The sequence below is a fragment of the Pristiophorus japonicus genome, chromosome 14 (assembly GCF_044704955.1).
Source record: "Pristiophorus japonicus isolate sPriJap1 chromosome 14, sPriJap1.hap1, whole genome shotgun sequence".
NCBI classification, from domain to species: domain Eukaryota; kingdom Metazoa; phylum Chordata; class Chondrichthyes; family Pristiophoridae; genus Pristiophorus; species Pristiophorus japonicus.
The window spans coordinates 61,063,630-61,135,718 of NC_091990.1; the positions used below are offsets into that span (position 1 = coordinate 61,063,630).

At 47.2% G+C, this 72,089-nt stretch overlaps 1 long non-coding RNA gene across 1 annotated transcript; it reads right to left on the reverse strand.

Moving 5' to 3' along the window:
* Positions 1–15,105: 15,105 nt before the first annotated feature.
* LOC139279403 (uncharacterized) lies at positions 15,106–51,795 on the reverse strand. Its single transcript, XR_011596465.1, has 4 exons — positions 51,354–51,795; positions 19,328–21,133; positions 18,725–18,815; positions 15,106–15,735 (listed from the first exon to the last, which is right to left on the reverse strand). It is a non-coding gene; the product is annotated as an uncharacterized lncRNA (long non-coding RNA).
* Positions 51,796–72,089: the final 20,294 nt, after the last annotated feature.

The window sequence follows — 72,089 nt, forward strand, 5'->3', positions numbered from 1 at the left end:
GGGTCAGTCTGTACGGGACAGGAGAGTGAGGTGATGGTTATCCCAGGAAAACAGGGAACAGGGACAGTGTGCACCATGAAACAAAAGATGGGTATGACCTTGAATCACTAGTCAGTAACACTCCGATAGAATACCAAGAGTATGTGAGGAAAAACCTTGCAGCTTTTGCCACTCAAGCACGACTGTGGGAGAATAAATGGGGTTGAGGTTAGCATAGATGGGGACCCCATGACCTGACCACAGAAACAGTACAACTTCCCCTGGGAGGCGGAGGCAGACATGGAAACAGCCCTGGGTTTGCTGGTTAAACAGGGGGTATTGAGACCAATAGCTACCCATGTGAACTCTCCATTGTGGCCAGTTAAGAAACCGGACAACTCCTGGAGAGCCATGGTGGACTATCGAGTTCTCAACCGTAACATCCCCGCCTGTGCACCCACGGTTGCTGCTGTCGCCGACCTCACTGGAAGTATCCCAGCCTCCTCGACCACCTTCACGTACTGGATAGTTCCAACGGGTTCTGGTCCATACCTTTAAGAAGGAAAGATCAGTACACTTGGAACTGTCTCCCTCAGGGCTTCCACAACAACCCCAATATTTTCCAGCAGTGTATGGCCAACTGTTTAAAGAGTTTCAGCAGACCCCAGCAATTAGTACAGTATATGGATGACCTGCTCCTGTTCATCAATGAGGGGGAGGAGCATGGCCCACTGCTGGCTGAACTGCTGGAGCTGCTGAAAGAAGAGGGATTTGAAGTAAACCTCAAGGCGGCACAGATCGGCCTGAAGGAAGTAAAATTCCTGGGACTGGCTGTGCACGCTGGGGAAAGAGCCATTGACAAAGCTAAAAGATGGGGGTAAAGAGTTTTTCCTGGAGGTAGCAGCCAGTGGGGACAGCCTGAGCGCAGTACTGCTCCAAGAGCAACATGGCCGGCTGATACTAGTGGTCTACTCCTCCAGGATACTCCCGGATGTGGAAAAGGAATACTCCAACTGTGAGCGGCACCTCCTAGCCACTCACTGGGCTGTGAAAAGATCACTGATCTTCACAGGGGGGTCCCCAACACACTCCTTACCCACCATACGCCCACCCAAATGCTCCTGGATGGGAGAATCAAGGACAGGACAGTGAGCAGTGCCCGCATTGCTCGCTGAACCCTGCTCCTCTCCCAAATGGACCTAAGGGTAAAGGGTCTCTGCGAGCCAAGACTCGCAGCCAACATGATTTACCCAGGGACAGCCCACCGGTGTTCTGGAAAAGGGGTATGGGAAGTTAACAAACTTTCAGGCTGGGTTACACCCCACAGGCCGAGAGATCTATGTGGACGGTTTAAGCACAGTATCTGCGGGTGAACGACTCACAGGCTGCGGAGTTTATGACCCCGAGGCAGGCATTGCCCTGGCGATTAAACTCCACAGTACTATGAGCGCCCAGCATGCTGAACTGTCTGCGGTGGTGTACGTAGTCACACACCCCGAAGAATTCCCTATCCCATACACGATTTGCTCGGACTGTATGTTCACATGCAATTCGTGTACGGAGTACCTGGCTATCTGGTCCCGCCTCGGATACACATCCACAGACAGGAGACCCCTGGCAATTAAGCCACTACTGGAAAACATCATGAAAGCCGTAAGGGAGGAAGGGAATATTTACATACATAAGGTGAAGGCACATTCCATCATAGAACCCCGTGGCGAGGGAAACCAGCAGGCTGACATGTTAGCCAAGCAGCGAGCCCGCACAGGCAAGTTCTGGGATCCGTACAACCCTGGACCCATCGCAGCAATCAGGGACAGGATAGGGATGGCAGGGAAGGCAGGGATAGCTTTGCCCCTGGACCTAAAAACGGTCCAGACCCAAGACCCCCTCCTCAAGACTATCCTGAACACGCTAGCTAAAGGGGAAAGGGTAGACGGCCCGTACGCACCGCAGCAGTTGCCATTAAAGAAGGCATGCTGTTCAGGGGGGAGCAATGGGTAGTACCGCAACAACACCGGAGAGAATTCCTCCAGCTGGCCCACGAGGGTCCAGGAGCAGGACACCCAGGACCTGAGACCACCTGGCAACGAGTGGAACAGGCAGGGTGGTGGCCAGGACTCAGGGAAGACGTCCGCGAGTTCTGCGCCAGCTGTCTGGTGTGCGCTTCCAACAACCTCAACCCCCAGAAAAGAAAGGTGTCTCTGGGACATATCAGGAGGGTAGAGGGACCCTGGCAGTCAATCCAAATTGATAACATCGGGCCCCTACCCACTGACCAGGGAGGTTACAAGTACTGCCTAGTCTTGGTGGATGTATTCACCAAATGGGTGTAAGCGTTCCCATGCCGAACAGCCACTGCCCTGGGAACAGCCAGGATCCTGGTCAGAGAAGTGTTCTCCCGATGGGGACTACCACAATATGTGGAGTCCGACCAAGGGAGTCACTTCACCGGGCAGGTGATGCAGGAGACCCTTAAGGTACTCGGCATCAGAGGAAAATGGCATGTTGCCCACAACTTGCAGTCATCCGGGCCTGTGGAGTGTTTAAACCGCACTATCAAGGAGAGGCTGCGCAAAGAGACAGGGAACTCACCCAACGAATGGGTAGAGGTCCTACCTCTGGTTCTCATGGGGATCCGGGCCAGCCAGTCAAAGAGCACGGGATACTCCCTGTACGAGCTCATGACCGGCAGAGCCATGCGAACCCCCACCCATGTGTTAGCCCCGGGACTCACGGAAGGTCAGCTTAGGGAAGCGAACCAGGACAGCTTTGTCAGGAATCTGTTTGAACACCTTAAACAGATCCACTGGCAGGCTGCTAACAACATGGACAAATAGCATCGGAGCAACCGACTGCTGCTAGAACCCCACAAACACCATGAGTGGGAGATAGGGGCCCAGGTTATGGTGAGGAATTACACTAGAGTAGGGGTCTTTGAGGCACTGTACATGGGACCGTACCACATTGTCGACAAGGCAAGCCCCATAGTCTATACCATAAAACTGCTCCGCCGAACAAAGTGGTTCCACATAAATCAATGCAATCTTTTCAACCCAGGGGCAGCAGCAAAACATAAGGGACAGCCAAAAACTGTAAACTGTACTAAAGACAGGGACCCCCAGCCAACAGCCCCCGACTGTGGAGATCCCACAGGGGACGTGGCAGACCCACAGACTGCACCGAGAGGGGCAGTGGACTGTGTTACTGGAGGAGTTGTCCCCACAATCATTTGGGACTCGGACGCACCCCCAGCAGCCAGAGCCTTAAGGAGGACTCCCCGCACACCATGGCCAAAGACACCGTGGTCACCAGCGCTCCAATTTAAATGGTTCAGTCCCGGGAGAGGGACCAGCCGCAAAAGGGCACCCAAGGTCAGAGACCAGCCCATGAGCAGGGGCACCCAGCCGGTAGCCTCGGGCAACGAGGGACCCCCAGAAGGTATAGCGGTGGACCAGCCACCAAGTGAGAGTCCCCAGCCCGTAGCCCTCAACCAGGCAGAACCCCCAGGGGAAGAAACAAACCAGGCAGCCACCCCAAAAGGAGCGGTGTGCTGCAGCACTGGAGGGGGCGTTCCCTCGATAGTGTGGGACTCCGGTCAGGGTACTTAAGGTTAGGCGGTGCTGACTGTCCTATTAGCTACCTCGCTGGACACCCACGGGAGAAGAAGAAAAAGAGAAGGCAGGAATTAACCTGGCCACCCAGAGACAGGTGGCAGATGTACATATATAGTGCCATATGAATTTAAGAATGTTTAGTAATAAGTTAAAGTAGTGTAAGATTGTGTATAATGATAAGTATATATGTATTAGTAACTGGGTTAAAGAAAAGAATCTACCTGTGCAGCTGTTAAAAGAGGGACAGGCCGGGTAATGCCCGGGAGTAAGAAGAATCTACCGGTATAACTATTGAGGGAAGCACCGGTGAGATAACAAGCAAAACAACTGAGAGATTAAGTTAAAGCAGACATCAATCCATAAAGGAACTGAATAAGACAGCCAGTTAATTGAAGACTCTGAGCCCAAATTGGAACTCGGGTCACTTTTGTCCAGCCAGAGAGCTTTCTCAGAGCTAGACAATCTGTTTATGTGCCCCTGCAGGAAAGAGAGCAGCATGAGAAGGATCCTGTTCCTGCTCGCCCTGATAAAGATGAACAGCAGAGACCGAGGAGACGTGGAAGAATCCCTCATTTACGGGTGTTCAGGAGGGAGAGCACCGATCGTAACCGCCGGGGGTGGCCCCCGAGATGTGGAAGAACTCGGTGTTTACGCCCACGAGGGAAGATGGCCAGGGTGGCTGGGATCTAATTCTACCCGCTACTCCAGGAAAGTTGTACCTACGGGGAGGCCTCACTTCCATGCCCCCGGATACGGATCATCGCTGCTCGAGTCAGTGTTACAGAGGGAAAGCGTGTGTGTTTGACATGCAAAGGGAACATTCCCCTGGGAAGATGGTGGTGGCTCAGAAAACTCAGCAAGGACGCATGGGACCAGGAATCGGACTGGGAAAGACTCGGTAATGATACGTACCGCACCATCACGGGGACACGGGGAGGAGTAAAAGTGTGTTGGGACAAATGGTGGGAATCCGAACAAGGAATTTATGTTTGTATGTGGGGATCAGAGTATTTGTCCCGCAGGCATATCGATCGCCTTCACCAGGCAATGGCAAGTTGAAGGGAAAGGGATGGGGTGGGATTCTAGCCTACACGGGTGCGCGGTCTCAAACTCCCCACTCCCAATTAACACCACCGAACTAAGAGCACACATTAAGAAACCCCTGCCCACAACCCCGCCAATACGCACAGTAATAGAAAGGTGTCCTACCACCACCAAGGGACCTGGGAACGGATTAGTATTGGTACCGACTGAAAAGGTGTTATACCAGGGGGTACATTATGCAGTAGCTTCAGTAATGTTAAACCTTACCGAGGTACACCGACCTGCATGGTGTCCGAAGGAAATGGAGCTGCTATACCAGGCCCTACTCAGAGATATGTTTAAGAAATTTTATGAGTTAGACTTTGGAAATGTAGACAAAGCAAACCTATACACCCTAAACGCCAGGGGCACCATGGGCTCAGGGAGCCCTAGAAGGGGAATCATAAACAACGTTTTCGCTACCTACAATACAGCATCCTCTGTAATAAATAGCCTCGATGACATAGAACTGCAAACACAGATAAACAGTTTAAAGACCCAATTGAGAACAATCCTGAAACAGGAGACACCGTAGTCGGATCAGAACTACACGAGGACCAGGCTATGACTGTCCATTTAAAAGAAATTGTGGCTGAGCTGGGAAAACATGCACAGACAGTGAATGCACTCATATGGGAGGATAGAAATGCTTCAGACCAGGCTGCACAGAACGAGGTGTACGTATTATATGGGGCATGGTTGTTGGGCGAGGGCCGCAACAATCTGGAGGATTTAAAACAAGGTATAGTCCCTCCTGGATCAGGAACAAGCACCTCGCGGCCCTCCACCCATACAGCAATTCACTAAGCCCGTGCCAGCTCCGCCTAGCCTCTGAAGCCTACCCTGTCCCAGTAGACTGTGGGAAATCTAACCACACCATTATGGGGATAGTATTAATGATGCTGGTCAAGAGTGGGACAGCCCGACCCGCACCGGTATACCGGGTGGAGAACATTGGAGTTATTCAGGGAGGTGCACACATTCGTTTCGCAGCGGTCCCACCCTATGTCATAAAGTGGGAGCACGCTGTAACGGGTACTGACCTCTCCGGGTGCCGGAGCCGGGGTGCTCACGTAATACTGTGTCCCCAGTACTTGAGTGCCCATTCAAAGTCACAGTGTGGGTTTAAAGCTGCTGGCGCACAGCCTATTAACTGCACCATGGAGGTAATGGCATAAGACCATGTCCCTCCACAGGTCGCATACCTAGGGGGTGGGACATATTGTGTCACCACCAGTGCGCCCCACTACCAACATGGACACTTCTGGTGTCCGGTAAGTGACAGCAGTTTTTGCTTCAAACCTGAGCATCAGTTCAAGTGGCCCAGGAACAGATTGTCCCCATTCCTGAACCCTCCAGTGTCCACCTCACTGTGAAGGAAAACGTTACAAACCTGCAGGATTGTGTTGCAAATTTCAGCTATGCAATTTCCCCCTCTACCCGAACATCTTACCGCTCTGCTAAAAGCTGTAATTATCTCACAAAAGCACTTCTACACTCTAGAACAGAAAACAATTGAAATAGGGAAAAAGATTCTCGAGATCACCATTCCGCCTTGGTGGGACCTTTTCAGAAATATAGAAGTCCCAGTCTGGATCAGAATCGCTTCCCATACTTTAGTTATTTGTCAACTCGTGATTATTCTTTACTTATGGTGTCTCACTTGTTGAGTGAAATGCAGAGGCCGTCAGGTCAGGCACCAAAGGGTGCTGTACGCTCTTTGGCCGAACTTGGGAATGATGCAGGGAGGGGTGACACCATACTGCCATGTTTAATTTTACCTGCTGTAAACCGCAGAATATCGAGTGTTGTAAGAATGTTACTTAAAATGTGTTTGACTATGGACCTGTGTTACTTGAGAATGTGTTTGACTATGTGCTTTTACTTACTTCAACTGTGTTTGACTGTATACCGTTATTTTACTGTGAAAATTGAGTAAAAGAGGAACATCATACCACCTCTATACTGCAACCAAATTGTAACGACTGTATTCGCCTGTAAATTGCATTGCATTTCAACGGGGGATGCAGGATAATGTTTAGCTGGTATAAATCCATGGAAGGTTGACTCTCGGGAGCAGGAATTTTGCTTACCTTGATTGACTCTCAAGAGTGTGGAGTGTCAACAGGGGGGACTGAAGGGTACAAAATTCACAAGAAACCCCCCTGTGTTTGGGCTCATTCGAAAGGAAATTTAATTTGGGACTATCTACCAAAAAGTTTGGAACTCTAAAGTGCTTATAGAAGAAACTGCGAACTGTAATAGAATTTTGCATTTTAAAAGACAAACTCAAGGCTGTGGGCGGGCCTAAGGAACTAACAGGAACAGTCTAATTAAGTGAAGCTACCCAGGTGAGAGGACTAAGTTAACCTGTCTGGAAAAATGAGTATCTTGTGGAAGAGCTGTGCAATGACCTGCAGACAGATCTGCAGCCTCACACAAGGCTGAGGACAGCTCTCACCATAGCTCTCAACCTTTATGCAACGGGCTCGTTTCAGTCTGCCACTGCAGGCATATCCAACAGCTCTCAATTCTCCGCCCATCGCTCCATCCAGCATGCTGCACAACCTGGCTCTCATGAGGGGCCAGCCGCTGGAGGTTGAGTCAGCAGTACCACCTCAAGGAGGAAGCGCAGCATCAGGAGGAGGAGGAGGAGGGCAGGAGGAGAAAGTGCAGGAGGAGGAGGGAGAGGAGTGGGAGGGGGAGGGGGAGGACCAGGACCCCTGTCCCCATCCTAACCCTGCCAGGGAGGTGCAGAGACGTCTGATTGCTGCTCAATTCAAATAATTTCATCTCCACAACCCTTCAGCTTCTATTTTCCATGGCCATCCCAATGAGTGCCTTCACACAGAATTGCCCGCCGTCAAATTCTACACCTGCCCTGATATAGGTGCAAAACATAAACACATCAAAAAGCAGTGCACATTAACACAAAAACATAATTTCTCAACCTTATGAATCTCCTTATAACCTCTCTTGCTTGTGCCTGCCCTACTACTGTGCCTCAGTGTCTCCCCAGTGGCTGCCCCATGGGTCTGGGAAGGCTGCTGTGCTCTGTGTGTGAAAACTGCAGATGTCCTTCTAAGACGCCCTCGAGCAGCTCTGGCCCTGGAAGTCCCGGCTGGAGACTGGTCAACACCCTCCTGGCAGGGTTCAGTCTGGCTTGGCTCGGTGAGACCATGATTGGAGGCACTGGCGGAGTGACAGGTGTCGAAATCTCGACCTCAGAAAAGAATGACTCCGACACTTACAGCTCCGATGGAAGTTTCCCTTTTAATTTACTTGCTCGCAAGGGGTAGGTTTCACTCAGTCAAGGGCTAAATGAAACCTCCGCAATGGTACAGCTTCACAAGATATTTATACAGTAAAACCCAAGTTCTGGCCTCTCCCTGTGTATTGCTCTGTCTCACAGTCAGTGAATACAGATAAAGAGTTAATTACTACATCCTGGTCCTGAAATGGTGTCAAGATATTTCCTTTTGTCAGGGTTATCAGAAGCCAAACGGCCATTACTCCATGAGTCATAGGTAATGGGCTATCACCTGTCTTGTATTGTATCAGGATTATCCAATTTCCTGGTCAGTTTACCTGTTTGCTTCAAATGGATGAGGTAAAGGAAAGAGATAATGGCTAGAAGATAAGGGTGGGGTGACATGGAACTCCTGTAGTGTAGACAATAGGAGAGCACCATGGGGAGTTACTTGTCTCAGCATGACTTGTCTCCTAGCTGTCTGATAACCATCAGCCATCTAACAGCAGGTTTAGCTGTTCATAATAAGCTGGCTGCTAAAATGCAGAAAGTTCTGGAAGGGCCAGGACTCCATTTTAATCAAAAGGCACACAAATACCGTATGGTATCAGCTTAGATAAAAATACATTTCCACATTCCCCCATTTTGTCCTTCACAAGGACAACTCAATCCATTCTGATCTTGTACAGTCTCTCCATTTCCATTTCTTTTAGTTTCATTACTCACTAGGCATATTATACCCTCAGGATTTCCTATTCTGGGAGTAATGCTTAGGAAGGGAGGCTGATGGTTATTATCATAATTGGGCTGGTACCATCCCTGGAAGGCTGTAAGTTTATACCCTGCCGACCTCCATTCTGTTTGCTCCTTTGTTTCTGGCCCCTTAGTTAGTTTTGTCCTGTTTTGCACTGTCAACCATTCTACCATTTCTGATTCGTTAAAGGGGACAGATCTCAGGGGAATACCCCCCCTGGAGTGGACAGGTACATGGGAACATATCCAGCAACTCGACAAGTTTCTTTCTTGAGCATACCTATGACTCAGTGCCATAAATACGTTTACGTGCAATTCCCTTCGGTGGTGGGTCTGTACCCCTGGTGTAATCAATAATGCGAAGTAAAACCCTGTCAAGCCCAGCACCATCAGTCCCCATAGTCCATACAGTTCTTTATTCAGTCTTCCTTTTTCTGTTCCTCTGATTCCTTCGTCCCTTCCTCCTGGTCGGGTGCCCGTTTGCAATGGGATGCGTGGATCCATGTTGGTCTTTCCTTTACCTTGATTGCAGTATTGGTCGCCAGCAGGACCTGGTATGGTCCTTCGAATCTTGGCTGTAGACTGCTTTTCCTTTTAAAAATCTTGATGTAAACGAATTCCCCTGGCTCCAGGTTATGACACTTCCCTTCCGCTGGCTTGACTTGGGCTTCCTTTACCTGTGAATGAAAGCTGGAAATACATTTGGTTAGTGCAATACAATAATTCAACATATTTTCCTCCATTTTGTGGATGTCCATCTGTTTTGCAGTAAATGGTGCTGTAAAAGGTAGTCGTTGGGGACGTCCCATAATTATCTCATGTGGTGACAAGCCTGTTGTTCTGTTGGTTGCAGATCGCATTACCATCAAAGTTAAGGGCAGCAGTTCTGTCCATTTCAGTCCAGTGTCATTGCATAGTTTTGCCAGCTTATTTTTAAGCATTCCATTATATCTTTCAACAAGTCCAGCTGATTGTGGATGATAACTGCAATGAAAACGTTGATTAATCTGTAAAGCTTTACACATTTCTCTTATGACAGTTCCCGTGAAATGTGACCTGTTATCACTGGAAAGCTTAGCAGGGATTCCGAAGCGCGGTACAATTTCTTTTAACAAACATTTAGCAACAGTAGTGGCATCGGCCTTTTTACATGGAAAGGCTTCAATCCATCTAGAGAACACATCTACAATAACTAATACATACTTGAATCCCATACACATAGGTAATTCAATAAAATCCATTTGTAAATGTACAAAAGGCCCGACTGGATTTGGGTGGGAGGCAGATTCTACTTTTTCCGTCTTACCCGGATTCATTGTCTGACAGGTAACACAATTTTCACAGATTTGTTTTGCAATTGCCGAAATACCTGGTGCATACCAAGTTGCCAAAATATAATCTGCCAATCCCCCTTTGCCTGCATGTGTGAATGTATGAACACATCGGGCAATCCATGGAAGTAAGGATCTAGGGGCCACCACGCGGCCGTCATGGTGAACCCATATTCCTTCTGGATTTTTATAACATTGATCCTTCGTCCAGGTCACCACCTCCTCCGTACTGGCCTGTGTCTGAAAGGCCAGCACGTCATTAATAGTGGGTGGCGGGTCTGAGCAATTATTTTTCCTTAGTGGGAACAATGACACCTGCATCCCCCCTTTCGACAGAGCTGCTGACTTAGCTGCATTATCAGCTCTGGCATTCCCAAGTGCCACCTCATTCGACTGGCCTGTATGTGCTTGGCATTTGATAATGGCAAGTTTTAAGGGGCATTGAATGGCTCGCAGGAGATTTTCCACTTGTTCTGCATTTTTGATAGGGGTTCCTGAAGAAGTCAGGTACCCACGAATCTTCCAAATTTGTCCATAGTCATGTGATACCCCAAAAGCATACCTGGAGTCAGTGTAGATATTAACTGTGTGTCCTTCAGCCAGAATACAGGCTCGAGTTAACGCAAACAATTCGGCTTGTTGGGCTGAAAAGGAGTCTGGAAGAGAGGCTGTTTCGACAACATTAAACTGAGTTACAATTGCATAAGCCGCTCTAGGTTGGCCCCTATCATTTCGTAAGGCTGATCCGTCAACATAGTACACTAGCTCAGGGTTACACATTGGTACATCTGTTAGATTGATACGTGGTTTAGTCACTAATTCGGTTACCATTTCACATGAATGGGGTTCGCCGTCGTCTTCCGTGGGGAGTAGAGTGGCTGGATTTAAGGTAGTACATCTTTTGATGACAAGGTTCGGATTTGATAACAGTTCGACCTCGTATTTGGTGGTTCTTGCGGAGGTTAGGTGTTGGGTGGCACATTTAGTAAGTAAAATCTCGACAGAGTGTGGGATATATAAAATGGTCTGATGATTTAGAGTTATTGTCTGAGCCTGTTGCATAGCATAATAAGCTGCTGCCAACGAAGGAAGACATCCTGGTAGTCCGCGTGCCACTGGGTCTAGTTGGGTACTGAAATACGCTACCGGTCGCTGCCTGTCCCCATGTAACTGAGTCAAAACAGATTGTGCAAAACCCGACTTGTGATGCACAAATAAGTTGAATAGCTTAGTGTAATCTGGTAATCCCAAGGCGGGTGCTGAAGTGAGGGACTGTTTAAGGTTCTGAAAAGCATTCCGGGATACCTCATTCCAAATCAACTTCTCTGGTAGTGCGGGCATGGACATGTCTAACAGTGGTCTAACAATCTCGGAATAACTCATAACCCATTGCCGGCAGTATCCTGTCATGCCGAGGAGGTGTTTCATTTCTCTCTTGGTTACTGGTAGTGGGGCAGAGCAGATTGCTTTTACTCGGTCTTGTGTCAATTGTCTCGTATCCCTGACCAATTCGTGCCCTAGATACCGAACCTTTTCTGAGACAAATTGTAACTTTGCCTTTGACACCTTGTGTCCTTTCGAGGCCAGAGCTTTTAATAACACAAGGGAGTCCGTTTCGCAGGCCAATTTGGAGGGTGAGGCGAGCAATAAGTCGTCAACATACTGCACAAGTGTAGAACCTGCTGGTAAAATTACATCTTCCAGATCCCTCTTTAGGCACTGTGAGAATATGGTAGGGCTCTCGGTAAATCCCTGCGGGAGTCTTGTCCACGTATATTGGCGTCCTTTATACGTGAAGGCAAACAGGAATTGAGACTCTGGGTGAATAGGTATTGAGAAAAATGCTGAACACAGATCAACTACTGTGTAATACGTTGATGATGCCGGAATACTGGCAAGTATAATTGCCGGGTTGGGTACCACTGGATAAGTTGGGAATACCGAATGATTCACGGCTCGTAGGTCTTGGACAAATCTCCATTTGTCACTATTGGGCTTCTGCATCGGAAAGATCGGTGTGTTACATGGACTTCTAGTTGGAACGATTACTCCCTGGGCCAGCAGGGACTTAATGACTGGCTCAATACCTTGTTCTGCGGCTGGGGACAAGGGGTATTGGGGCTTCTTGGGGAGCGGGGCGGTTGAATTGATTGCTACCTTATAGGGTTGTGCGGTAAGCATCCTCCCTACTTCATTAGCGTGTGTAGACCATAGTTGTTCTGGAATTTTAGCAAGAAGCTCTGCTGTGCTTTGTCGTACTGGGAAGCTAGTGGCTGAGAGCATCCTTTCTTCTAAGACAGCATCGAAGTATACTTTCCCATTCAACTTGACAGAATAGCCTCCCCCCTTTTCATGTTGCCCCAAAGTTCCATTACGTGTGTGCCATTCCTCTTGTACTGGGGATCCTTGCATTCTTTTAACCATCTGTCCTAAATCCTGGGGTTTATGTGTGCCTGCAACCGCAAGGGTGCAGTGTGGAACGCTCCCTTTAACCCTAAACAAGCTCTGACTGTGGGAGGATAATTCAACCCCTGCCGCTATCCCTTCGGGTCCGATAAAGATTTTTCCGATCATCAATTGATGTTTCTGGTGCAGGAATGGTTGATAAAAGATTTGTGCTGTAACGTCTGATCCCGTTTTGTCACAATATGCTGTGCAGTGTAATGTTTCGTACCACTTGCCCAAGGTTTGAGATTTGAGGTAATCTGTGATTAACCTTGTTACACACCAATATGAACCAACCAAATAGGATAGGGTTTTGCTTAGTGTGGGGTCCAAATTTTCCCAGGCATACAATATGGGAGTTGTGGGTTGAAGTAGTGGATATGCGCCACATTTATCTATGGGGACTCGAACCTCCAGACCAGCTGGGGAACAGAGGATCGTGGCATTCATTTTACATAACAGGTCACGTCCACACAGATTCACTGGAACCTCTTTAGACAGTAGGAATGAATGACTATCTTCGTAATCCTCTATTTGTACATTGATAGGGTTGGAGAAAAACATTTGCTGTGCGTGTCCAGATAGTCCAATCACTGAGGTTTGATTAGTGGAAGTGGGAATTCCCCTCGTATCCTCCCTTGAAAGGACCGAATAGGTGGCACCAGTATCCACTAGGAATGGGACATCCTTTCCTTGTATTCGTATTTTTACTTCAGGTTCTCCTATGGCATTTAACGAAACGACAGGAAGCTGTTTGTTCGCAGCACTCGGGTCTGGGATTGGGCGTCATTGATCATTATACGGGCAATTTGGTGGTTGGCCGAATTGCTTTTGATTCTGTGATCCAAATGGATCTTGCACAGAGAAATTAGTCTGAGGTCTAGCATGTACCTGGACTTGGGTCGCATACTGGTTGGGTTCTGAAGGGGGAGGGTGTGCTCTATTACCTGCCTGTTGAGTCCAATCATGATTTGGTTGTTGCTGTTTTGCCCGGCAAGTTCTAGCCCAGTGTCCAATCTGTCCACAATTGTGACAGGTATAATATTGTTCCTGCCCTGCACCTCCTCTCCCTCTTCCCCTGTAATATCCTCCTCTGGCTCGCCCTCTTCCTCTACCCTGGGGTGGGGCGTAGGACGGTGTCACCGGGGTGGGTGTCATTGGAGCTGCTTGTCCTACAAACATGGTGACCTTGCTTTTAGATTCTCTATTTCGCTCTTGTATGTCCTTTAACATAGATACAACCTTGGATAGCGATTCCTGTCGCCATCCGAGACAAACTAGTTTAAAGGGATCTCTGAGTTCGGGCCGTAGCCCGTTTACCACGGCGCTGATCATAGGAGCCTCTACCTCCTCCATTTTCATGCCTGAACATTGGTTCATGATCTCTCGCACTCTTTCTACATAATCCTCAACATCCTCCTCCTTTCTTTGTGTAGTTTCCATAATTTTGGACCAATTCGTTTTCCTCGGGAACACCGAATGTAAGGCTTCCCAACATCTTCCCCAGAACCCCTCTCCTGGCTTCGTGCTGGGATCTGCATCCGGAGCCTCTCGATGGGTTTTAAAATCTTTGAATTTTATCTCAAGTTCGGCAAATTTTGTGTCCTTTAACCATGCTTTCAGTAAGATTTGACCATCTAATATACTGGGTTCGTGGCACAAGATGATTACTTTTAACTGGTCTATGGCCTTTTCAATATTGGTTTTGGGGTCTGCCAATCCTTCCACAATTATTCTTAATTCACTTGGTGACCATGGTCGATAAATAGGGACCGGAGCCCCCCCAGAGAGTGGACTGGGAAAAAGTCTTACTGGGTATACTGATGATGATGGCTCCAGGGCACTGGGCTCTGGTCCACGGGTATGACTTCGTGTGCCCCCTGCAGGGCCGTCACGGTATTGATTCCCTTGTGACTGACTTATATTTCCTGCAGCCGCACCTGTATTGTTGGGAGCGGGTGTTACCCCGTTTCCCTGTACTCCGGCCCGAGGATCGTCTCCTCCTTGGCCTGGAGCACCCCCCGGGGATGGAACATACGGCGGTGGTCGATGGCTGTAGGGAGTCCAATCCTCATCCCAGTCCTCATCCTCATCCTTATCCTTATCCCAACCCTCCGGAGCCCTAGGTGAGTGTGCCTTTGTCTCTTTAGCAACCATAACGGATGGGTGTTTGTTATGTCGAGGGCGATTCACCTGCTCTACCCGTTCATCCCCCTGCTTTCTCCCTCTAGTACACTGCTTGCTAACTCTTAGGCTCTTCTCGTGTCGTTCCTCAGCTTCCCTTTTCCAATCTCCAAACGCTGACCAATTCACTTTTTTTTTTTTCCTCTTCTACCTGGGTCTCTGTCTATAAGGCATTCTTCTAGACAGGTTATTCTCTCTAAATTGAATGAACCATCGGGTGGAAATGGCCTGTTTTCACCCTTAGTCCATTTTACCCATTCTCTTAGGTGGTCAATTGAAGACTGACCACAATTCTGGAGCATAAAATGGGCTGGGGTCCCTTTTGGTGGTGGTTTACTTGCTCCAGCCCCCATTCTGGATGATTTAAGATTTTACCACAGTTTCTGATCTCACAATCCTTTCGGCCAACCGAGTTCTCTACGCCCACTTCTCCTGGCCGTTACGTGGCCTGAAAAGGCTCTTAATTCGGGCTCAGTCTGGGTGTGTGAGATATGTTGGCACGAACCAATCGTAGTTGATCAATCAGTTACTGTTTCTTTTCTTAATCAATCCTTGTGTTTTTTTTTTCCCGAATCACAATTTTCCCTAGTGACTCTTCCCGTTTCTCTAATGGCAATGACTCACAAAGGTATTGCACACAACAGTAATACAAGGACAACAAACAATATTCCCGTGAGTACACAAATCATAACCTCTAAACAAATTCTCAGTCTGCGTTGTACGCCACTACAGACCGAGTCCTTAACTTATCCTAATAACAGCTGATAAAACTTAAGGTTCCGTACCCAAACTCTTTGATCGATTGCGCTCTTTTTTTTTTAATAGTCTTATCACATAAGAACCCCTTCCGAATTAAAAACAATAAAAATCTTATCACATAAGAACCTTCGATCGATTATTAGCGCTTTCTTTTTTTTTCTTTTCTTTTAATAGTCTTATCACATAAGAACCCCTTCCGAATTAAAAACAATAAAAATCTTATCACATAAGAACCTGGAACCCTTTTCGATCGACTAGCGCTTCCTTACCTACTGAAACCTTCCCCGGGCTGTCTCGAGATTTTTTCCAGAACCTGTTCTCTTCTGCTGGCGAGCTGAGAAAGAAATGGTTATAAAAAAAATACCTTTAACTTTTAAATGCCGAGTCTTGTAGATGCAGTACCTCAGCTGTGGACAACAGATTACATCTGCGATTCAACAGTGAAGAAACCTCTTGTGAGCAAAGGCTCACCTTGTTTGGCCACCGAAGCCTTTCACTGGAGAGGCACTATGCCTGTATCCATTTTACTCACAGAACAGAGAGTATGCATCTCGGTGGAACCTCCAATAACTGTCGAAATCTCGACCTCAGAAAAGAATGACTCCGACACTTACAGCTCCGATGGAAGTTTCCCTTTTAATTTACTTGCTCGCAAGGGGTAGGTTTCACTCAGTCAAGGGCTAAATGAAACCTCCGCAATGGTACAGCTTCACAAGATATTTATACAGTAAAACCCAAGTTCTGGCCTCTCCCTGTGTATTGCTCTGTCTCACAGTCAGTGAATACAGATAAAGAGTTAATTACTATATCCTGGTCCTGAAATGGTGTCAAGATATTTCCTTTTGTCAGGGTTATCAGAAAGCCAAACGGCCATTACTCCATGAGTCATAGGTAATGGGCTATCACCTGTCTTGTATTGTATCAGGATTATCCAATTTCCTGGTCAGTTTACCTGTTTGCTTCAAATGGATGAGGTAAAGGAAAGAGATAATGGCTAGAAGATAAGGGTGGGGTGACATGGAACTCCTGTAGTGTAGACAATAGGAGAGCACCATGGGGGGTTACTTGTCTCAGCATGACTTGTCTCCTAACTGTCTGATAACCATCAGCCATCTAACAGCAGGTTTAGCTGTTCATAATAAGCTGGCTGCTAAAATGCAGAAAGTTCTGGAAGGGCCAGGACTCCATTTTAATCAAAAGGCACACAAATACCGTATGGTATCAGCTTAGATAAAAATACATTTCCACATTCCTCCATGGTTCAGTCTGGCTTGGCTCGGGTGAGACCATGATTGGAGGCACTGGCGGAGTGACAGGTCTGGGGCCAGGAATGCTGTGATCCTGAGGGAGCGCATCATCCGTATCCTGGCCCGAGGAGCCTGGGTCACTCCCTGGGGGCAGCACCTAACCACCACCACCAATCTGAGGGAGCTCGGGTCGGTGCTGTGAGGCCACACCCGAAGGTCCCCCGTGACCTGTGGTGGATCCAGCCGTGAAGGCAACACTGAGGTGGCGGGGGGCATCGACCTGAGACTGCATGAAAGCAGCCAAAGTCTCAAAGCCAGCAGACATGACAGCATAGATGCTCCATCGACACTTGCAGAGCAACACAGCTGGATCCAGTTACTCTGGGAGTCCACCATCGCCTGCACACTGGCAATGATGGCTCCATGGAGTGTGTAGAGCTACCGACAATGCGGGAGGCGGACTCCTCCATGCTCCTCACCACTTCCGACAGGCTCTCCGGCACCCTCGCCAGTGCCCCCAACATCTGGGAAGGCATGGCCTCCACCCTTGTCTCGTAAGCCGCAACATCGATGGCGTCATCGGAGTCCTCCTCGGCAGAACTCTGGTGAGGACTCTCCCTCCGGAGAGATGGTACCCGAGGTTGCCGAGCGCCGGCACCATGGTGCAGTCCGCTAGTCACCGGTGCAACACCCAGTGCAGACCCCCGTACTATCTGACCGCGCAATCCCAGTATCTGAGTTGGCGGATGTGATTGGAAACAATGACGTGATGCTGCCAGCAGTGTCCTCCTCTTCCTCTTCCTCATTACTGAGGTCCCCAAAAGATGGAGTGCGATCCAGGGTGTCAGCAAGGCTGGAGCCCTCAATGTCCTCGATGCTGTCGGGAAGTTGATCTCCATCATTGTCCTCAATGCTCTCCTCTAGGCCTCGTGATGGTGTGTCAGGAGGAGCCTCTCCCTCGCCTCAGCTGCCACTTGGCCTCTCATCTGTAAACATCAATGGGAGAAAGGCTGCCTTGAGGGGGAAGTAGGGGATTGACACATGGAGGTTGCAAGGAGCACATTTTCAGAGGGAAAGGCACAGTAGGTGCTGGAGCATTCAGGGAGAGAGAGCATTAAAGGACTCGCCTTTTTCCCTCGACCGCCTGCATTAGGGTCTCCAAATCTGTGTCCGAGAATTGAGTTGCCCGTCTTGGTACAGCAACACCAGCCAGGGCCTCCACGGCAAGGCCTCCCCTCCTCAGGGCCTCCACTGCAAGGCCTCCCCTCCTCAGGGCCTCCACTGCAAGGCCTCCCCTCCTCAGGGCCTCCACTGCAAGGCCTCCCCTCCTCAGGGCCTCCACTGCAAGGCCTCCCCTCCTCAGGGCCTCCACTGCAAGGCCTCCCCTCCTCAGGGCCTCCACTGCAAGGCCTCCCCTCCTCAGGGCCTCCACTGCAAGGCCTCCCCTCCTCAGGGCCTCCACTGCAAGGCCTCCCCTCCTCAGGGCCTCCACTGCAAGGCCTCCCCTCCTCAGGGCCTCCACTGCAAGGCCTCCCCTCCTCAGGGCCTCCACTGCAAGGCCTCCCCTCCTCAGGGCCTTCACTGCAAACTGCAGCCTTTAAGGCGGCCAGGGAGCAACGGGCTCACTAGCTGGAAATCACCAGAAGGGTGAATTTCCCCGTGGTTATAGCATTGTAATCTACCCACCCACATGCTACAAATTCCCGATTCCCAGTCATTACCGCTGTCCGTCATTGTTTAAAATAAATCGGCGAAAATCGATCCAATGGCTGCCGCAACCATAGTGATGGTAATGGCAGCAAAATGGCGCTAATTGCGGCAGGTTTGTGACGGGTCTGAATTTCGGTCCTGTTGTATACGCAGTCTAACAGCAACTTAAGTCTTGCTTCTCACACCTCCTTCACTGATTCTGCTGATCCTAAATTCAAAAAAACCTCACCAGTTTTTCATTCCTATTGACTTTATTGAGTTACTAAGTATACCTTAATCGACAGTTCAAAGTTGAATCTGTGGAGGATTGCTCCAAATGTAATGGTTCAACAACACAGCGATGGTATTAGAGCCCATACTTCTTACCTTCAGGAGCTATAGTGGGCTTCTCCACCTCTTTCTCACTGTTTCCTGGCCTTCTGAAGGGGTGAAGGTTCCTTGTACAGAAGAACGATTGCTGGTGATGTAAAGAGAATCTTATTCCTTGGCAATGGATTGACCGCAGAAAATACTTTTACAATAAAGGCAGAAAAAGTAGCAGAGATGTTATCGGGTGATTTTCTGACAGTGCAGTACATTCCGGGAATCCGTACCCATCGGGCTGGAATTTAGGCTTTTCTGTTTTCGGGGTGAAAACGGAGGCGGGGCAGGAATGTTACCGGCCAGGAAAAGGTTGCGCTTTGGTAAGGAATTTTCACCATCTGGGCCGTGCGTCAGGGGGCACAGCACGAAGGGAGGTGTGGTACAACTTCAAGACACAAAATTGGGAAACTCGTGAACTAAAGTGTGCAATCCGAGAGAGGCCTTCGGGGGGAGGGGTGGTGGACGGGGTGCAGGGAGGGGTGGGAGGTGGGGAGGGGGGAGAAAAAAAATCTTTAAAAAAAACATACAAACATTCCCAGAACATTGCCCACGCCACCACAACACAAATCGCGAAAAAAAATGAAAAGAACAAACACTCGCACTTACCTTTACAACACTTTGCCGTCCTCACCACTGCCGGCATGGCTGGATCGCTCCGGTTTGCCAGGCCGTCATTGTGAGGCGTGATTCCAGGTGTACGAGTCGGATTCGAGTCAAAACTCGGTCGGTGTTGCAACAAGGGGCGTTGCACACCCGGTGCAACTCTTCCCGGCGGTGCTGCTCAGCGTCGCTGCAAAACCTGACCGGAGGATCACTGTCTCATTTCACGTCACTCCGGAGCGAGTGCCGGAGCACAACGGACCGGAAAATCCAGCCCGGCGTGCCTGCAATATCCTAATATGAGCTGGAGGTGGGCAAGTTTGTAAAATTAGCCCTTTCTCTGTTCCTAACAACACTAACATTATAGTTATTTGCCACAGGGATCAGTGCTGGGACCCCAAATATTTACAATCTATATTAACGACTTAGCCTTTATTGCAAAGGGGATGGAGCATAAAAGCAGGGAAGTTTTGTTACAGCTATACAGGGTATTGCTGAGGCCACACCTGGAGTACTGTGTGCAGTTTTGGTTTCAATATTTACGAAAGGATATACTTGCTTTGGAGGCAGTTCAGATTCCGGGGATGAGGGGGTTGACTCTAGAGGAAAGGTTGAGTAGGTTGGGCCTCTACTCATTGGAACTCAGAAGAATGAGAGGTGATCTTATTGAAACGTGTAAAATTATAAGGGGGTTTGACAAGGTGGATGCAGTGAGGATGTTTCCACTGATGGGGGAAGATTAGAACTAGAAGGCGTGATCTTAGAATAAGGGGCCATCCACTTAGAGGGTTGTGAATCTGTGCAATTCGCTGCCTCAGAGAGCTGTGGAAGCTGGGACATTAAATAAATTTAAGACAGAAATAGACAGTTTCTTAACCGATAAGGGAATAAGGGGTTATGGGGAGTGGGCAGGGAAGTGGAACTGAGTCCATGATCGGATCAGCCATGATCGTATTGAATGGCGGAGCAGGCTAGAGGGCCTTATGGCCTACTCCTGTTCCTATTTCTTATGTTCTTATGTTCTAATTCCTTCGCTGATATATGCTGTACACTAAAACCTTATGGCACTTCCGTGGCTATCTTTCCTGCCATTGGCTGGGCCTCTCAATGGTACAGTGGTGGAGAGGTTGAACTGCCGAGACATGCACCATACAGTTTTGTTTGTTACTTCACTAACTTGTCTCACTCGACCATCGTAGCCTGCGTTGTCCCTTTCATTTCTGCCCTCTGCCACCAGGACACTGTAACCAAGTCAACTGGATAGATCAAAGGACCTCAATCGTGCTTGTTGGCAATTAAGATTGAGAAATAGTAAGGAAATTCATTTTACACAAAATAATTGCTTATATTCTTATATTATATTGCAATTTAGATTAGTTCCGTAGTTCTGAGATTGAAAGACTGAAGACCAATTGGTACATGCTTACATTTAGATTCACTTTATAACCACACTCTCTTCTCTTTTTATGTCTTTCTGACCAAAATACATTCTAACTCGATGCTTCCTCTGCAATAATATTTGGCAGGCCTAGGGACATCGCGATAGGAGCTGGTACCCACAGTGGGTAACTGGTAATGGACACAAAGGCCCAGAAATTAGAACCGCTTACAAACAGTTTGGGTTGGATTTTCGGTTTTCGGCAAAAACGGTAGTTTTATGCCAACATTACCATTTTCGCTGCGCTACTGTTATTAGGCCTGACTTTCGGCCTTTACATCGCATCGGTACAGTCGGCGTTACACGACTATTCGCAGCACAAACCGTGAGTTGTGGCAACTTTAGTCCGGGGCCGGTAGCGCTGCGAGAGAGACCTAGGAAGGGGCACAAAATAAAACAAAAAAAATTGCAAAAAATATTCAAACATTCAGAAAACCCTTACCTACTAAATCGCTGAAAAATAATTTTAAAATAAAAACGTTAACTTACCTTCGTACTTACCACTGCTGGCAGGGCTGCAGTGACAGGTTTGACCTGTCGGTATTCTCGGCGTAGCGTAGGGTTGGGAGAGAGCTGAAAGTACGACGGTAACGCAATCTGCGTCGTTGAACGTCGGCACACCTTGCCCCGGCGGTATGTGGAAGCGCCGGCGCAAAGAGGTACCTGAGGATCCCACCGAGCAGGTTTTCGCCACGGATGGTCAAATCGCGGCGAAAACACGGTCACAAACCTAGCGCTATAGATGAGGTGGAATCATAACCACAAGTGGGAAGAACTCGGATGGAAAAAGTTGAGCTCAGCTGTCTGCAATGGGCTATTCTACAATGATGCCTCCGCAAGATCCTACAAATTCCCTGGGAGCACAGACGCACCAACGTTAGTGTCCTCGACCAGGCCAACATCCCCAGCATCGAAGCACTGACCACACTTGATCAGCTCCGCTGGGCAGGCCACATTGTGTGCATGCCAGACACGAGACTCCCAAAGCAAACGCTCTATTCGGAACTCCTTTACGGCAAACGAGCCAAAGGTGGGCAGAGGAAACGTTACAAGTGTTATGTATGTAAACATTACCAATGTGTAAGACTTGTCACCAGGGGACGCATCTGTGGAAGACCTAAGGGTCACCTGCACACCCTGGGCAAGCAGTCTACCATGCTGCTTCTGCACTCTGGAGTTACATTAAAGAGACCAAGGTCACAACAGTTTGAGCTTCGTGAACAGTCTTGTGGAGTTATTCTGAACGTAACAACAAGGACACACTCAAAGCCTCTCTGATAAAATGCAACTTCCCCACTGACACCTGGGATTCCCTGGCCAAAGACCGCCCTAAGTGGAGGAAGAGCATCCGGGAGGGCGCTGAGCACCTCGAGTATCATCGCCGAGAGCATGCAGAAATCAAGTGCAGGCAGTAGAAGGAGCATGCGGCAAACCAATCCCACCCACCCTTACCCTCAACAACTATCTGTCCCACCTGTGGCTCTCATATTGGACTGTTCAGCCACCGAAGGACTCACTAAGAGTGGAAGCAAGTCTTCCTCGATTCCGAGGGACTGCCTATGATGACGATGATCATGATTCTGCAATGGCAGCGTCTTATGCTGGCCGTGAGTATGTGCAATATTTAACTTTAATAAACCTGCATGTGTTTCTGACCATGTGTTTCAACCCATAATTAACGCAGGCACTGGACTGTAGCCTTTGTCAATATAGTGAAACAAAAACACATTCCTAACATGCTCATTAGAGCAGTAAATGTTAATTAAGACAGACTGCGCCCCATTAGATGTTTAAACTGACTGCTGGCAGTAAGCCAAGCAATGGGTTGTATATCGTGTGTCACTGACTCAATGGCCTTCGAACACACTTTCTGCCCAAAGTTACTGTTTGCATTTAAGTTTGAATATAAGGCCTCTGTACATTTTGTAAGTTAAATTCCTTAAGGAACTGCTCCAGATTGAATCTGGACTCCGCTGAAGTTGAGATCTTTCTGTTGAGACGATAAATCTGCTTCAGCACAAGCTACATCCAACAGTTAAAGCAGAGACTGGGAATGAGAAGCTGGTACCTCAGATGCTGTCCTTAAAGATCAGGGACGATGTGGGTTTGTTCCCATCACACGCAGTAAAGCAGAGCACTGTTGATGATTAAAGGACTACTTGGTACTGCGGCTGATGGGGAGTAGGAATGGTTCTGATATTCAGTGTGGCACTGTCAATGCTCATCTTACATGAAAGTGAAAGACAGTAGGAAAGGTGAAGCAAAGGGGAGAATATAATTCTACCTTCAAAAGGTGGAGAATTCCTGTCATCCACTAACCAGGGACAAGTTTCTTCGGGGAGGCTGTGACTTGAAGTAATTTACCATTAAGCTGTAAATCACAAGTCTGCTGATCTCAAAACCTCCAATCTGTCAAAATGTAGTCCTTCATCTCTGATCCTCGAGCATTTTATCTTCCCTTCTTCCATCTGGGGTTGTGACAATCTCTCCATTTTACATGCTTACAAAGCCATACAAACTGCAAACAGAACACTGGAGTTCATTTCTACAGGTATAGAATTGAAAAACAGGGGAGTTAGAACCTTGGTTAGATCAGAACAGTTCTGATCTCCATATTATACGTCTTATCTAATGTAACAGAACTTATGCTGGCGCCATGATTTGCCCAGAAATACCCAAGGGTACTGTAATTTTACAGCATTACAATGACAATGGACCTTCCACTCAACCTCCCTGTGCAAGGACTATTTGTCAGCTTTATGTTTTCCAAATACAAGGAATGTATATTAGTTATTGTATGTAGACCATGTATACTAACTGTATAGTCACATAAGGTGTGCCACCTGAGGGTCACCTGCATAGGTGTGCAGGGCCCCAGTATAAAAGGCTGCCCACCATGCTTGTTCCTCACTCTGGAGTTACAATATATGGGACTAAGGTCACAACAGCTCAAGTACAATACTAGACATCGCGGAGTCATTCATAAGTGTATTAAAGTCATAACAACTGGCGACGAGATTACGAACTCTCACGCAAAAATGACTAACGTTGGTGCATTAGAAAAGTTCTCAGGAGGGTGAAGATTGGGAAGCCTTTACGGAGCGGCTCGACCAATATTTCTTAGCAAATGACCTGAATAGGTGATGATCCGGCCACGTTGGCAGATAAGCGCAGAGCTATCTTGTTGACCAGTTATGGGCCTGCGGTCTATGGCCTCGTCAGGGACTTGCTTGCACCAGAGAAAACAATGACCAAGTCATACAAGGAGCTGAAAGTGCTTATTCAGGACCAACTCAAACCGAAGGAGAGCATCCTCAAGGCCAGGCATCGATTTTATACACACCGCCGCCCCGAGGACCAGGAAATCGCGAAGTACGCTGCCGACCTCAGGAGGCTGGCAGGACCGTGTGAATTCGGCGCATCCCTCGCCGATGCGTTGCGGGACGTCTTCGTAATTGGCATCGGTCATGAGGCCCTTCTTCACAGGCTACTGTCTGCTGAAACCACCGTCACTCTGCAGAAGGCCATCAGCATCAGCCAGGCGTTCATGACCTCAAGCGACAGCTCCAAGCAGATGACGACTCACTCTCAGGACTCGAACCCGGCAAGTACTGTAAATAGAATGGCGCCTTTCACAGGCAGAACTGTTGAACGTGAATCTGTCCAGGGCAGAGCGTTCAGGCCCCCCAAGTCCTTCAGCTCAGAGTCCGTCGAGGGGTGCAAACGTAAATCGAGGAGCACCATGCTGGCGTTGCGGAGGTAATCACAGGGCTCATCAGTGTCGGTTCAGAGACTATGTGTGCAAAGGCTGCAACACAAAGGGCCACCTCCAGCGAATGTGCAAAAGAGCTGCGACTCACCATGTGGAAGAAGAGTCAGCAGATGGCTGTGAATCCAGTGCGGATTACAAGGAGATGGTTAGAGAGGCAGCTCAGTCCAAGGTCGAAGTGTATGGAGTATATACCTGCATCACAGATTGTCCTCCAGTGATAATGGAAGTCGAGTCTTCATGGAAGTGGACATGGGGGCGAGTCAGTCAATAATGGGCCAAGAAGCCTTTGAGAGGCTATGGAATATCAGTTGTTGGTAGTATGGATGTAAGTGTATCCATGATGGCACGGTGTACAATTTACCATTGTGGATTGTTTCAGGTGATGGACCAACGCTACTTGGAAGAAGATGGATGGAGAAGATTCATTGGAATTGGGAAGACTTCATCCCTCCAGCGATCGATGTCCCCCATGCTCAGAGGCAGAGCAAGTCCCCACCTTCGGTTGGACCAGGCACCGGAGAGCAGAACCGCGCAGCCCCCGAGGCACAGACCTCTTATCACGACTGCGTGGCGATGATCCGGCCGAGACAACCCGAACGCACCTTCCCGGTTTCAGTGGCAGGACTCCTGGGGAGGAAGATTGGATCTGAGGGCACCTTCCCAGCTTCAGTGGCAGAATCCCTGGGAAAAAAGATCGCGGCAGTTGACATCATGGTCAGGGAAAAGATGGCGTCCAAACCATGAGGTGCAGCACTAATGGAGCAACGACACGTGGCTCCACGCAAGGAAGACAATTGGGGTAAAAGTAGTAAGACCATTTTAAAGGAGGCCAGCAACCCACCATTTTTGAATGAACTGCTTGAAATTGGTAACCAATGTAAAAGTCCAGATATAACGAGAAAAATGTTGTTGAGCGATGTCGGGTGCAAATTGCAATCAGCCAATGTAGCGGGTGAACACCTAATGGTTGTATACAGGTCCAGCAGACTACCCAATGCTGTAGCTGTATCCCCGGGATCAGAACGATGTATCATAAAGTGTCCCCACAGCTGACAGAAGTAGACAAGCTGCAGAGTAAACGATCCCCAGTAGCGATACCCTGCCTCAGATCGGTTTAACATTGCATGAACCGCCACGGGCCAGAAACAGTAAACTGCGCCTATGCTCGCAGTCGGCTACCATCGCCCTCCACCCGGGTGGAAAAGGCGCAGCCCACAAACCCACTCGCCACCACGGCAAAGCCCAAGAGCGAAGGGTCACCCGCATCGGCTCCTCCGAATGGGACCTGGACCAGCCAGGATCCCAAACTAGAGAGTGCTCACAACGGTGCCCTCAAAAGTCAGCAGTCCCCTGCGAACTGCTAGACAAGACGAGGCAGCCCCACCATCACTTACACGAAACGCTCACTCGCTCAGACCGCTTCCCAGGGACCAACAGCGACACTGTGCAAACGAAAAGGACAGGGAGGTCACAGACACATCAGCTGTCTTTGGGCCTGCCCAACACTAGGCCCCGAGCTCCGGCAACTCGAGCAAAATGAGCTCACCTCGCCCACAGACCCACTAGCATGGGGCGCTGCCCCGCCACCAGACGACCCAGATCTCATCCGGCCGTGCTGGAACTAGACTGTCCTCTGGTGAGAGAGAGGTGAGAGAGTAGGCCAGAGAGAGAGAGAGAGAGAGAGAGAGAGAAGGCCAGAGAGAGAGAAGGCGACAGCGATAGAGAGGGAGAATGCGAGAGACAAAGAAAAGATGAGAGAGAGAGAAAAGCCAGGAGAGAAAGAGAGTGAAGGTGTGAGAGAGGTGAGTGAGAGAGAAGGTGAGTGAGTGAGAGAGAAGGTGAGTGAGTGAGAGAGAAGGTGAGTGAGAGAGAGAGAAGGCAAGAGAGAGAGAGAGAGAGAGAGAGAGAGAGAGAGAGAGAGAGAGGTGAGAGGCACAGTGAAGGTGAGAGAGAGAGAGAGAGAGAAGGAGAGAGAGAGAAGGCGAGAGAGAGAAGACGAGAGAGAGAAGGCGAGAGAGAGAAGGCGAGAGAGAGAAGGCGAGAGAGAGAGAGAAGGCAAAAGACAGAGAGAAGGCAAGAGAGAGAGAAGGTGAGAAAGAATGTGTACCTGTACTGATATACCTGTACTGATCATGTAAATGTACCACACAAAAAGAAACGCAACTGTAATCCACCCAACAAATGTACCAAGTTGTAAATGTAAAACCCATGTGATGAACTTGAATGCAGCTTACATGTAACGGGCTATTAGCATGATCTTTGTGTGGGGGGGAAGAATGGAGTAGTCATGGACTCACAACCAGAAACCACGGGGACCTCCACTGCCACAAATCTCACTACCAACCCACTCAAGCTAGAAGCGACCCTCCAATGGTCAACCAGGAAGAGCAAAGCCCAGGTTACCGGCAATGTACATTAAAGACTTGGGGGAAGTGATGTCATGTACGTAGACCATGTATACTAACTGTATTGTCACATAAGGTGTGCCACCAGAGGGCGCTGCGGTGGGAGACCTGAGGGTCACCTGCATAGATGTGTAGGGCCCAGTATAAAAGGCTGCCCACCATGCTTGTGCCTCACTCTGGAGTTACACTAAATGGGACTAAGGTCACAACTGCTCAAGTGCAATACTAGACCTCGTGGAGTCATTCATAAGAGTATTAAAGACATAACAGCAGGTAATTTTGACAACGTGTAGTTTGTAAGATTCAGAACAGCACAAATGGCCTACAGGAAAGATCAACTGTGTAACAAGACGCCCCCTGGGGCCTTCCTACCAGTACCACTCGCCCAACTGCAGTCCCCACCATGTCACCAACTATCGCGGGACTCTTCATGCCTCATACATTCACCATGGCGACAAACGATGTGGGCCATCAGGGGGCTCTCTGGTCAGTTTCCAGAATGGGCGCACTTATGCAATGTTTGAGGCGAGTGTTGCATGCCGTGACCCAGCCAGTACATTCCTTTCAATCCCGGGCTAACTGAATCCTCTCGTGACAGGAGATTATTAATTGCAGTCAGACTGGATTGCGACAGAGTAAGAGTGAAGCTGACAAAAAGGATTGATCGCATGATACCCACACTTTTAACATTTTAGTATTTATCGCTGCCCTTCCAGACTGCTCCTCAGTCATCTCTTAGTCTCCTTGTTGCATTTATAGAACAATGTAGAATCATTGGCCAAGTGCTGTGTTTTGAGCACCCAACAGACTGTTAATATTCTGACTCCACATGGTTTCAGAGGGTCAGTTTCTGTTATACAATGCATGCAAGCAACTTCTTCATATTGGACTGATGCAGCATGCTCACCAGAAGAGCTGCACACAAGGGATAAGGGGGACATTATAAACATTCAGCTTTTGTAAAGACTACTAACATTTTTTTGTCCCCATAAGTGGCTCTTAAAGGTAAGTAGCCATTTAAGGGGAGGGGGACAAAAAAGGGGTCACAGTCTCAGGATACGGGGTAGGAAATTTAGGACTGAGATGAGGAGAAATGTTTTCACTCAGAGGGAGGTGAACCTGTGGAATTCTCTAAGAGAGAGAGAGAGAGAGAGAGAGAGAGAGATTTGTAGACACAAAAGGCACCCATGGGTATGGGGAGAAAGCAGGAATATGGTGTTGAGATAGAGGATCAGCCATGATCATATTGAATGGCGGTGCAGGCTCAAAGGGGCCAATGGCCTACTACTCCTCCTATGTTTCTATAAGTAAGGTTTAGAAGGGCTGAATATTTTCCTGTGTATTTGAAACTTTGCAAAGATTGTATAGCTAACAGAACTGGCTCACAAAACCCACTGGCTGCCGCAATCCATGTGGAGGTCGGTACCCAAGCTTGTGGTGAAGGGGTGGAACCACGAAGCATTCGAACATCCTGTTTGATGGTGAGTGAAGTAAAGGGCATTGCCTCAGAAGGTGACAACACGGAAGGTGACCCAGCTTCAGGACAGCCTGAATTACATCACAGCTGGAAGGAGGCAGAGTTAGAGAGTTGCAGGGCAGGACCAACGCTTACTGCCATTATCAATTATCAGTGCCAGGCATATGATGCACGTCAGCTGCAGCTATCCCTGCAGCAGATGGTACAGCTCTGTAACTGCCGCCTGGTGATTCAGAACATCCAAGGCCGAGATCTCTGACCACCCCAGGTAGGCGTGCCTCGGTCTGCAACTGTGGCAGTAAGTGTACCATCAGCCCAGCGCAGTGCCCTGCTGGTGTAGTCTAACCAGGCCGGCCTTCCTCTGCTGCTTCTCCTCTTCATCCAAAAATATCAGGAGGATCTGCATGGGGAAACTCACGATGCCAATATTCATAGAATTATAGTATCACACAGTACAGAAGTAGGCCATTCGGCCCATTGCACCAGTACCGGCTCTTTGAAAGAGCTCTCCAATTAGTCCCACTCCCCTGCTCTTTCCCCACAACCGGGCTAATTTTTACTTTCAATTATTTATCCAATTTCCTTTCGAAAGTTACTACTGGATCTGCTTCCACCACCTTTTCAGGCGGTGCATTCCAGATCATATCAACTCACTGCGTGAAAAACATGTCTCTTCCTCTCTCCTCTGGTTCTTATGTCAACTCTGACAGGGAAATTGGATCAAAAATAATTAATATGCTAGAAAACCAGCCTGAGAATACAATATTCAGGTTTCATTAAACCTATTCAAATGCACTTCCACATACAAAACAACAATTGTATTGCTCAATTTATATGGGTAGGTTTATGACCCAGTGCTCTCCCAATTCCAACTTAGTGACACCAAATTTATGGTGATGGTTCTTCACTCTAACCTTCTGATTCAGTTTCACACTTCTCTCTCTTACTCTACCTCTATCATTATTCTCTTTCTGTCTTAATTGTTTCTCTTCAACGGACTGTGGCAAGTTTGGCTTTAACAATGAGAATGTGGCTGCCATTTGAGAAACAACTCTGCTGGTGTTCTACCAGTGGTTGTATAAGGAGTATTACAATATATCAGATGTACTAGAAGCAAGTCCAAGAGAAAGTCAGAATTTAAGTCTGTGTCCGAATCAGGCAGACAAAGAGTCTGAAGTTGTAAAGAGTACAAACGTAAATCAAGGGCATCCGTCGGAGGAAAACTTTCCTCAGGATCAGCCGAGAATGAGTCTAAGTTCGACACCCTGTTTGGAAAGTTCTATTTGCGAGTGAAGGTATCCTCTTCGAAACTGAAAACCAGTGATTAAGCTTGATTTGTAAATATGGCAAAATAAGTCGATGGCTTAGAAATCTCAGGCTCCTTGTGTCAAGCTCTGGTTTGACAGATTCTCCGTATCCCCACGGCCAGGACATTCACATGGGCAAGATTGGGGTATTTACCGATATCTTGCCCACCGGATGCCCTGAAAACTCTTGCGCCTGATAAAAGCAGGTACATAGCTGACCTTTACAGGCATAGGAGTTTTAAAACATATAAAAATATAGTAAAATAAAAACACATTTTAATGTTAAAACCCCTGCCAACTAAGGCAAGTTTATTTTAAACCATAATTTAAAAACTTTTTTAAAAAATCAGAAAAATATATATATTTTTTAAAAAGATATTTATTAACTTTAAGTTAAATTAATCTTAAATATGTGGTGTACTTTTTCTCTTTTTTTTGTATTTGGTTGTTTGGGGGGTGGGGACGGCGGGGGGGTTCTCAATCATATTAATTAGAACTCCAACTTAGAGTTCCCATTATTATGAATGAGAAAATACTGTACCCGAATTGGCTGCCCAGAGCCATGTGACTCCAGCTCCAGCATACGGATGTCCCGCCATGCACGCGCTGCGACGCGCAGGGAGAGGAGGCCTCAGGACCGGGATCACTGGTGGGCGCAGCAGGAACTGGTCGGTGCGCATCTTTCTTACCTTTTTCTGCCGTTCGCCCGCGGGAAGCAAAGGACTGGGAGTTCTAGGCCCATATCTTTTGTTATGTATGACCGTCGAGTTATGTATGATGATTGTTTGTTATCGTTCTTTATGCCCCAAAGCACTAGGGGTGGTTAGAATGAGAGACATAAAATGCAGCAGTTGCCAGGACCATCTGAGACAAGTGGTAGTAAATGAGGAGCCTTTGAGCCTGAAGTGTCTCGAGAGTTTTTGAGTGGTAATTACTGCTACTACGAAAGAATTTTTGCAGCGATTTTTTGAGGCATTCTGCCTACATAGCCTTGGTCTTGTTTCTGGCTGTTTCAAGGAGGCTAGCTGAAGATTTTGACAGCCTCTTGTTCCCCAATCCATAGTGAGAGCTTCATCAGGGCAGAAATGACATTCCCGATCAGCATTCCTTAGCATGCCGCTTGTCTGAAGGAGGAGAAGATGGAGGAACGGCGAGTGAGGCCGCACTTGTGGATGATGTACCACATCAGATGGTACCCCCAATAGAATATACTGTCGCCACAGGTCCTCTGAGGACCTTTGTGAGGAGACATATACAGGCAGAGAGGCAGCCAAGAAACACAAGCTCATGTCAAGCAGCTACAGGGGCTCAACCTTGCTGCAGTATGGACGCACATTCATGAGGTAACTGACGCACTTTACAGGAAAGGCCAGGGAGCTCACTGACTTTGGCATCACAGCAAGCCAGTACTGAGATAGGGCCATCCAGTTGCACAGGGTTGCTATTCCAAAGTCCAGGGCGCAATAGATGGCATGCTCATTGCTTTGAGAACTCCTGCAGCCAACTCCCTCAACAGGAAAGGCTGCACTCCCTGATTGTGTGCGACAACATACACTGTGCCTTGTATGCCAGCGTGCAACTCCTTTGATACTGCTAGGGTCTATGGAGCATCCTCCTCCGTTTCGGCTGTACTCAAAAGTTTGTCACCATCCTCTGCCTACTCCACGACGACATGCAGACCGTGATCCTGACCAACGGATCAATTACAGACCCAATCCACATCCAGACCAGGGTCAAACTGGGCTGCATCATCGCCCCAACCCTCTTCTCAATCTTCCTCGCTGTCATGCATCATACTTCAAAATGCAGTCTTCCTTGAGCTGTGCAAGGAAGATAATCACATTGACATCCCTTTTGTCTCTCTAATCTCTCTTGCCTTACCCCAATCATAGACCTTCCCTTTTGTTTTTTCCTCCCCTCCCCCTTTCACTGCCACTACACTTCCTTGAGAACCTGTTACATCTCAAACTTTTCCAGTACTGACGAAGGGTCACAGACCCGAAACGTTAACTCTGTTTTTCTCCACAGATGCTGCCCGACCCGCTAAGATTTCCAGCATTTTCCAGCATTTCAGATTCCAGCATCCACAGTATTTTGCTTTTGAATCACTAACAGATGGCTTGTAGGTGAGAAAGCGGACTCCCATGGATAATGACCCCACTAAAGTTGCAAAGGCCTGCTACAATGAGGCACATTATTCAACTATTGCTGAAACCTAACATCTGGTTAATGGTTTAGCTACATCACATTCAGCACGCTCTCTGCCATCCTTGGATGGAAGGCTGACAGTTTTCGGGGATGAAGCTATACAGCATTACTCAGTGAGTTCACTGATCCACGTTTATCACATTGGGGTGGAGTGTAGAATGTTTCAGTGTAAGGGGTGTTGGAGATGTGTGAGGCGGACTGGTTGGGCTGGGTGCTCTTTGCCTTTCCGTCATTGTTCATAGGTTTATATATAACCTTTCGGGCTGCTGACCAAGGGCCGTGCGGCTCTGTCAGCCGGCGCGGACACGATGAGCTGAAATGGCCTCCTTCTGCGCTGTAAATTTCTGTGTTTCTATTTTTATTGAGCTCAATTTTGAAGAGTTATGTGCTAGTGAAGGGGCAGAATGAATCTGATATGACAATGGACACAGAGAAATGATAAGTGGACAGAATTCCTCAAGCACAGCAAGGCCAAGGTTGTGGCCCTGAATGCTGAATGTATCGTGTCTTACTTTGCGGAATCTGAAGAAGCACATCAGATCCTAGATTCAAATGGTGAAACAGAGATCTATGATCAAATAAAGAATGTAGGGCTGTGTGGCAATTGCTATAATCCCGAGCTACTTTTTATGCTGTACTGTTATATAATCACCGATTTATTGAGAGAGAAAGCCCAGGGTGACTGTTGGTAATATGAGGTCATGGTGGTCATGTGGAAGTCCAATGCCCCTATTTGAATAGTGGTGCTGCCACATTTACAATAAATAGGTTAACTCATGCAGTAAAATAGCAGGCAGAGTGCCACGTGAACACGATTGGTGTTGATCCACTCAAAGCACCAACAGTAATTTCTGGGATCCCTTTCATAATACAGCATAAAACAACCTCAAGTGAGAGGAAAGGAACAATGGGATTGTTTCGCTGATAAATGATCCCAGTCTAAAGTAAGTATCAGCATTTCCTGTGGGAACATGTCCCCCAGAATCCCATGCAGGATATACATAACCCCCACTGTACCACGAGAGACAACAGGGTTCTCTCAGGGCTTTGACACTGGATCTCGCCTGCAACATCGACCTGTCATTTCCCGTTTCGCATGTTGGCTGACTGGCTGTGTATCTCCAGTTTGGAGTTCAGATTCCCCAAACTTACAAGTTTTCTTTTTTTGTCGCTTATTTCTCATCGTTCTCTGGTCGATCTTTCTCTCCCACCCTCACCAGGGGGGGGGCGCGAGATTCATCGAGTGCAGAGCCAGCTATGGCTCAGTGGGTAGGACACTCACCTCTGAGTCCGAAGGCTGTGGGTTCGAGTCCCACTCCAGGGACTTGGAACAAATAAATCTAGACTGACCCTCCAGTGCAGTGCTGAGGGAGTGCTGCACTGTTGGAGGTGCCGTCTTTCAGGTGAGACTTTAAACCGAGGCCCCGTCTGCTCTCAGGTGGAGGTAAAAGCTCCCATGGCTCTATTTTGAAGAAGAGTAGGGGAGTTCTCCCCAGTGTCCTGGCCAATATTTATCCCTCAATCAGCATAACAAAAACAGTTTGTCTGGGTCATTATCACATTGCTGTTTGTGGGAGCTTGCCGTGTGCAAATTGGCTGCTGTGTTTCCCACATTAAACAGTGACTACACTCCAAAAGTACTTTGTTGGCTGTAAAGCACTTTGAGATGTTCTGAGGTTGTGAACTATAGAAATGTAAGTCTTTCTTTCTGTTAGGGCAGCAGCGGAAACTGGGCTGGGACGAATTGTAAGCCCAATTCACATTCGGTGTGATTATTTTTTCCATTGAAGTCATTCTGATTGACCATCGCCTGTTTCCTGCAACCATCCAAGACAAAGTCACTGTATCTCTTTTTCCTAAGTATCCCTTTCTTTCTTAGTCTCTATTTCTCTTCATCGTGCCTGTTGTTATTTGCCGTCCTTATCTTGTGAAGGTGCTCAATCCTGCTGGCAAACAGCCCTCGGGGACTGAGTGACTCTTCTCCCAAGTGACCCCTCTCCATGCCTGAGCTAAGGCAGAGGCCACTACATGCCCTTGACACCAGCTCTCTGATTGGCTGACTGGTTGTGCCGAGCTGTTCCTCAGATCTCTGATGTGTGACACCACAGTTCAGTGCTCTCATCTGTCTGTTGATCAACTTCAATCACCGTGAAGGAACTCTTCAGAGCCCTGCTGGACTGTTGCACTGTGCAGAGGTTAATTCAATAATCATTGTACATTGGTAGTGATTGGAATGACTTCCTCTTTATCGTTGCGCATTTTGCAGTGTGTATTCGCAGTGTTTAATGCAATTACCAGACTCCCGTGACCTCCTCGTCCTGTCTAATAACACGATGATTGAAAGAATTAGCGTAGGAAAGTTACAGGAGGAATGAGTCACTGAGTTACCCGCTCCCGCATCAGCCTGGACTCCACAAGCCACAAACATGCTTTTTTCATTTGATGAATAGCGCAACTTTGTGATATCTGTAACCATGGTGATTATGTATCTGATTTCGAACTGCACAACAACCTATTCTATATAATCTCTTCCTCTTTGTCAACGCCTTTACTTGTGATGTATGATTTTTGTTATTCATTTTGGTTTATTTCTCTCGACCTTTTTCCTTTATCTCTCTTTCTGGCTAATTTTTTCATTTTATCTTTTATGGACTATTACCTTTTCTCCTTTATTTTTACTGTGTGGAATAATGGAGGCAACTCGTCCTCCCTCTCTGTCTCAATATCTCTCTCACTGTTCTTGCTCATTCTCAGTCATTCTGTCCCGCTGATTCTCCCTCATTATCTGTCTTCTCTTTCAATCTCTCTCAGGTCTGCCTCTCTGATGTTCTCGCCGACTGTGTCCTTTCATGTTGCTCTCACTCTATCTCTCGGTCACTTCTTCGCTCTTTTGTTCTCTCTATCTCTCGCACTCATTCTCTGTCTCTCTGTACATCTCTCTGTCATTGGCTGTCTCAAATCGCCCATCCTTCTCGCTGTCCTTTGCACTTTGTCTGACACAAACCCCCCCCCCTCTCTCTCTGAAGTTCTGGATGTTACATCGTATGCTGACAGCAACAAATAGGCCTTTGATCAGGAGTGAAGCTTTACCCCCATTTGTGCAGCAAGTCCTTTGAAAGGCAGCATCAATATCACAGCTCCAGTCTCTGTGTGTTGGCACCCTGACCTCAGCCACAATTGAAAATATTTACAAGCCACATCCTTCGTTTGGACCTGTGGAGAGACGAGAGAAGCTAGGGTTGTTCTCCTTCGTGCAGAGCATGATAGGAGAAGAATTAATAGAAATGTTCAAGATGATGAGGGGTTTTGATAGAATAAATAAGGAGAAACTATTTCCAGGAGGGCCAGAGAGACATGTGTTTATATAGCACCTTTCATGACCTCAGGACGACCCAAAGCGTTTTGCAGACAATGAAGAACTTTTCAAGTTCAGTCACTGCTGTAATGTCAGAAGCACAGCAGGCAATTTGTGCACAGCAAGGTCCCACAAACTGCAAGGTGACAATGACCAGATAATCTGTTTTAGTGATGTTGGTTGAGGAATAGATATTGGGCAGGACCCCGGGGAGAACCTTGTGGGCCAGGAGGAGCAGGCGTGTCGTGTATCCCCGACAGCGGTCAACTGCCGTCCAAATTCTCCAATCACACAGGGTTCAGAGTCAGAAACATTTATGTAATTGAGGCTTGTTGGGCTTTCATGTCCCCGGACTCCACTCTCCTTCCCGGGTTCGTGGCCCACTTCGGGAACATGGCTCATACCATAGTGTACATTCCCCTCGCCCTTAAAATCGTGGCCTGTCATTCTATGACTTGAACTCAACGAATTGAAATCCAGCACATTACAACTGCATTAACACAAGATTAAAATATGTATCTTTCAATGTCCATGTTTCTTTTCACTTCTCTTGCTGTAGCGTTCCATTCTGATTCAGTCGCCCAGTCGAGAAATGGCAAGGAATTAAATCAGTTAGGCTACTGAGCAATTAATGTTAGTTAACACAATACGGGCAGGATTTCCGACATCGGCCATTTTGGGACGGTAATGGAGGTAACGGTTGTGCCTGGAAACAGTTTGCGCCTCAGTCATCTGACACCTGGGCCCTGAGTGCGGGGCAGAGCGCAAACTGTTGGAATGGTTTAATTCACATGCTCTCAGCAGGACTTGGCAGTTAGAACCCAGAGCAAGGAGAGCGGCGTCAGGGTTAAATGGCAGCTGGACTGGCCAATCCCCAGACAGAGATGTGGTCAGGGTCACAGGTCAAACCTTTGACTTCCTGTTTTCTCTTTCTCTGACCCTCTTTCTCTCTCCCAGTTTCTCCCTCTCTGTCAAGGGAGGAACTGGGAGGGTGAAGCAGGGTAAGAGAAAGAGAAAACAGAGACGGAGAGGGAGAAGGGGAGAGAGAGTGAGAAAAAGAGAAAGAACGACAGAGAAAGGGAGAGAGAGATAGGCAGAGTAAGAGGAAACGGAGATAGCAACATAAGGGAGCTGAACAGTATATTTGCACTAGAAGCTACAGAGGAGATTTATGAGGATGTTGCCAGGACTGGAGAATTAGGAAAGATTGGATTGGCTGGGATTGTTTGCTTTGGAACAGAGGAGGCTGAGGGGGGGATTTAATTCAGATGTATTAAATTATGTGGGGTCTAGACAGAGTGGATAGAAAGGAGCTATTTCTCTTAGGGCGGTCAATAACTGGTGGCATAGATTTGAAGTAATTGGTAGAAGGATTAGAGGGGAGCTGAGGAGAATGTCTTCACCCCGAGGATGGTGGGGGCCTGGAACTCACTGCCTGAAAGGATGGTAGAAGCAGAAACTCTCATCGCATTTAAAAAGTACTTGGACGTGCATTTGAAATGTCGAAACCTACAGGGCTACGGACCAAGAGCTGGAATGTGGGATTAGGATGGGTAGCTCTTTGTCGGCCGGCGCAGACACGATGGGCCGAATGGCCTCCTTCTGTTCCATAAGCTTCTATGATTCTATCAGTCCACCTTCTGGAAGATAGAAGAAACACACCGGGGGACTCATGGAAGACTAAATGATCTAGTTCACATAACAAAGGGGTTTCATTGTTACGATGTCCAGCTTATGTTAATGTATGACCAGGTATTGGGGAGTAAAGGCATACCCCCGATTGTTAGGGATGGAGGGGGGGGTCGTTCAGCCCGACTGCCTGCCTCTCTTCCGCGGTTATATCCGAGCCAGAGTGTCCCTGGAGATGGAGCACGCGGTGTCCACCGGTACGCTCGCGGCCTTCCGCGAGAGGTGGGCGCCGGAGGGACTGGAGTGCATCATCACCCCCGGCAACCAAATTTTAATTTGAACCACGTGTCTAAAGTTGAATTTGTTTAAGTTTGTCAGTTTTAGTGCCCCCCCCCCCGCACCCCCTTTTAGCCAGGGGGCACTTGTATAATTTGTGTTTTTGGTGCCCTCAAACAAAAACCAAGGGGGCACTTGAAAAATGTTTGGAGTGTGCCCCCCCTTTAACCAAGGGGCACTTGTTCATTGTCTACACAATAGTAATTGTAAGGGATGCAGGGTCCGCTCAGGGGAGAGGCTGGGGATGCAGACCCTGTGAGACTAAGCAGTGCAGACGCAAAATTTTTAAGAGCACTTCACAGATGGCCGGTGCGGACACGATGGGCCGAAATGGCCTCCTTCCATGCTGTAAATCTCTGTGGTTCTATGCATCAGAAAAAAGCCGAGAAAGAGATCAGGTGACCAAGACCTTGTTCGAAGAGTTGGGTTTTAAAGGGGGAGGGGGAGGCAGGTGGGAATTGCAGTAAGTGGAAACTATGTGGGTGAAGGGTCTGGCATCAATGGTAAAGTGAGGAGGGGGAGGGGCCTTGTACAAGATGTCAGAGTTCAAGCAATGGAAGGTTCAGCCTCACTGTGTTTCCTCCCTTCCCCCACCCCCACTGCTTCCTTGCCCTGTCCCTCAATAAGCCCCCTCCCTTTCTCCCCACTCTGCCCCTTGCCTCTTCCCTCTGCTTTGCCTCCCTCCCTTTTTCCCTGAATCTGCCCCTCCCTTCCCCACTCCGATGCTGATATTCCCTCGAACTGCAGTGCTATGACACAGAAATAGACAGTGAGCCAGAATTCCTGCTATAAATAGAGTTTCTCTCAGGCCGAAGGGGCAGAGAAACTGATAAAGTCCATCAGCTGTAAGATGGAACAGCTCTCGCAGAACAAAGATGTCTTTGAGGCTAGGACTCCGATATACAGTTTCAATATTTAATGCACTCCCCTGTGAAAAATTATCTGCTGGAAAATATCACTTTAAAAATCATTCCCAAGTTTAATGTTCCAGAATGTTCTTATTAAACTGTAGAAGTTCCTTGGTAATCAAGACGGCGAATGATTTGATCACAAAGTGTTCTTCCTGGATTTCTATCTCCATTCAATGGATTATGAAAAAAGCTGACAATCAAAATTATTCATTTTGTGTCAATGTGGAAATCCATCTAATCTCTCGCGTACATTAGTCAGACAGAGGCCGACTCAAACCTTCTGTGTTCAGTAGGAGTCTATTGTAATGGAGGGAACGTGGCGGGCATTTGCGCACAGCAAGATCCCACAATCAGTAATGAAGTAAATGACAAGATAATCAGTTTTTCAGTGATATTGGTTGAGGGAAAAATATCAGCCAGGACACTAGGGAGAGCTTCCCTGCTCTTCAAAAAAGTGTCATGGAATCTTTGACATCTGCCTGAGAAGGCAGACAGGGCATCAGTTTAATGTCTCATTCAAAGGATGGCACCTCTGTCAGTGTAGCAGTCCCTCAGTACTACACTGAGATGTCAGGCTAGATTTTGTGTTCAAGTTTCTGGAGTGGAACTTGAACCCATGACTTTCTGACTCAGTGCTACCCATTGACTGCAGCTGACGCCTGTGAACCAGCATGGCCATGGCCCACTCTGAGATTACATGAGGTGAGGTTGCGGTAGATACACATTACAAAGCTTGAGTTTGACCCTCCAGATTCTTCTCTTCTTCCCAACTCATAGCTACAATCTTACCCCATTTAGGTGATAAAGTGAATCTAAATGTAAACAATGTGTGACTAGGATCTGAAACATGACCCCTGTACAGACACATTTTCAGCATGCCATAGAGGGAGTGCAGCGAAGATTCACCAGACTGATTCCAGAAGGACTGTCGTATGAGGAGAGATTGGGTCGACTAGGCCTGTATTCACGAGAGTTTAGAAGAATGAGCGGGGATCTCATTGAAACATATAAAATTCTGACTGGGTTGGACAGACTGGATGCGGGGAGGATGTTTCCCCTGGCTGCGAAGTCTAGAACAAGGGGTCACAGTCTCAGGATATGGGGTAGGAAATTTAGAACCGAGATGAGGAGAAATGTTTTCACTCAGAGGGTGATGAACCTGTGGAATTCTCTACCAGAAAAGGCTGTGGAGACCAAGTCACTGAATATATTTAAGAGGGAGATAGATTGCAGGACACAAAAGACATCAAGGGTATGGGGAAAAAGCAGGAATATGGTGTTGAGATATAGGATCAGCCATGATCATATTGAATGGTGGTGCAGACTCGAAGGGCCGAATGGCCTACTACTGCTCCTATTTTATATGTTTCTATGTTTCTATGTTAACAGACTTTCAATTCTAAGTCTAGGTTTTATTAACTACAGAACTAAAATTGTATATAGTATGAGAATATAAATGGATGCCTGTTTGTCAATTTTAATCTCTAAAATTAGTCAGTCAGTTGGAGATTGCCTATCACATAGAATTAACAGCACAGAAACAGGCCAATCAGACCAACTGAAATAGGATGGGAACTATGACCCCTCCAGATTCCTCCCCCTTCCTTTTGGGAGGTAACGTATCTTCACTTAGCATGTCACAGCGACACAACTGAGATCAGCAACTCAGCAGACAGGAATTCACGCTGAATGGTTAGGTCTGGGGCAGCATTCCAACACTGAGGGTGACTGCATGGACTATAAAGAGCGACCGAGTGTAACAGACTAATCATGCACCCGTTTTATAGTGTTAACATTATGCACTGATGATGCAGTGACCCTTCCCAGATGAAATAGGGTCAGAAGCTTATGGCTTTAAGGCCCCTGGTCGAGTTGGACTCCACATTGTAATCTAACACTGCAATGTCAGGAGTAATGCATTGATGGGAGTGACATATTTTGGATGAGATGTTAAGCTGATGTTCCCTCTGTCTGTTCCGATGGTTCAGAGGGATGTAATATCCTGACCAACATTCCACCCTGAACCAACATCAGCACCAAAACCTCTCAAGCACCAGACCAAAGATCCAAGGAAATCAGCTTTGTGGTCTTTCTCTGCACAGCTTCCAGGGCTTGGCTGTCTCCCTTGTGGCTCAGTGACTGGGACCGAATGCAGTATCCAAGGAGTTGCCTGACCAGAGCAGCATGCAGTCCCAGATTTAAACTCCAATGATTTGGCAGCACATGAATTGTTAGATCAAAATACACCAAGGTCCACCTCGTTCGCCTTCCACCAGCCTGGTAGTCACATGATACGATAATGGAGTTGTTGACTAATCATGGCAATCAATTTCGTATCAATTGGTCTACAACAGACCCAGAATGTACCTCAGCATTATTTATGCTTTGATGATTACTGCTTTGCAAAGACTGACATCGTTTTGGTCCACTATCACTCCCATATCTCTTTCAGTCTCTCCGCTAGCTTGTTAGTACCTTCCCATTTAAATATGATCTCCATTTTTTCTTGCAATGTGTACTTAGCCATATTGAATTCCATCTGCCATAGTTTGTCCCCTTGCAAATATGGGCCAGGTCCTTCTCACCTGCATTTGTCTAGTCTTCCTGGTTAGTATTATCTGCAAATTTGCACAACTTGCATTAAGTTCCTAAACCTGCTCACTTATGTAGATCTGAAAAAGTGGGGTTCCCAGCCCTGATTGCTGGGGCTCTCCAATCAGTACATCTCCCCAGCCTGACACCCACTAACCAATAACTATTGCTTCCTCTCCATCAGCCTATCCCTTGTCCAATTCCAGTTTTTATCTCGGATACCCACTGCTTGTATAAAAGCCTTTCATGTGAAACTTCATCAAAGCCCATCACAGGGCTTCCCAACATCCACTGTGGATATCACTTCCTTAAAATAGTCAAGCATTAGAACATAAGAAATAGGAGCAGGAGTAGGTCATACGGCCCCTCGAGCCTGCTCTGCCATTTATTACGATCATGGCTAATCTGATCATGGACTCAGCTCCACTTCCCTGCCCGCTCCCCATAACCCCTTATCCCCTTATCAGTTAAGAAACTGTCTATTTCTGTCTTAAATTTATTCAATGACCCAGCTTCCACAGCTCTCTGAGGCAGCGAATTCCACAGATTTACAACCCTCTGAAAGAAGAAATTTCTTCTCCTCTCTGTTTTAAATGGGCGGCTCCTTATTCTAAGATCATGCCCTCTAGTTCTAGTCTCCCCCATCAGTGGAAACATCCTCCCTGAATCCACCTTGTCAAGCCCCCTCATAATCTTATACGTTTCGATAAGATCACCTCTCATTTTTTGAATTCCAATGAGAAGAGGCCCAACCTCCTCAACCTTTCCTCATAATTCAACTCCCTCATCTCCAGAATCAACCTAGTGAACTGTCTTTGAACTGCCTCCAAAGCAAGTATATCTTTTCGTAAATATGGAAACCAAATATGCATGCAGTATTCCAGGTGTGGCCTCACCAATACCCTGTATAGCTGTAGTAAGACTTCCCTGCTTTTATACTCCATCCCCTTTGCAATAAAGGCCAAGATTCCATTGGTCTTCCTGATCACTTGCTGTACCTGCATACTATCCTTTTGTGGGGGAGGCAGGATCTGCTCCTTCTGAAACCATGCTGACTAGCACTTACTACATTACTTTCATGTAGATTTTATTATTTTCATATAGAAGGAAAAATGAGGAGAGGCAGTATAAACAATATGGTAAAACGTTAAAGGGGGCCCAGGAACAGAGAGCTACATACTCAATTCTGTGCAGGTGAGAGGACAAGTCAATAAGGCTGCTAATAAAGTATTCAGGGTCCTTGGGTTTATTAATTGAGGCTTGAGTACAAAAGAAGGGCGTTATGGTGAAGCTTTATAAATCACTGGTTAGGTCCCAGCTGGAGTGTTGTGTCCAATTCTGGGCACTGCACTTTAGAAAGGATGTCAAGGCCTTGGGAAGGGTGCAAAGTCATTCATTTTAGGAAAATAAACCAGATCTTTGCTCATCTGTTGTACAAATGGGTTGATAAACCATTTAAATGTTTTAATTTACTGCCAGTAATATGTAAACATTTAAATGTTGGTTGAAAATGCACACAACAAATGCGAATCTTTCTTTCTTTACTGCATCACGGAGGACATCTGGCATGGCAATAATAATTTGATCATAACAGTGCCACAAAGCATCCATTGGGAGCTGTTATCTGCGCATTTGCAGGAGAGATGCCATGACTTATAATTCTGTCGTATGGCACAGAGGTACTGAACATATTCTCACAGAAATATTGTTCTTTTTAATTCTGCCTCCAACTGAATGACAGGATGTAAAACTGCCCCTAATTCAACAATAACTGCCAATCCCAAAGTGGCAACAAGATGTCTGATGAGTAAAATGGAAATTGGTACATTGGTACAGGAAGGGGTGCTCGATGTGGACCTATGTACACATGTGTTGCAAAATATTTCCCATGGATGTGTAGGCTCAAACATCGACATTTCATTGGCACTTAAACAGAAACATGAACAAAACTGAATTGAGGAGCATGAAGAGCGGACGATGATGTTCTGTAAAACAGCATTAAATCCAACATTGGGACTTCTTCACCTCCATTATCTGAGAAATGCCAAACAGAACACTATAACACAGCTTCTCACGTGAAAGCCTCTACCCGATCCTGAACTAATTTACTTATTACACTGACAAATCTAATGTAGCTAAGAAAATTATAACAAACGTCCAGTGATCAATCCTTTAGGCTTGTAGAAATATAGAAACAGAAAATAGATGCAGGAGTAGGCCATTCGGCCCTTCGAGCCTGCACCACCATTCAATAAGATCATGGCTGATCATTCCCTCAGTACCCCTTTCCTGCTTTCTCTCCATACCCCTTGCTCCCCTTAGCCGTAAGGGCCTTATCTAACTCCCTCTTGAATATATCCAATGAACTGGCATCAATAACTTTCTGCGGCAGGGATTTCCATAGGTTAACAACTCTCTGAGTGAAGAAGTTTCTCCTCATCTCAATCCTAAATAGTCTACCCCTTATCCTAAGACTGTGTCCCCTGGTTCTGGACTTCCCCAACATCGGGAACATTCTACCCGCATTTAACCTGTCCCGTCCCGTCAGAACCTTATACGTTTCTATGAGATCCCCTCTCATCCTTCTAAACTCCAATGTATAAAGGCCCAGTTGATCCAGTCTCTCCTCATATGTCAGTCCTGCCATCCCGGGAATCAGTCTGGTGAACCTTCACTGCACTCCCTCAATAGCAAGAATGTCCTTCCTCAGATTAGGAGACCAAAACTGAACATAATATTCCAGGTGAGACCTCACCAAGACCCTGTACAACTGCAGTAAGACCTCCCTGCTCCTATACTCAAATCCCCTAGCTATGAAGGCCAACATACCGTTTGCCTTCTTCACCACCTGCTGTACTTGTATGCCAACTTTCAAAGACCGATGAACCATGACACCCAGTTCTCGTTGCACCTCCACTTTTCCTAATCTGCCGCCATTCAGATAATATTCTGCCTTCGTGTTTTTGCCCCCAAAGTGGATAACCTCACATTTATCCACATTATACTGCATCTGCCATGCATTTGCCCACTCACCTAACCTTTCCGAGTCACCCTGCAGCCTCCTAGTGTCCCCCTAACAGCTCACACTGCCACCCAGTTTAGTGTCATCTGCAAACTTGGAGATATTACACTCAATTCCTTCATCCAAATCAGTGATGTATATTGTAAAGAGCTGGGGTCCCAGCACTGAGCCCTGCAGCACTCCACTAGTCACTGCCTGCCATTCTGAAAAAGACCCGTTTATCCCGACTCTCTGCCAACCAGTTCTCTATCCACGTCAGTACATTACCCCCAATACCATATGCATTGATTTTGCACACCAATCTCTTGTGTGGGACCTTGTCAAAGCCATTTGAAAGTCCAAATACACCACATCCACTGGTTCTCCCTTGTCCATCCTACTCGTTACATCCTCAAAAAATTCCAGAAGATTTGTCAAGCATGATTTCCCTTTCATAAATCCATGCTGACTTGGACCGATCCTGTCACTGCTTTCCAAATGCGTTGCTATTTCATCCTTAATAATTGATTCCAACATTTTCCCCAGTACTGATGTCAGGCTAACCGGTCTATAATTACCCGCTTTCTCTCTCCCTCCCTTTTTAAAAAGTGGTGTTACATTAACTACCCTCCAGTCCATAGGAAATGATCCAGAATTGATAGACTATTGGAAAATGATCACCAATGCATCCACTATTTTTATGGCCACTTCCTTAAGTACTCTGGGATGCAGACTACCAGGCCCCGGAGATTTATCGGCCTTCAATCCCATCAATTTCCCGAACATAATTTCCCGCCTAATAAGGATATCCTTCAGTTCCTCCTTCTCACTAGACCCTCAGTTCCCTAGTACTTCCGGAAGGTTATTTGTGTCTTCCTTCGTGAAGACAGAACCAAAGTATTTGTTCAATTGGTCTGCCATTTCTTTGTTCCCCATTATAAATTCACCTGAATCCGACTGCAAGGAACCTACGTTTGTCTTCACTAATCTTTTTCTCTTCACATATCTATAGAAGTTTTTGCAGTCAGTTTTTATGTTCCTAGCAAGCTTCTTCTCATACTCTATTTTCCCCCTCTTAATTAAACCCTTTGCCCTCCTCTGCTGAATTCTAAATTTCTCCCAGTCCTCAGGTTTGTTGCTTTTTCTGGCCAATTTATATGCCTCTTCCTTGGATTTAACACTATCCTTAATTTCCCTTGTTAGCCATGGTTGAGCCACCTTCCCCGTTTTATTTTTACTCCAGACAGGAATGCATAATTGCTGAAGTTCATCCAAGTTTTCCAACATTTACCTGCAATAGCAATGGTTTAAGACTACCCTCAACGCTAAGAAAGCCCTATTCAGCCAGCGCCGCAATACCAACCTGATGACTCTGCGCGACAGATACAAGAGAAATGCAGGGAACAGCACCAACCCCTGTACATGGCCTTCTTTGACCTCACAAAGGCCTTTGACACTGTTAAAGTATGGAGTATGGAGCGTCCTCCTCCGTTTTGGCTGCCCTCAAAAGTTTGTCAACATCCTCCGCCTGCTCCACGATGACATGCAAACCATGATCCTGACTAACGGATCCACCACAGACCCACTCTACATTCGGACCAGGGTCAAGCAAGGCTGTGTCATCGCACAATGCTCTTCTCGATCTTCCTTGCTGCAATGCTCCATCTCACCCTCAGCAAGCTCCCCGCTGGAGTGGAGCTAAATTACAGGACAAATGGGAATCTGTTCAACCTCCATCGCCTCCAGACCAGATCCAAGGTCGCCCCATCCTCCGTCATTGAATTACAGTTCGCAGACGATGCTTGTGTCTGCGCACACTCAGAGGCTGAACTCCAAGCCATCGTCAAAACATTCACCGAGGCGTACGAGAACATGGGCCTTACATGAAATATCAATAAGACAAAGGTCCTCTACCAACCTGACTGTGCCACACAACACTGCTCCCCAGATATCAAAATCCACAATGAGGCCTTGGACAACGTGGACCATTTTCCATATCTCGGGAGCCTACTGTCAACAAGGGCAGACATCGACGACGAGGTCCAACACCGCCTTCAGTGTGCCAGTGCAGCTTTCAGTCACCTGAGGAAGAGAGTGTTTGAAGACCAGGACCTCAAACCCAGCACCAAGCTCATGGTCTACAGAGCAGTGATGATATCCGCCCTCCTCTATGGCTCAGAGACATGGACTATGTACGCAGGCGCCTCAAAATGTTGGAAAAGTACCACCAGTGCTGCCTCCGCAGGATCCTGCAAATCCATTGGCAGGATAGGCGCACCAACGTCAGTGTCCTCGCTCAGGCCAACATCCCCAGCATTGAAGCACTGACCATACTCGATCAGCTCCGCTGGATGGGCCACATTGTCCGCATGCCTGACACGAGACTCCCAAAACAAGCGCTCTACTCGGAGCTCCGACATGGCAAGTGAGTCCCAGGTGGGCAGAGGAAATGCTTGAAGGACACCCTCAAAGCCTGCTTGAAAAAACGTAATATCCCCACCGACACCTGGGAATCACTGGCCCTAAACTGCCCTATGTGGAGGAAAAGAATCCGGAAGGCGCTAAACACCTCGAGTCTCTTCGCCGAGAGCAAGCTGAAGCCAAGCGTCGACAGCGGGTGGAGCGTGCGGCAACCCAGGCTCCCCACCCACTCGTTCCTCCAACCACCATCTGCCCCACCTGTGACAGAGACTGTGGGTCCTGCATTGGACTCATCAATCACCTGAAAACTCATCCTCGATTCCGGGGGACTGCCTATGATGATGAAGACTACCCTCATAATTTCAAACATGGATTCCAGTTCTCTCTCTACAGTCAGATCATGAGGACAGTCTGATCACGTAAAAAGACACACCATCCTGTGGGAAAACCAGCCAGACTCTTACTGGTCTCCACAGCTTCAGTCTGACGTACAATGTGAGGCAGTGCAGAAGGGTTTTATGCTTCATCTAAATCCGTGCTGTACCTTACCTGGAATGTTTCATGCAATATGTAGAGGGAGCTTTACTCTGTATCTAACCCGTGCTGTACCTGCCCTGGGAATGTTTGATGGGACAGTGTAGGGGGAGCTTTACTCTGTATCTAACCCTCTGTACCTGTCCTGGGAGTGTTTGATAGGACAGTGTAGGGAGAGCTTTACTCTGTATCTAACCCGTGCTGTTCCTGCTCTGGAAGTGTTTGCTGGGACAGTGTAGAGGGAGCTTTACTCTGTATCTAACTCATGTTGTATCTGCCCTGGGAGTGTTTGATCGGACAGTGTAGAGGGAGCTTTACTCTGTATCTAACCCGTGCTGTATCTGCCCTGGGAGTCTTTGATGGGACAATGTAGAGGGAGCTTTACTCTGTATCTAACTCCGTGCTATACCTGCCCTGGGAGTGTTTGATGGGACAGTGTAGAGGGAGCTTTACTCTGTATCTCACCCCGTGCTGTACCGGCCCTGGGAAGGTTTGATGGCATACAGTAGAGCGAGTTTTACTCTGTATCTAACCTGTGGTAAAGCAGAAGTCTCCATTTGTCCAGCATCTCTCGCATGGAAGAACATTTCAATGCTTAATAATGAGGAAAAATAGGACAGCAAGCAGGGATGAGAGAGAGATTGCAGCGGGGGACCGAAACCCCAGCTGAAGAAATAGGTTTTTAATAGGCTTTTGGAGAGAATGGAAGTGAAATGATTTAAGGAGAGAGCTCCAGTGAACAGGGACTGGCCGGGAAAATCAGTGACAGGTGATAAAGCAGAGGGAGCAGAGCCAGACAAGTAAAGGATATAAGCCAGGTGCCAGAACATATGGCTGGAGGAGGTCACAGACGTAGGACAGGATGTGCCCATGGAGGGATTTGTAAATGAGGATAAGTACCTTGAAATCAATGCACTGGGAACTGAGAGATAGTGGGACTTGGCAGGCAAAGGACTGGAGCTGCAGAGCTCTGAATTAATTGAAATTTATGGAGGGTGAAGGAGTGCAGCTGACTTGGGAGTGCTTGCTCCGAACACGTGAGAGAGTGCGAAACTCCCAGCATCGTCATCCCTCATCCGAAAGAACATAAAATTCACCAAAACTGAAATTTAAAAAATCATGTTGCTTACTTTCAATTGTCAGCTCACTTTACCAGATAAAATGGAAACTGTAATGCGTCAGCAACAGGGCAATGAATGAATATGTGTTATAAACCGCACGGCTTTATAGTAGCTCAGAGCTCTGAAGGTGATTATCTGAAATGTCAATTCTGTGAAGCACTACAGAACTAAAGAAGATTGATGTGAGGGCTGCAGAATTACAGAATGTGAGCTTCGGTCACTGCTGCAGCTCCAGGACTCGCGGGGACAATCTATTAGCAGCCAGCACAATGATCGTTATGCACCAATTCCTCACCCTCAACCCAATGAGCAACATCTTTATCTTTTCATCCATTTCCTCCTCCCTCCTCCCCTGAAGCTGCTGAATCTCGCTGCGATATGGTTCCATGGCACAGAGCGAGGAGAGTTCTCCCTGGTGTCCTGGCCAATACTTACCCCTCAGCCAACATCATTAATTGCAAATTATTTGGTCATTATGTTTGTCGCACAATGCTGTGAGCAAATTGGATGCCACGTTTCCTACATTACAATAGTGACTACACTTCATAAAGTACTTTGTTGGCTGTAAAGCATTTTGGGACATCCTGAGGTTGTAAAAGGTGATATATAAATGCAAATTCTTTCTTTCTTTATCTCACTGAGCCATCAAAGTGCCACATAGAATGGTCTTTGAAAGCAGGCAGGGTCAAGCATAGTAAATGATGAGTGACAATGGAGATCATTTTCAACTCAGTGTAGAACCGGTGTTACGGGTCAGGCGCCCATAATGGGCAATCTCCATAACGGATGCTCATTATAACGACTGTTGGGCTTTTTCTACAATGGATGCCTGACTCGCAGTTTTACGCTCCAGCGGTGTGTTGAAAATTTTGCCCAATGTGAGCAAGTTGAGAGGGTGTCTGAACATATTGTAGAGTGCAGGTCCACTCTGTGTGCCTATAAATGAATGTTGAAGAGATTTAATTTGTTATAAATTTCAATGTTCTGTATACCTGAGAAAAATAAACCACCGATATTAGATTGAGAGCTGTGTACACAATGGATCTCCAGCAGTTGGGAATTTTAATTACAGCACAGCCCGGACTGAGTAATTAACGCAAGACAACAATTGCATTTTGTGTGACTCAGAGAACTCGAGAGAGCCTCTCTTTTATTTGTTACTTCTCCTGTTATGTGAAAAAATGGTGTTTTCTCTTTTTGATTTTAATTGCCTGCTGAATACAGACCCAGATCAGAAACTGCATCCATGCAGCAGATTAACCAGAGCCGTGCTTGATTGAAGTCTTTATTCATTAGCCTTGTAATCAGTTAGAAGGGAATTAAGAGGATTTACTGCTGAAACTGGCCTTCCAGGAGAAAATCAAACCCATCGTGTAGCCGGGGAATGCCAGCGATGTAGAACTCAATGACTTTTTCTTTTGATGATGTTTTATATTCGTTTGACTGTGTTTTAATATTTACATAAATCAATGCTTTCAAAGTCCCAGTGTAACATTTTTTAAATGAGCATGTATTTTTTCACACAAAGGGTAGTTGAAATCTCGGACACTCTCCCTCAAAAGGCTGTGGACGCTGGGGGTCAGCTGAAATGTTCAAGACTATGATTGATAGTTTTTGTTAGCTAAGGGTATTAAAGGTTACGGCACCAAACCTGGTAAATGGAGTTAAGATACAGATCAGCCATGATTTAACTGAATGGCAGAACAGACTGGAGGGGCTGAATGGCCTACTTAGGTTCCTAATGTTCAAGACAAGTGAAGTGGAGGATTGGCAAATCTGTTGTTGACTGCAGAGGATTTCTACACCGATGGAGTTGTAGGGGCTTGGTTGTCAAAGGCAGGAGAAAGGACACCACAGCCCAGTCCTCCATTGATCTCACAGTGCAACCACTGAGATAGTTAACACCTTGGAGACATCTTTGTCAGGTGAATGAGTTGGCATTGCAGCCACGGCAGCTGACTAAAGCTTGACTGAAGATGTGGTTTTCCCAGGTGCCTCTGAGACAGCTGTCAGCTGACCACATGGAGAGCTTCCCATTGATTAACTGGCAGGACCATTCCCCACATTCCTTTCAGCCACTTCACATCCAGCACAGAGAGCAGACTTTCACCCCGTCCGATTTGAACCCAGGTCTCAGAGGTGGGAGAAGAGAAGGGGGTAGAAGTTCATTTTGGGCGGAGGCGCAAAATGGGCATCGGTCATTGGAACATGAATATCAGGGTGGGGCGTGCAGCCGGCAGCCAAAGCGATGCCCCCCCATTTTGCTCAACATCCAAAATAAATTTCGACCTCAGTGAATCCTTGAGAATGTTTACTCTTGCCTTGATATCCAGCATTTCCAAGAGAACAAACTGAAAACCCTTCTTCAGAACGCTCTGGCCATTATTTCTAGCCTGTGCGTCCACGGGATATTCCTTGTTATTGCGAAGTGTGACAATGACAATACACGGGACTTCTTTTAGACTTTAACTGGCAAGCAAATTTATTGAACAGTAAATGAACAAGTGAATAAATATCAGAAACTTAACATACATTCTTACAGTAGCTGTGCAACTTTGCTAACTCCTTACATAGTTGTAAATAGTGGTATTAAACTGTGCTAAATTAATTGTAATCAATCTCCTTACATTGCGATTCTTTTTGTGTTTTATTATTAACTATGTGAGTCATCAAAGGCTCCAGAAAAAAAAACAACCATTTGAAAAGCTCTGTCTATTAAATCCTCGTGGAAAAGTTACAGGGGTTTCGCTGAAGTTGAATAATTGTCTGTTAAATTCAAAAGCAGCTGCCAATCAGACACATAACTGAAAAACGAATCACATAACTCGTTTGTATTTGAATTGCGTGACATGGCTCCTCCCTCAAAAAAACTCCCTGAAGACAATGACTATTGATTTGAAGCGTTGTGACTTCACGGCAAACAAGCCAAAGGTGGGCAGAGGAAACGTTACAAGGATGCCCTCAAAGCTTCCCTGATAAAGTGCAACATCCCCACTGACACCTGGGAGTCCCTGGCAAAAGATCGCCCTAAATGGATGAAGTGCATCCAGGAGAGCACTGAGCACCTCGAGTCTCGTCGCCTAGAGCATGCAGAAACCAAGCACAGGCAGCGGAAGGAGCGGGCGGCAAACCAGTCCCACCCTCTCTTACCCTCAACGTCTGTCTGTCCCACCTGTGACAGGGACTGTGGTTTCCGTATTGGACTAGCCACCTAAGGACTCATGTTAAGAGTGGAAGCAAGTCTTCCTCAATTCCGAGGGACTGCCTATGAGGATGATGATGTATTGTGTTAGACTGGGGCATACTTTCTGAGAGTGACGCTGGTTTTTAGCTCCTCGTTTACAGTGACTGAACCAATACCGAAACTAAAACTTGGACGAAAATGCTCCATTATTGTCACGTGCTCTACCAAAATACCCAACTTATTTTCAGGAACACGGGGGCAGCTTTTTTTATCCCTTCACATATTTTTAGGCAATTTTGTTTTTTTTCCTCTCAGTTGTTCGGATTCTGTTTTTAACTCACCAGTTTCGATCTAAAGTCAGAGTGGGGCAGTCTGTGCCGATCCCCTTCCTCCTGCTCTGTTGGGATGTGCTAGCTAATTCATCAATGTGTGTTCACGTCCTTGCTGCTCGGACTCGTCCCTTCATTCAAAAGCTTCACTGAGACCAGCAACGTGCTGTGTGGAAAATTGAAAAGGGAAGATATACGTCCTGCTCCTGTGTTGTGCAGTGTATCGATAAATGAACACACTTAGCCACCAACTGCAGCGCATGTGTGGCAGCGGCAAAATGATAAGTGTATTCAGCAGTGCAGAGAAATCCCTCCCCAGTACACGACGAGCGAAATTGACAAGGGAAAGTGGAGCCAATTTTACGTGTGACCGCTTGACATGAACAGACTGTTCATGGGCTGAATATGGCACTGGATCACTTACTGCCCCGTTTCTGCTGGCATTCCGGCTGCCCCCTTGCTAGGGGCCTTTAAATGGGTGGCCAGGACACCTGCCTGTTGCAGGCAGCAGGCCACTTTTTATTTGTCAATCTGGGTCCTATGATGCACGTATGACCCCGATCGCAATGTTGACGCACAAATGGCCGAAGGGCAGCATTTGTACAATCTATTTTCAAATTTTTATTTGATTTAAGTTACTGGCAAAAGTTTAATTTGATTAATGTGTCGGTTTTAGTGCCCCCCCTTTAATCAGGGGGCACTTGTATTAAAGTTTGCAACAAAATAGTTGTACAATCTATTTTGATTATTAGATTGAACATAAGAACATAAGAAGCAGGGGCAATTTCCAGAAGGCACAGAAAGAGGCCACAAACTAAAAACTGATTAAAGTGAGTTAATGCAAGCTTTTGGGATGAACTGGACAAAGAGAGAAAAAGGGCGCCAGCCAGGGGCAGGTAGTGACTCACCACCAGTTAAAGACAATCTCTGTGGTTGAGAAACCAGACTGGGTTTATGCACAACAACAATAGGGTTTTAAATTTCATATAAAACTAACGGAAAAGGCCTTGAACTGATTGGTCGAAGGGGGAAAAACTATTCTCTCTGGAGACTCCAAGTCTGCAAAGAACCAGAACAGTAAAGGGACATTGTGTACATTTTTGGAGAACGAGGTACTTAAGATGAGGAGTTATCTTTTGCCCTGCAGACTCAGTGTGCAAATTGGGGACATCCAGGTCCATCATTGCAGTCAATCAAACAAGATCACCACAAACAACGTATCGCCCCAAACACATTATCGGAAACCGCAGTGCAGTGGGAAATATTCATAACAAAGAAACATAGAAAATAGGTGCAGGAGTAGGCCATTCGTCCTTTCGAACCTGCACCGCCATTCAATAAGATCATGGCTGATCATTCCCTCAGTACCCCTTTCCTGCTTTCTTTCCATACCCCTTGATCCCTTTAGCCGTAAGGGCGATATCTAACTCCCTCTTGAATATATCCAATGAACTGGCATCAACAACTCTCTGCGGTAGGGAATTCCACAGGTTAACAACTCTCTGAGTGAAGAAGTTTCTCCTCATCTCAGTCCTAAATGGCCTAACTCTTATCCTAAGACTGTGTCCCCTGGTTCTGGACTTCCCCATCATCGGGAACATTCTTCCCGCATCTAACCTGTCCAGTCCTATCAGAATCTTATAAGTTTCTATGAGATCCCCTCTCACCCTTCTAAACCCCAGTGTATAAAGGCCCAGTTGATCCAGTCTCTCCTCATATGTCAGTCTGGTGAACCTTCGCTGCACTCCCTCAATAGCAAGAATGTCCTTCCTCAGATTAGAAGACCAAAACTAAACACAATATTCCAGGTGAGGCCTCACCAAGGCCCTATACAACTTCAGTAAGATCTCCCTGCTCCTATACTCAAATTCCCTAGCTATGAAGGCCAACATACCATTTGCCTTCTTCACCGCCTGCTGGACCTGCATGCCAACTTTCAATGACTAATGAACCATGACACCCAGGTCTCGTTGCACCTCCCCCTTTCCTAATCTGCCGCCATTCAGATAATATTCTGCCTTCGTGTTTTTGCCCCCAAAATAGATAACCTCACATTTATCCACATTATACTGCATCTGCATTTGCCCACTCACCTAATCTGTCCAAGTCACCCTGCAGCCTAATAGCATTCTCCTCACAGCTCACACCACCACCCAGTTTAGTGTCATCTGCAAACTTGGAGATATTACACTCAATTCCTTCATCTAAATCAGTGATGTATATTGTAAATAGCTGGGGTCCCAGCACTGAGCCCTGCAGCACTCCACTAGTCACTGCCTGCCATTCTGAAAAGGATCCGTTTATCCTGACTCTCTGCTTCCTGTCTGCCAATCAGTTCTCTATCCACGTCAGTACATTACCCCCAATACCATGTGCTTCGATTTTGCACACCAATCTCTTGTGTGAGACCTTGTCAAAAGCCTTTTGAAAGTCCAAATACACCACATCCACTGGTTCCCCCTTGTCCACTCTACTAGTTACATCCTCACAAAATTCTAGATTTGTCAAGCATGATTTCCCTTTCATAAATCCATGCTGACTTGGACCGATCCTGTCACTGCTTTCCAAATGCGTTGCTATTTCATCCTTAATAATTGATTCCAACATTTTCCCCAATACTGACGTCAGGCTAACTGGTCTATAATTACCCATTTTCTTTCTCCCTCCTTTTTTAAAAAGTGGTGTTACATTAGCTACCCTCCAGTCCATAGGAACTGATCCAGAGTCGATAGGCTGTTGGAAAATGATCACCAATGCATCTACTATTTCTATGGCCAATAACTTAAGTACTCTGGGATGCAGACTATCAGGCCCCGGGGATTTATCGGCCTTCAATCCCATCAATTTCCCTAACACAATTTCCCGCTTTATAAGGATATCCTTCAGTTCCTCCTCCTCGCTAAACCCTCGGACCCCTAGTATTTCTGGAAAGTTATTTGTGTCTTCCTTCGTGAAAACAGAACCAAAGTATTTGTTTAACTGATCCGCCATTTCTTTGTTCCCCATTATAAATTCACCTGAATCTGACTGCAAGGGACCTACGTTTGTTTTCACTAATCTTTTTCACTTCACATATCTGTAGAAGCTTTTGCAGTCAGTACACCATTCCTGCTTTCTCTTCATACCCCTTGATCCCTCTAGCTGTAAGGGCCACATCTAACTCCCTTTTGAATATATCTAAAGAACTGGCCTCAACAACTTTCTGTGGTAGAGAACACCACAGGTTTACCATTCTCTGAGTGAAGAAGTTTCTCCTCATCTCAATCCTAAATGGCTTACCCCTTATCCTTATCCTTAGACTGTGGATAACATGGATATAAATATGTGAGCTCAAAGCAGCTCAGAAGTGTGTGGTACAGAAGCGAAGTGAAGTACAGAACGAACACGGATGGAACAGAACTGAAGAGGAAACAACCAGTCACGGAACCAATGACCACGAACCTACAATCCACGAGACAGCTACGAAGTGGATGGGTGATTGTATGTCTTCACTCAATTCTCTCAGAAGTCTAGTTCTGTAGTTTTTAGTCAGTTTGTGCCTAATAAAAGTGACAACTGAGTTAAGCCTAAATTTTGTACCACGTGTCGTGCTTTTCCTATAATTCCCAAGGTCTACGAATCAAGGCAGAGTGTAAAAACAAACACCCGACAATGTATGCAAATGATGGGCAGAAAAGGCCAGCTGGTCCATCAAGCTTGCCCCATACTCATAGTGCCTGGAGCAGCATGACAAGACACTTCCTAATGACCTCACCCCCACCACCCTCCCAACTACACTCCAGCTGCCATGTAATCACCTGGGAGGGAAAAAAACAGAAAATCCCAGGGTCAATAAGAGGGGAAAAAATCTGGGAAATTCCTCTCCGACCCCCTCAGGTGATTGAAACCAATGCAAGATCTCACGGACCATGTGTACATTAACTGTGAATCCACTGACCTGTATGATGCAATCTCTGCCCGAGCCAAGAACCGCTCCACTCCCTTTGGAAGGTGTGCAGAAGACAACACCCACCACATCAGCCGGCAGCATGTCCCACAGGCTCACTACCCTCCAGAGAACAACAACAGCTTGTATTTATACAGCACCTGTAATGTAGTGAAATGTCCCAAGGCGCTTCACAGAAGTGTTTTAAGACAAAAGATTTGACACCGAGTTGCATAAGGGGAAATTAGGGCCGATGACCAAAAACTTGATCAATGAGGTAGGTTTTATGCAGCGTCTTAAAAGAGGAAGGAGAGGTAGAGAGGCAGAGAGGCTTAGGCAGGGAGTTCCAGAGCTTGGGGCCTAGGCAACAGAAGGCACGGCCAATGATGGTTGAGCGATTAGAATCAGGGATGCTCAAGAGGGAAGAATTAGAGGAGCGCAGACATCTCGGGGGTTGTGGGGCTGGAGGAGATTACAGAGATAGGGAGGGGCGAGGCCATGGAGGGATTTGAAAACAAAGATAAGAATTCTGAAATCGAGGTGTTGCTTAACCGAGATCCAATGTAGGTCAGCAAGCATAGGGGTGATGGGTGAATGGGACTTGGTGCGAGTTAGGACACGGGCAGCCAAGTTTTGGATGACCTCTAGTTTAGTTAGGGTAGAACGTGGGTGGCCAGCCAGGAGTGCATTGGAATAGTCAAGTCTAAATGTAACAAAGGGCATGGATGAGTGTTTCAGCAGTGGATGAGCTGAGGAAAGGGCAGAGACGGGCAATGTTACGGAGGTGGAAATAGACGGTCTTAATTATGCTGCGGATATGTGGTCCGAAGCTCATTTCAGGGTCAAATATGGCACCAAGGTTGCGGACAGTCTGATTCAGCCTCAGACAGAAGTTGGGGAGAGGGATGGAGTCAGTGGCGAGGGAACAGAGTTTGTGGCAGGGACCAAAATAATGGCTTCGGTCTTCCCAATATTTAATTGGAGAAAATTTCTGCTCACCCAGAACTGGACGTCAGACAATCAGTCTGACAATTTAGAGACTGTGGAGGGTTTGAGAGAAGTGGTGGTGAGGTAGAGCTGGGTGTCACCAGTGTACATGTGGAAATTGACGCTGTGTTTTCGGATGATGTCACCAAGGGGCAACATGTGGATGAAAAATAGGAGGGGGCCAGGGATAGATCCTTGGGGGACACCAGAGGTAATGGTGCAGGGGCGGGAAGAGAAGCCATTGCAGGTTATTTTCTGGCTATGATTAGATGGATAAGAATGGAACCAGGCGAGTGCAGTCCCACCCAGCTGGACGACGGTGGAGAGGCATTGAAGGAGGATGGAGTGGTCAACCGTGTCAAAGGTTGGAGACAGATCATGAAGTTCAAGGAGGGATAGTTTGCCTTTGTCACAGTCACAAGGGATGTCATTTGTAATTTTGATGAGAGCCGTTTCGGTATTGTAGCAAACTCAGAAACCTGATTGGAGGGATTCAAACATGGAATTGCGGGAATGATGGGCACGGATTTGTCACTTAATTCCTGAAGCTGGAGAGGGTGTAAGGAAGAGGATGGGGGAGGTACAGAATATCTAGCTTATTCTTACTTTTGCGTAGTTTAAACGCATGTCCTCTGGTCCTCCCCAACCTGTCAAACTGGAATCATCTATCACTAAGCATGCAATCCAGCCCTTTCATTATGACAAGCTTGCATTGACTTACAAAGACGATCAGCAATCTGCTGTGTCAGAGTGAAAAGTTTTATCCGTCAGTTGATGCACATTAGGACATGTCTTGACCACACATCACTCTTTCATCATGTTTTGCTTTCCACTATTAATTAGTGTGGCTGTTCATTTGATGCTGCTACACATTGATATAAGAACTTTTGAGGTTAAGGAAAAGTTTATTAGGCCCAACACGTCAAACCTATCTCACCCTCCATCATCTTACCATATCCCTCAATCCCTTCCCCCTCCAGAAATACAGCCAACTGTGCCTTGAAACCATTCATTTTGTTCAGTGTGAGTAAGGCATTGGATGTTGAGGGCATTAAGATCCCATATCTTGCATGGTGTACCGCGCTAGTGTAGCCTGATATCTGTTGCATAGATGATGAGGAAACTGCAAGGGTTCAGTCAGAGATGCTGAAAACAATTCATTGGAGACCAGATCTGCAAACACAATCAAACATGCCTACCCTGCTTGGCTTGCGGAAAGGCAAGAACTTTCAACCAACACGTTGAATCATAGAATTACAGGCCCCGATATTGGTGGTCTTACTGCCTATTATGTCTCAAATAAAGCAATGTGACTGAGTACTGTAGACTTGAGTAAGTGTGACCTTAGTCTCTTTATTCTGACTCCAGAGTGCCGGCACAGCATGGGAGACCTGCTTATATACAGTGTTCCCAAAGGATGCTGGGATCCCTTGGGACTCCAACAGATGCGCCCTCTGGTGGTGGTAGAATGCTGGTTACATGGGGGGTGTTGCATACATAACATCACTCCCCACCAAAGTCAATATTTATTTATTTCCAGGGTGAGACAATCTGGGGCTTTCTGCTCCCTAGTCAATCACCTTGGTACAAATACAGGTGTAGATGAGTTAATTCAGCCCTCGCTGGGCTGTTGCGCAGCTGGCCTTGCTGGGCTGCTGAGGATGATGAATTCAGTTTCGTGGTCAACTGTGATGTCGGTTGCCACTTGTGTGTGTATCGGAGGGTCGAAATTGGTGATGTCCTCTTCAGATTGCTCGTGGCTATCTGTGAGTCGCAGTTTGGTTTGGCCCAAAGGCTTTCTGCAAGTTAGTCCATTTGCAAGTTTGACCTGAAACACCCTACTCCCTTCTTTGGCTACGACAGTGCCAGCAAGCCATTTGGGACCATGTCATTAGTTGAGTACAAATACAGGGTCAGTGACTTCAATATCGTGTGACAAATTTGCACGATCATGGTACATGCTTTGTTGATGCTGCCTGCCCTCGACACGATCATGGAGATCAGGGTGGACTAGAGAGAGCCCTTTTCATGAGCAGCTTGGCTGAGGGAACCCCGGTGAGCGAGTGGGGTCTTGTGCGGTTGCTGAGCAGGACGTGGGACATGTGGGTCTGCAGGGAGCCTTCCAAAACGCGTTTCAAGCTTTGCTTGATGGTTTGGACTGCCCGTTCTGCATGGCCATTAGATGCAGGCTTGAACGGGGCAGGTGTGATGTGCTTGATCCCATTGTGGGTCATGAATTCCTTGAATTCAGCACTGGTGAAGCACGGCCCATTGTCGCTGACAATAATATCAGGCAGGCCGTGCGTGGCAAACATGGCTCGTAGGTTGTTGATGGTGGCAGTGGACATGCTTTTAGACATTATTAAACACTCAATCCATTTTGAATAAGCATCCACAACAACCAAAAACATTTTGCCTAGAAACGGGCCAGCGAAGTCAACGTGGATCCTAGACCACGGTTTGGAGGGCCATGACCACAAACTTAGCGGTGCCTCCCTGGGTGCATTGCTCAGTTGAGAGTAAATGTTGCATTGGCGCACGCATGACTCTAATTCTGAGTCGATGCTGGGCCACCACACATGGGATCTGGCTATAACTTTCATCATTGCTATGCCTGAGTGGGTACTGCACAGGTCGAGTATGAACGTTTCCCTGCCTTTTTTAGGAAAAGCCACACGATTACCCCACAAAAGACAGTCTGCCTGTATAGACATTTTGTCTTTGCACCGCTGGAATGGCTTGATCTCTTCATGCATCTCCGCTGGGATGCTGGACCAGCTCCCATGGAGGACACAGTTTTTTCCAAGGGACAGTAAAGGATCCTGGCTGGTCCAAGTCCTGATCTGGCGGACCGTAACGGGTGACTTTTCATTTTCAAATACATCCATCACCAAGAGCAAGTCTGCAGGCTGTGCCACTTCCACCCCAGTGGTGGGCAATGGTAGCCGACTGAGAGCATCAGTGCAGTTCTCTGTGCCTGGCCGGTGGCAAATTACATAGTTATATGCAGACAGCGTGACCGTTCATCTTTGGATGCGAGCAGAGGCATTGGTATTAATACCTTTGCTCTCTGAGAATAGCGATATGAGCGGCTTATGGTCAGTTTCTAACTCGAACTTAAGCCCAAACAGATACTGGTGCATTGTTTTCACCCCATAAACACATGCCAGAGCTTCTTTTTCAATCATGCTGTAGGCTCTTTCAGCCTTGGACAAACTCCCGGACGCATAAGCGACCGGTTGCAATGTTCCCGATTCGTTTGCTTGTTGTAACACACACCTGACCCCGTACAAAGACGCATCGCAAGCTAGCACTAAATGTTTACATGGGTCATACAGAACAAGCAGTTTGTTGGAACCTAACAGATTTCTGACTTTCTTAAAAGCAGTCTCTTGTGATTTCCCCTATACCCAGTCATCTCCCTTGTGTAGCAACAATGTAGAGGTTCTAGCAAGGTGCTTAACCCAGGTAGGAAATTACCAAAATAATTGAGGATTCCCAGGAACGACCGCAGCTCCGTCACGTTCTGTGGTCTCGGCGCGTTCTTGATGGCCTCCATCTTGGCATCGGTGGGTCTGATGCCGTTTGCCGCGATTCTTCTCCCTAAGAACTCGACCTCTGGCACCAGGAAAACACACTTCGAGCATTTCAACCTGAGTCCCACACGATCTAGCCGACTTAGAACCTCTTCCAGGTTCTGCAAGTGTTTGATGGTGTCCCGACCTGTGATCAATATGTCGTCCTGGAAAACCACGTTACGCGGAACCGACTTTAGCAGACTCTCCATGTTCCTTTGAAAAATAGCAGCGGCCAATCGAATCCCAAACGGGCATCTATTGTAGATGAACAGACCTTTGTGTGTGTTGATGCAGGTGAGGCCTTTCGAAAATTCCACCAGCTCCTGCGTCATGTAGGCCGAGGTCAGGTCCAACTTGGTGAATGCCTTCCCTCCTGCCAGCATCGCAAATAGGTCGTCTACCATGGGTAGCGGGTATAGGTCCTGCAGCGAAAAACGGTTAATCGTTACTTTATAGTCCCCACAAATTCTGACCGTGCCATTGCCCTTGAGAACCAGAACAATCAGTCTGGCCCACTCGTTGAACTCAACCGGTGCAATGATACCCTCTCGTTGCAGCCTGTCCAGCTCGATCTCCAATTTCTCTCGCATCATGTATGGCACCACATGTGCCTAGTGATGAATGGTGCGCGTACCGGGAACCAAGTGGATCTGCACCTTCGCCCCAGAGAAATTTCCGATGCCTGGCTCAAACAATGACGGGAACTTGCTCAAAACATGGGCACATGAGGCATCATCGATGGAAGAAAGCGCTCAGAAGTCGTCCCAGTTCCAGCGGATTTTTCTCAGCCAGCTTCTGCCGAACAGTGTGGGGCCATCTCCTGGTACAACCCATAGTGGTAGTTTGTGCACCGCTCCATCATAGGAGATTTTTACTGCTCACTGCCAATTACAGGGATCAGCTCCTTTACTGTAAGTTCTCAGCTTGGTATGTATAGGGCTCAGCTTGGGCATTTGTGCCTTGTTGCACCACAGCCTCTCGAAGGCCTTTTTGCTCATGATAGACTGACTCGCACCAGTGTCCAATTCCATGTATACTGGAATTCCATTCAGTTCAACTTTTAACATGATCGGTGGACATTCCGTGGTGAAGGTGTGTACCCCGTACACTTCTGCCTCCTCGGTTCGAGTCTCTAGTTCAGATTGATCCGCCATGGATCGGTCTTCCTCTGCAACGTGGTAGTTTGCAGGGTTTGCAGCTAGTCTACACATTCACTGGAGGTGTTCTTTGTTCCACAGCCTTTGCATGCATAGTGTTTGAAGCGGCATTGATGGGCTCGATGATCATCTCCGCAGCGCCAAGAAGGTGTTAATTGCCTCGCATTCACACTTGATGGCGGACGCTGAGTCATCTGAGGTCGTGCAGCTGCAGGCATGGTCGTTCTGCCATATGCATTCCTGCCTGAAAACAACGTTACTTTGTGTACAGTACTTGCTGATGCATCTTTATGCTGCAAAATTTGTTTGGTGTTATCCCTGGTGGACATAAATGCCTGGGCTATCGTTATGGCTTTGCTCAGGTTCAGTGTTTCAACAGTCAAACAGTGAAGGATAACCTCATGGCCAATGCTAAGCACAAAAAAGTCTCTTTGCATTTGCTCCAGGAATCCACTGAATTCGCAACGTTCTGTAAGGCGCCTTAGTTCGGCGACGTAGCTCGCTACTTCCTCGCCTTCAGACCATTGACATGTGTAAAATCGATACCTTGTCAGTAGAATGTTCTCCTTCGGATTTAGGTGCTCCTGGACCAGCGTACACAGTTCTTCATACGATTTGGTTGTTGGTTTTCACCAGAGCAAGAAGATTCTTCATGAGGTCATAGGTTGTTGCCCCGCAGACGGTGAGGAGGATCGCCCTTCGTTTGGCAGTGTTTACACTCCTTTCCAGCTCGTTGGCCACAAAGTATTGGTCGAGTCGCTCCATGAAGGCTTCCCAATCGTCCCCTTCTGAGAATTTCTCCAGGATACCAACAGTTCTCTGCATTTTCGCGTGATGGTTCGTTATCTATTACTCATCACCAGTTGTTATGTCTCAAATAAAGCAATGTGACTAAGTACTGTAGACTTGAGTAAGTGTGATCTTAGTCTCTTTATGCTGATTCCAGAGTGCCGGCACAGCATGGGAGGCCTGCTTATATACAGTGCTCCCAAGGGATGCTGGGATCCATTGGGACTCCAACAGATGCGCCCTCTGGTGGTGGTAGAATGCTGGTTACAAGATGTTGCATACATAACACCGCCCACTGCTGCCTGCTGCCGCCGACTGCCGCCACGTTTTGCTGCCGTTTTCCTCTTTCGCTATTTTCCACTTGGGCTGGAGCGGGCAGGAGCGGAGTAGCGCTGGGAACCACCCGCTGACGCCCTCTGGCGGCCAAGTAGCGAAGGTGGCCTCCCGCCCACCGAGATGCCAGATTGGTGCGGGCGGGGAGTCAACGCCAGCAGGGGGAAGGACCACTGCGTGGAGGCTGTTCTAACCCCGACGGTGGGTGCGAAGAAGGGAAAAAAAGGTTAGTATAAAAAATTTTTTTTACAGCGACTTACCTGAATGGGGTCCCCTAAATGTGTTGCGGTGTTTTTTTTTGTTCCTATGATTTTTATTTGCAGGTCTTCCGCCCTCCCTGGGCACAACTCCATCCTCAGCAGCACATGAGTGGCAAGAGCCTTTGCCACCGAGATTGAGAGCTCCTGTCCGCTGCCGCCCAGATTGACAGCATTATTTGGCCACAAGGGCGGTACTGCCACCTCTTTTAGTGGAATCTTCCAGGCAAAGTACCGCCCGGTCTCTCGGCGGCCATTGGCGGTCCTTTGGGTGGCACTTGGCCCTCACCAAATTCAGCCCCATAGAAATTTATAGCATAGAAGAAGGCCATTTCGGCCCATCATGTCTGTGCCAGCTGACAAAGAGCTATCCAGCTTAATCCCTCTGACCAGCTCTTGGTCCGTAGCCCTGTAGATTGTGGCACTTTAAGTGCACATCCAAGTACTTTTAAAATGTGGTGAGGGTTTCTGCCTCTACCACTCTTTCAGGCAGTGAGTTCCAGTCCCCCACTAACCTCTGGGTAAAGACATTTCCCCTCAAATCCTCTTTAAACCTCCTGTCAATGACTTTAAATCTATGCCCCTTGGTTGTTGACCCCTCTGCTAAGGTAAATAAGTCCTTCCTATCCACTCTATCTAGACCCCTCATAATTTTATATACCTCAATAAGGTCTCCCTTATTGTTCCAAATCAGTTCCAAAGAAAACAAACCCAGCCTATCCAATCTTTCCTTATAGCTAAAATTCTCCAGTCCAGGCAACATCCTCGTAAATCTCTTCTGTACCCTCTCTATATAATCACATCTTTCCTGCAATGTGGTGACCAGAACTGCACACAGTACTCCAGCTGTGGCCTAACCAGTGTTTTATACAGTTCAAGAATAACCCCCCTGCTCTTGTATTCTATAACTCGGCCAATAAAGGCAAGTATTCCGTATGCCTTCTTAACCACCTTATCTACCTGGCGTGCTAACTTCAGGAATCTGTGGACATCCACTCCAAGGTCCCTGTGTTCCTCTACACTTCTCAGTGTCCTACCATTTAATGTCTATGCCCTTGGCTTGGTAGCCCTCCCCAAATTCATTACCTCAACCTTCTCCGATTTGAATTCCATTTGTCACAGTGCTGACCAGTTCATTGATATCTTCCTGAATTTTACAGCTTTCTTCTTCATTATCAACCACACAGCCGATTTTAGTATCTTCTGCAAACGTCATAATCATACCACCTACATTCAAGTCTAAATCATGATTTATACCACAAAAAGCAAGGGACCTAGTACTGAGCCCTGCAGAACCCCACTGGAAACATCCTTCCAGTCACAAATGCACCCATCAACCATTACCCTTTGCTTCCTGCCTCAAAGGCAGTTTTGGATTCAACTTGCCACTTTGCCCTGGATCCCATGGGCTTTTACTTTCATGACCAGTTTACCATATGGGTCCTTATCAAAAGCTTGCTAAAATCCATATGCACTACATGAAATGCACTACCCTCATAAAAAATTGAATCAAGTTCGTCAGATACGACCTTCCCTTATCCAATCCATGCTGACTGTCCTTGATTAATCTGTGTCTTTCTAAATGAAGATTTGTTCTGTCCCTCAGAATTTTTTCCAATAATTTTCCCACCGCCGAGGTTAGGCTGACTGGCCTGTAATTACTTGTTCTATACCTTTCTCCCTTTTTAAGCAAAGGTACCATGTTAGCAGTCCTCCAGTCCTCTGGCATCACACCTGTAGCCAGAGAGGATTGGAAAATGATGGTCAGAACCTCTGCTATTTCTCTTTTGCTTCTCTTAACTGCCTGGGATACATTTCACCCGAGCCTGGGGATTTATCCACTTTCAAGGCTGCTAAGCCCCTTAATATTTCCTCACTCACTAGGTTTATTTCATCTAATATTTCACACTACTCCTCCCTAATTGCAATGTCTGCATCGTCCCTCTCTTTTGTGAAATCAGACGCAAAGTATTCATTAAGAACCACCGTCTTTTGCCTCCACACACAAATTACCTTTATGGTCTCTAATAGGCTCTACTCTTTCTTTAGTTATCCTCTTGCTCTTAATGTATTTATAAAATATCTTGGTTTTCCTTCATTTACTTGCCAACATTTTTTCATGCTCTCTCTTTACTTTCCTCATTTCCTTTTTAACTTCACCCTGCACTTTCTACACTCCTCCAGAGATTCTGCAGTATCTGTCATCAGCCTCCCTTCTTTTCTTTACCCTACCCTGTATGTTGCTTGACATCCAGGAGGCTCTAGATTTGTTAGCCCCACACCTTTACTTTAAGGGAACATACTTGCTCTGAACCCTCCGGATCTTCTCCTTGAATGCCTCCCGCTGCTCTGACACTGATTTACCTTCAAGTGGCTGTTTCCAGTCCACTTTTGCCAAATCCAATCTCAGTTAGCAAAATTGGCTTTATCCCAATTGAGAACTTTTATTCCTGGTCTATCTTTGTCCTTTTCATTAATTACCCTAAATCTAACTGAATTATGATCACTAGCACCAACATGCTCTCCCACTGATACCCTTTCCACCTGCCCAGCTTTATTCCCTAAAACAATGTCCAGAACCTCCCCCTCCATTGTTGTGCTTGTTACATACTGGCTAAAAAAGTTCTCCTGAATGCGTTTTAGGAATTCCTCACCCTCTATACCTTTCACACTAATTTTATCCCAGTTAACATTAGGGTAGTTGAAATCCCTTACTATTACTGCCCTATAGTTTGTGCACTTCTCAGAAATTTGCCTACATACTTGTTCTTCTATCTCCCTCTGACTGTTTGGAGGGTCTATAGTACACGGCCAGCAGTGTGATTGCCCCTTTTCTGTTCTTCAATTCAACCCATATGGCCTCATTTGATGATCCTTCCAACATATCAAACTTCCTCACAGCTGTAATTGTTTCTTTAATCAATACTGCGAACCTCCCCTCCTTTTTTACCCACCTCTCTATCCCTTCTGAAAACCCTGTAACCAGGAATATTGAGCTGCCATACCTGTCCTTCTTTCAGCCATGCCTCAGTAATAGCTATAATATCGTACTCCTAAGCGTCTACCTGTGCTCTCAGCTCATCTGCCTTATTCCCTCGACTCTTTGCATTGAAGTATATACCATTCAGCACTGCCACACTCCCTTATTGTCTATTGTCTAGCTCTTATTTCCTTTGCCTTCCAAATTCACTTTATACTGTTTTGCTTTCCAATTTCAGCTTTGCTCCTCTCCCTTCTGAATTTATTCTCAGGTTCCCATCCCCCTGCCAAGCTAGTTTAAACACTACCCAACAGCACTAGCAACCCCCTCTCCCCCATGAGGATATTGGTCCTGGCTCTGTTGTGGTGCAACCAGTCTGGCTTGTACAGGTCCCACCTCCCCCAGAAGCGGTCCCAATGCCTCAGGAATCTAAAGCCCTCCCACCTGCAACATCTCTCCAGCCACGCATTCATCTGCTCTATCCTCCTATTTCTGTACTCACTAGCATGTGGCACTGGGAGTAATCCGGAGATTACTAGCTTTGAGGTCCTGCTTTTTAATCTCTCTCCTGGCTCCCTAAAACCTGCCTGCAGGATGTCATCCCTCTCTCTACCCATGTCATTGGTCCGAATATGGACCATGACCTCTGGCTGTTCACCCTCTCCCCCAGAATGCCCTGCAGCCGCTCGGTGACATCCTTGATCCTGGCACCAGGGAGGCAACATTCCATCCTGGAGTCACGTCTGTGGCTGCAGAAACGCCTGTCTGCTCCCCTGACTATTAAATCCCCATTCTTCTTCCTCCCCCCCCCATGCAGCTGAGCCACCCATTGTGCCATGGTCTTGGCTCTGGCTGCACTCCCCAGAGGCACCGTCGCCCCCACTGGTACTCAGAACAGAGTACCGGTTGGAGAGCGAGATGCACTACCTGCCTGGTCCTCCTCTTCTATCTGGTGGTCACCCACTCCCTCTCTGCCTGCACACTCTTAAGCTGAGGGGTGGCCACTTCTAGAAACGTGCTATCCACGAAGTTCTCAGCTTCGCGGATGCACCACAGTGACTCCAGCTGCCGCTAAAGCTCGGAAATCCGGAACTCGAGTTGCTGTAGCTGGTGACATTCTGCACATCTGGTCATCCCGGCTGTGCGAAGCATCCAGCGCTTCCCGCATGGTACAGGATGTGCACTCCATGGGACTGAGCTGCCCTTCCTTGCCTCTAGTTATTAGATTACTTAACTAGAATTTTTAGTATACCCCTCTGCCCTTAGTGAAAGACTAAAAGACAACAGACAAAAAATACCAGTGATACTCACTGGCCCCGAATCTAAATAGTAGAGAAAAACAATGTGACCTTCACCAACCAATCAGTCACTAGCTATCCTGTGACATCACTCCTTGTGTTTTGTTTTTCCTCGCTGCTGTCGGTGAGGCTGGGCCTCGCTCTCGTTCCTTATACTCCTCCCTGAGGCTCCTCCCAGGGCCGCTGTCACTGGGCCCTCGCTCTCGCTCCTTATACTCTTCTCTGAGGCTCCTCCCACTGCTGCCAAAACACAGGCTCTGAAATTCCTGAATCTAGAGAGGGTGTCGGGAAGAGGGTGGCGGGGAGGTGCTTAATACGCGCCAGAAATTGGTTGTACTGGGATCTCTCCTGTTGAGACGATCATGGAGGGACCATAGCCAAATCTTCACCCCGGTCCACTACATCAAGAAGGCGAGAGGAGATCTCAGACTTTCCTGGGAAATTCCTTCCTATACAGCCTTGAAAGACCACCACGGAATTCATGCCAGTCCCTACTTCTCTACCACCAGAAAAGGGGAGGACTCAGGGCTCGAGTTTTACTTTCCGCGCTGGAAACAAAAATTCAAAAGGGAGCGTCGACCCACAATTTTGAAGAATCATACAGTACTGCAGTTTTCCGAACATACAAAAATGATGAGCACGAGAAAATCCAACTGTTCCATCAAGCCTGGCCAATACTTCATGATGGCTGGAGCATCATAGCCAGACACTTCCTGCCAGCTCCTTCAGCCTATCTCTGCAAGTAAGGTTCTTTAAGCTCGAAATCATTCATGCAGTTCTCCTCTGAGCCTTTTCCGAGTTCACTATATCACCCACTGTGTGAGGGGACAAAAACAGGATGCACTACTCTAAATGTGATCTGTACAATGTCAGAATGGTGTCCTTTGATTTATACTGAATGGGTCTATTAGTACAACCATTAGCTTCAGCGACAGCTTTTCTCCATCGGCCGTGAACCTTCAGTGATCTGTGCACAATAATACCCAGATCATTTTCTTTCTCAACCTCCTTCAGTTTTGTTCCCTGTAAATGATATATGTATTCTATGTTGGCCCTCCCAACATTTTGCTATTTAGTGTGTCATGGGACGTATTAAAGAAGTTGAAGTCGGCAAATACTATCCTGTTCAGTCATCTGTATTCTGCAAAATAAATCAAGTTTTCTCAATTTACATTGAGCTCATCTCAGCAGAGAGTTTATCTGTTTTGGCTGTACAGTGTGTGTGTGTGGAGACATGTGAGTAAAACACAGTATCCCATTGCTGTGAAAGGGGAGTGCAGTTTTACATTCTCCAGCTTAGGTTATTATATAAATACACATCGGGCAGTGCCAGTTATTCCTGGAACACCAGAGTCAACTTACAGGTGGGTCCAGAGTCCCTGTGCCTGATTATATATATAAATTCTCAAAATAACATAACCAAAAATTGTAACTATCATCAAACCAACTAGTACTTCCCCATAATATAACCATGTAACCAGTACATCCTGAGTATATAACGTGGATTGCAAGGCTGTGCGCATCACCCACGCCACGACAGGAGCCGATAACTGCTGGACGGACCACCGCCTAATCCGATCTGTTATGTATTTAACCCTTGGCAAGCTGTATCACACCACCACCAGAGGGCCTACCTATTGGAGTCCCAAGGGATCCCAGCATCCCTTGGGAGCATTGTATATAAGCAGGTCACCCACACGGTGCCTGCATTCTGGAGTCGAATTAAAGGAGCTAAGGTCACACTTACTCATTGCTTACAGTACTCAGTTTCATCCTTTATTATGAGTGTAACAATTGGCGACAAGATAACGAACAACTGCGCGAAAATGCAAAGGACAGTTGGTATCCTGGAGAAGTTCCCAGAAGGGAATGATTGGGAAGCCTTCGTGGAGAGGCTCGACCAATACTTTGTGGCCAATGAGCTGGAAGGGGACAAGAATGCTGCCAAATGAAGGGCGATCCTCCTCACCGTCTGCGGGGCAACAACTTATGGCCTCATGAAGAATCTTCTAGCTCCGGTAAAACCAACGACCAAACCCTATGAAGAATTGTGTACGCTGGTCCAGGAGCACCTAAATCCTAAGGAAAGCATTTTGATGGCAAGGTATCGGTTCTACACGTGTCAACGGTCGGAGGGCTCAGAAGTGGCGAGCAACATCGCCGAACTAAGGCGCCTTGAAGGACATTGCGAATTTGATGGATTCCTTGAACAAATGCTGAGAGACTTTTTTGTGCTTGGCATTGGCCATGAGGTTATCCTTCGCAAACTATTGACTGTTGAAACACCGAATCTGAGCAAAGCCATAACGATAGCCCAGGCATTTATGTCCACCAGCGATAACACCAAACAAATTTTGGATAAAAAAGCTTCAGTCAGTACTGTGCACAAAGTAATATTGTTTTTGAGCAGGAATATACATGGCAGAACGTACACGCCAGCTGCTGCTGCACGACCTCAGATGACCCAGAGTCCACCATCAATCGTTAACGTGAGGCAGTTAACACCTTGTTGGCGTTGTGGAGGTGATCATCAATGCCGCTTCGAGCACTATGCGTGCAATGGCTGCAGAACAATGGGACACATCCAGCGAATGTGCAGGTGAGCTGCAAATCCTGCAAACCCTTCAAACTACCACGTTGCAGAGGAAGATTGATCCACGATGGGACAGACTAAACTAGAGACTCGAACCGTGGAGGCAGAACTGTACGGGGTACACAACTTCACCACGTAATGTACACCAATAATGTTAAAAGTTGAATTGAATGGAATTCCAGCATCCATGGAACTGGACACGGGTGCGAGTCAGTCCATAATGAGCAAAAAGGCCTTCGACAGGCTGTGGTGCAACAAGGCACAGAGGCCCAAGATCAGCCCCATTCACACCAAGCTAAGAATTTACACCAAAGAACTGATCCCTGTAATTGGCAGTGCAGAAGTCAAAGTCTCCTATGATGGAGCAGTACACGAACTCCCACTATGGATCGTGCCAGGTGATGGCCCCACACTGTTCGGCAGATGCTGGCTGAGAAAAATCCGCTGGGACTGGGACGACATCCGAGCGCTTTCGTCCATCGACGACGCCTCATGTGCCCAGGTTCTGAGCAAATTTCCATCGTTGTTTGAGCCAGGCATTGGAAATTTCTCAGGGGCGAAAGTGCAGATCCATTTGGTTCCCGGCACATGACCCATCCACCACAAGACACGGGCGGTACCGTATATGATGCGAGAGAAAGTGGAAATTGAGCTGGACAAGCTGCAACGAGAAGGCATCATCAAGGTGGAGTTCAACAATGGGCCAATCCGATTGTCCTGGTACTCAAAGGTGATGGCACGGTCAGAATTTGTGGGGACTATAAAGTAACAATTAACCGTTTTTCGCTACAGGACCAATACCCGCTACCCAAGGCAGATGACCTATTTGCCACCCTGGCTGGAGGAAAGACATTCACCAAGTTGGACCTGACCTAGGCTTACATGACGTAGGAGCTGGAGGAATCTTCGAAAGACCTCACCTGCATCAACACGCACAAAGGTCTGTTCATCTATAACAGATGCCTGTTTGGGATTCAGTCGCCTTTGACAATTTTCCAACGGAACATGGAGAGCCTGCTAAAGTCGGTTCCTCGCACGATGGTTTTACAGGACGACATATTGATCACAGGTTGGGACACCATCGAACACTTGAAGAATCTGGAAGAGGTTCTACGTCAGCTAGATTGCGTGGGACTCAGGTTAAAATGCTCGAAGTGTGTTTTCCTGGCATCAGAGGTCGAGTTCTTGGGAAGAAGAATCACAGCAGACAGCATCAGACCCACCGACACCAAGACGGAGGCCATAAAGAAAGCGCCGAGACCACAGAATGTGACGGAGCTGCGGTCGTTTCTGTGACTCCTCAACTATTTCGGTAATTTCCTACCCGGGTTAATAACCTTGCTAGAACCCCTACATGCGCTACAGCGCAAGGGAGACGACTGGGTATGTGGGAATTCACAAGAGGCTGCCTTTGAGAAAGCCAGAAATCTGTTATGTTCAAACAAACTGCTTGTTCTGTATAACCCATGTAAACGATTGGTGCTAGCTTGCGATGCGTCGTCATAAGGGGTCGGGTGTGTATTACAACGAATCGGGCATTTTGCAACCAGTTGCTTATGTGTCCAGGAGTCTGTCCAAGGCCGAAAGGGCCTACAGCATGATTGAAAAAGATGCTCTGGCATGTGTTTACGGGGTGAAAACAATGCACTAGTATTTGTTTGGTCTCAAGTTTGAGCTTGAAACTGACCATAAGCGCTCATATCGCTATTCTCAGAGAGCAAAGGGATTAACACCAATGCCTCTGCCTGCATCCAAAGATGGGCGCTCACGCTGTCGGCATACAACTATGTAATCCGCCACAGACCGGGCACAGAGAACTGCGCCGATGCTCTCAGTCGGCTGCCATTGCCCACCACCAGGGTGGAAATGGTATAGCCAGCGGACTTACTCATGATGATGGATGCATTCGAAAACGAAAAGTCACCCGTTACGGCCCGCCAGATCAGGACCTGGACAAGCCAGGATCCTTTACTGTCCTTGGTAAAAAAAACTGTGTCCTCCATGGGAGCTGGTCCAGTGTCCCAGCGGAGATGCAGGAAGAGATTAAGCTGTTCCACAGGCGCAAAGAAGAAATGTCCTTGCAGGCGGACTATCTGTTGTGGGGTAATCGCGTGGACTTGCCCAAGAAAGGCAGAGAAACGTTCATACATGACTTACACAGCACTCACCCAGGCATTGTAATGATGAAAGCCATAGCCAGAGCCCATGTTTGGTGGCCCAGCATCGATTCAGATTTAGAGTCATGCGTGCGCCAGTGCAACACTTGCTCTCAACTGAGCAATGCGCCCAGAGAGGCACCGCTATGTTTTTGGTCGTGGCCCTCCAAACTGTGGTCTAGGATCCACATTGACTATGTGGGCCCATTTCTAGGCAAAATGTTCTTGGTTGTTCTGGATGCTTATTCAAAATGGATTGAATGTGTAATAATGTCTGTAAACACGTCCACCGCCACCATCGAAAGCCTACAAGCCATGTTTCACCAGTGCTGAATTCAAGGAATTCATGACCCGCAATGAGATCAAGAATGTCACATCTGGCCCTTTGAAGACTGCATCCAACGGCCAGGCAGAACGGGCAGTTCAGACCATCAAGCAAAGCTTGAGACGTGTGTCGGAAGGCTCCCTGCAGACCCGACTGTCCCGAGTTCTGCTCATCTATCGCACCAGACCCCACTCACTCACCGGGGTTCTCCCAACTGAGCTGCTCATGAAAAGGGCACTCAAAACAAGGCTCTCTCTTGTCCACCCTGATCTCCATGATCAAGTCGCGGGCAGGCGGCATCAACAAAGTGTGTACCATGATCGCGCAAATTTGTCACGCGATTTTGAGGTCAATGATCCTGTGTTTGTAC